Below are 68,742 nucleotides of genomic sequence, written 5' to 3'. Positions count from 1 at the left end.
AGAGTGCTGATTGGTGCATTTACAATCCCTTAGCTAGACATAAAAGATCCCCAAGTCCCCACCAGACTCAGGAGCCCAGCTGGCCTCACCCAGTGGATCCCACACCTGGGCTGCAGGTGGAGCTGCCTGCCAGTCCTGAGCTGCACCTGCACTCCTCAGCCCTTGGGCGGTCTATAGGACCGGGCCTCACTGAGCAGGGGGCAGTGCCCTGCAGGGCGGAGGGGGGAGGGGGGAGGGGGGTGCTCAGATATGGTGGGCTGCAGGTCCTGAGGCCTGCCCCGCCAGGCAGCTAAAAATTTGAGAGCAGCGCCGGAGGGCCGGTGCTGCTGTGGGACCCGGGGCAACCTCCGCAGCTGCTGGCCTGGGTGCTAAGCCCCTCACTGCCCTGGGCTGGCGGTGCCGGCCTGCCCCTGAGCACGAGCCTGCCCCGGTGGGAACTGCCACTGGCCTGGGAGCGCCGCCCTGGTTCCTGCTGGTGCCTCTTCCTCCACACCTCCCCGCAAGCAGAGGGAGGCTGCTCTGGCCTCATCCAGCCCAGAGAGGGGCTCCCACGGTGCCGTGGCAGGCTGAAGGGCTCCTCAAGCGCCACCAGAGTGGATGCCGAGGCCGAGGAGGTGCTGAGAGTGAGGGCTGCTAGCACATTGTCACCTCTCACTGGGATTACAGGCATGAACCACCACACTTGGTTGAGTTTGACTACTTTAAATACCACATATAAGTGAGATTACACAGTATTTGCCTTCCTGTGTCTTATTTTACTTATCATAATGTCCTCCAGTTTCAGCATGTTATCACAAATGGCAAGATTTCCTTTTTAAAGGCTGAATAATATTCCATTGTGTGTGTATATATATGTGTGTGTGTATATATATATACAGTCTTTATCCATTCATCTACTGACAAATGTTTAGATTATTTTGCATATTTTAGCTATTGAGGATAGTACTTCAATAAACAGGTGAGTGCAGGTATCTCTTTGAGATACTGATTTCATTTCCTTTGGATATATACCCAGAAGTACAATGGCTGGATCATATGGTATTCTACTTGGAATTTTTTGTGATGTCTCCATACTGGTTTTCAAAATTACTGTACCAATTTACATTCCCACTAACAGCATAAAAGGCTTTCCTTTTCTACACGTCCTCTCCAACACTTATTTTTTGTCTTTTTGATAATAACCATTCTAGCAGGTGTGAGGTGATATCCCATGGTGGTTTTGACTTCTATTTCCCTGATGATTGGGGATGTTAAGTATGTTTCCACAAACCTGTTGGTTATTCATATTTCTTCTTTTGAGAAATGTTCATTAATATCCTTTGAAGGCGGGGCACAGTGGCTCATGTCTGTAATCCCAGCACTTTGGGAGGCCGAGGCGGGCAGATCACAAGGTCAGGAGATCGAGACCATCCTGGCTAACACGGTGAAACCCCATCTCTACTAAAAATACAAAAAATTAGCCGGGCGTGGTGGCAGGCACCTGTAGTCCCAGCTACCCAGGAGGCTGAGGCAAGAGAATGGTGTGAGCCTGGGAGGTGGAGCTTTCAGTGAGCCAAGATCACGCTACTGCACTCCATCCTGGGCGACAGAGAGAGATTTCGTCCCCACCACCCCCCCCCCCCCAAAAAAAAGATCCTTTGACCACTTTTTTGAGATAACAATTTTATTTCTGTAGGCTACACACACACACACACACACATACACACACACACACGGGGATGGGGAATTGCTGTATTTTATGGTAGTTCCCTTCGACCGTTTTTAACCTTTTTTTTTTTTTTTTGCTATTATGTTGTATGCAGCCAGGTGCAGTATCATGCTACTTGGGAGGCTGAAATTGGAGGATTGCTTGAGGCCAGTAGTTTGAGACCAGCCTGGTTAACATAGTGAGACCTCTGTTTAAAAATAAAAAAAGTTTTGTATCAGCTATTTATATATTTTGGATATTAACCCCCTTATCAGATATATGGTTTACAAATATTTTCTCCCATTCTATAGAATGTCTTTTCACTCTGTCAATTGTTTCCTTTGCAGTGCAGAAGCTTTTTAGTTTGATGTAATACCATTTGTCTATTTTTACTTTTGTTGTCTGTGCTTTTGGTGTTACATCTGAAGACTCATTGCCCAGGCCAATGTCAAGAAGATTTCACCTCTTTTTTCTTAGAATAGTTTTACAGTTTCAGGCCTTATGTTTAAGTCTTTAATCCATTTTAAGTTGAATTTTTATGTGGTGTGAGTTAAGTCCAGTTTCATTCTTCTGCATGTAGATATATGGTTTTTCCAACATCATTTATTGAAGAAAGTATTCTTTGCCTTTTGTATGCTTTTAGCAACCTTGTCAAAGATCATTTAACTGTAAATACATGGATTTGTTGCTGGACTCCTTATTCTCATCCATTGGTTTATGTGTCTATTGTCATGTCAGTATGATACTATTTTGATTGCTGTAGCTTTCTGATATGAATTCAGGAAGTGTGATGCTTCCAGCTTTTCTCTTCTTGCTCAAAATTACTTTGGCTATTTGGGGTCTTTTGTGATTCCATATAAATTTAAGGATTATTATTATTATTCTATAAAGAATGCCACTGATGGCTGGACGCAGTGGCTCACACCTGTAATCCCAGCACTTTGGGAGGCCCAGGTGGGCGGATCACCTGAGGTCAGGAGTTTGAGACCAACCTGGCCAACATGGTGAAATCCCATCTCTACTAAAAATAAAAAAAATTATCCGGGCGTAGTGGCGCACACCTGTAATCCAAGCTGGGCTGAGGGAGGCTGGGATTTGGGAGGCTGAGACAGGAGAATCACTTGAACCCAGGAGGCAGAGGTTGCAGTGAGCTGAGATCGTGCCATTGCACTCCAGCCTGGGTGACAGAACGAGACTCCGTCTCAAAAAAAAAAAAAAAAAAAAAGAAAAAGAGAAAAGAAAAAAAAAAGAATGCCATTGGAACTTTGGTAAAGATTACATTTAATCTGTAGATCGTTTGGGTAGTGCTGTGGTTTGAATGTGTCCCCTCAAATTAATATGTTGAAACTTAATTGCCAATATGATAGTATTAAGATGTAGGACCTTTAGGAGGTGAATGTGGGAACTTCAGAAGGTGATTGGGTCAGGAGGGCTTTGCCCTCATGAATGGAATTCCTGACCTTATAAAAAGGCTGGAGGAAACCATGTAGACCCCTTTTGCCCTTCTGCCTTCTGCCCATATGAGAACAGGTGTTTATTTGCTCTGGTAGGCATAGCAACAAGGTGCCATCTTGGAAGCAGAGACCAGGCCTTCATCAGACATTGACCCTGTGCCTTGATCTTGGACTTCCAGAGAATATGACAAATAAAATTACCCAGTCTTAGGTATTTTGTTATAGAAGCACAAATGGACTAAGACATAGTATGGATATTTTAACAGTAATAATTCTTCCAATCCATTAACATGGGATATCTTTCCATTTATCTGTGTCTTATTTAATTTCCTTCATTAATGTTTTATAATACTCAGTGTGTAAGCCTTTCAATTCAACTCTTTGGCTAAGTTTGTTTCTAAGTATTTTGTTCTTTTTCTTGCTATTATAAATGGCATTAATTTATAATTTTCCTTTTCAGATCATTCTTTGTGTATAGAAACATGAATGATTTTTGTATGTTGATTTTGTATCCTGCAACTTTACTAGTTCTAATACTTTTTTGTTGTTGAGTCTTTTAGTTTTCTATATATATATATATAATCATGTCTACTGCAAATAGAGATAGTTTTACTTTTTTCTTTTTAATTTGGATGCCTTTATTTCATTTTCTTCTCTAATTGCTCTGGCTAGGATATCCACACTATGTTGAATGGAAATAGTGAGAATGGCATCTTTTCCTTTAACCAGATCTTCTAGGCAAAACTCTCAGTTTTTTTCTGCATTGATTGGGATGTTAGCTGTGGGCTTCTTCTATATGTTTTTTATTATATTGAGGTACATTCTCTCTATACCCATTTTTTGAGAATGTTTATTATGAATAAATGTTGCATTTTGCTACATGCTTTTTCTGCATCTGTTGAGATGATCAAAAGGGTTTTTTCATTATGTTAATGTGGTGTATTACATTCATTGATTTGCTAGTGTTGAACCATTCTTACATTCCAGGGATAAATTCCACTTGGTCGTGGTGTATGAGCCTTTTAATGTGCTGTTATTATTTGGTTTATAGGTATTTTATTGAGGATTTTGCATCTGTGTTTATCAGGGGTATTTGCCTGTAGTTTCCTTTTCTTGTGGTATCTTTGATATCTGGGTGTTGTTTGCCTGATAATAATTATGAGGAGGCATTCATCCTCCTCCTTCTTCTCTTTCTCCTTCTTCTTCTCCTCCTCCTCCTCCTCTTCCTCCTCCTCCTTTTTTTTTTTTTTTTTTTTGGAGACAGAGTCTTGCTCTGTTGGCCAGGCTGGGGTGCAGTGGTGTGATGTAGGCTCACTGCAACCTCTGCCTCCCAGATTCAAGCTATTCTCCTGCCTCAGCCTCCAGAGTAGCTGGGATTACAGGCATCTGTCACCACACTTGGCTAATTTTTTTTTGTATTTTTAGCAGAGACAGAGTTTCACCATGTTGGCCAGGCTGGCCTCAAACTCCTGACCTCAAGTCATCTGCCTGCCTTAGCCTCCCAAAGTGCTGGGGTTACAGGCATGAGCTACCACACCCGGCCACCTTTTCTATTTTTTGGAAGAGATTAAGAAGATTGGTATTAATTTTTCTTTAAATGTTTTGTAAAATTCATCCATGGAGTCATCTAGTCCTGGGTTTTTCTTTGTTGGGAGATTTTTGAATACTGATTTATTCTCCTCATTTATTATTGATATTTTCAGGCTTTCTAGTTATTCTCAATTCAATTTCAGTTGGCTTTATGTTTTTAGAAACTTATCCATTTCTTGTAGGTTATCCAATTTGTTGGCATATAATTATTCTTAAGTGTTCCTTATGACCCTTTCTATTTCTGCAGCATTCATTGTAATGCCTCTTCATTCATTTTTTATTTTATTTGTATTTTCACTCTTTTTTTCTTCATTCTTTTCTTTCCTTTTTCTTTTGAGACAGAGTCTTGTTCTGTTGCCTAGGCTGGAGTGCAGTGGCACAGCCATGGCTCACTGCAGCCTTGACTTCCCAGGCTCAAGTAACCCTCCCACGTCAGCCTCCCGAGTAACTGAGACTACAGGCATATACCGTCACACTGGCTCATTTTTGTATTTCAGTTGAGACGGGGTTTTGCCATATTGGCCATGCTGGTCTTGAACTCCTGACCTCAGGTGATCTGCCCACCTTGGCCTCCTAAAGTGCTGGGATTACAGGTGTAAGCCACTGAGCCCAGCCTTTTTTTCCTTAGACTAGCTAAGTATTTGTTGATTTTATCTTTTCAAAAAATCAACTCTTGGTTTTGTCAATTTTCTTCTGTTGTTTTCTTTTCTTTATCTGATTTATTTTTGCTCTAATCTTTATTATGCCTTTTGCTACCATTTGGCTTAATTTGTTTTCTAGTTTGTTAAGGTGTGAAGTTAGATCATTTATTTGAGATTTTCTTTTTGAATGTAGACGTTTATTGCTCTAAAGCTTCCTCTTAGTATTGCTTCTACTGCATCTCATAAGTTTTGGTATTTTGTATTATCATCTTTGTTTGTTTGCAGATAGTTTTAAAATTTCCTTTTGATTTCTTCTTTTACCCAGTGGTTATTCAAGAATGTGTTTTTTAGTTTCCATGTAAATGTGGATCTTCTCATTTTATTAGTTATTGATTTTTATTTCATTCCATTGTAATTGAAAGAGATAGATATTTGGAATGACTTGTATCTGCTTATGTTTGCTATAACTTGTTTTGTGACCTGACATGTGATCTATCCTGGAGAATGTTCTCTGTGCTCTTGAAAAGAATATTTTTCTACTGTTGGGTGAAAATTTCTGTATATATTTGTTGGGTCCATTTGGTCTATCATGTTCAAATCAGCTGTTTTTTAAATTGATTTTTTGCCTACATGTTCTATTCATTACTGAAAGTGGGGGTAGTGAGGTCTACTAATTTATTGTATTGCTGTCAATTTCTCCCTTCAAATCTATCAATATTTGTTTTATATATTAGATTCTCTGACATTGAGTGCATATATATTTGTAATTGTTATGTATTCCTATTAAATTGACCTTTTTATCAATATAAAATTACCGTAACATTACCTTTTTTCTTTAGAGAATGTTTTTTACTCAGCTAACTTTTTTTTTTTTTTCTTTTGAGACAGAGTTTTGTTCTTGTTGCCCAGGCTGGAGTGCAGTGGCATGCATTTTGGCTCACTGCAACCTCTGCCTTATGGGTTCAAGTGCTTTTCCTGCCTCAGCCTCCTAAGTAGCTGGGATTATAGACATGTACCACCACACCTGGCTAAATTTTTGTATTTTTTTTTTTTTTAGCAGAGACACGGTTTCACCATGTTGGTCAGGCTGGTCTTGAATGCCTGACCTCAGGTGATCTACCCGCCTGGGCCTCCCAAAGTGCTGGGCTTACAGGCAAGAGCCACTGCACCCAGCCTCAAAGTTTAATTTTTTTCTCATGTTAAGTATGGCCACTTCTGCTCTCTTTTGGTTACTTTTTGCATGGAATATCTTTTTCTATCCCTTTACTTTCAGTCTATGTGTGTTCTTAAGTCTAAAATGAGTTTCTTGTAGACATTATATCATTAGATCTTGATTTTTTTTTTTTTTTGAGACGGAGTCTCACTCTGTCGTCCAGGCTGGAGTGCAGCGGCACGATCTTGGCTCATTTCAAGCTCCACCTCCCAGGTTCACACCATTCTTCTGCCTCAGCCTCCCGAGTAGCTGGGACTACAGGCGCCTGCTAGCACGCCTGACTAATTTTTTTTTTCTTTTTTTGTATTTTTAGTAGAGATGGGGTTTCACCGTGTTACCCGGGATGGTCTCCATCTCCTGACCTTGTGATCCACCCACCTTGGCCTCCCAAAGTGCTGGGATTACAGGCGTGAGCAACCACGCCCAGCCTAGATCTTGATTTTTTAAATCTAATCAGCCTGTATGCCTTTTGATTGGGGATTTTATTTTATTTACATTTAAAGTAACTCTTACTAAGTGAGGACTTACTATTGCCATTTTGTTGTTTTTTTTTGTTTTATAGTTCTTTTGTTCTTCTCTTCCTCTCTTGCTATCTTCCTTTTTTTAAAATTTGATGGTTTTTATAGTGAATTGCTTTGATTCTTTTCTGTAACACTCTGTGGTTACTTTCAATCTTGAATAAAATAACTTGTAGTTAGAATAATCTATTTTGAGTTGATAATTTAATTGCATACAAATCTGTACAGTGTTACTTCCTCTGCCTGAATTTTGTGTTTCTGTATTAAGAGTTTCATTCTCATTCTTTCAAGACAGTATCTCACTTTGTTCCCAGGCTGGAGTGTAGTGGCCTGATCTCAGCTCACACTGTAGTCTCTGCCTCCTGGGTTCAAGCGATTCTCCTGCCTCAGCTACCTGAGTAGCTGGGATTACAGGTTGCACCACCATGCCCGGCAAATTTTTGTATTAAGAGTTTCATTCTTTTCATAGTGTGCATTGGTTAACAAATCTTTTTTTTTTTTTTAACCTTTATGTTAGGATTAAAACTGTATGTACCACCATTACAGTGTTATGTGATTCTGTATTTGTCTATACACCTTCACCAGGAGATTTAGGCTTTCACATTGCTAGTTAGCATACTTCACGTTGCTGTTTAGCATGTTTCAATTTGAAGAACTTCCTTGAGTATCTCTTGTAAGGCAAGTCTAGTGGTGATGAACTCCCTCAAGTTTTGAGGGAGAAAAATGTAATTTGTCCTTCATTAAAATTTTTGAAAATGTTAAAATTATTTTCACATTTTTAGTAGAGATGAATTGTCACTATGTTGCCCAGATGTGGGGCTCAAATGATCCTACTTCCTCGGTCTCCCAGAGTTCTGGGATTACAGACATGAACCACTGCACCTAGCCTGTCCTTCATTTTTAAACAACAATTTTTCTAGGTATATCTTGGTTGGCTGTTTTCTCTTTCAGTACTTTGAATATTTTATCCCTTCCTCTTGGTCGATGAGGTTTAGGCTGAGAAATCTACTGATAGTCTTATATGTGAGAGTCTCCTTCCTTCCTTCCTTCCTTCCTTCCTTCCTTCCTTCCTTCCTTCCTTCCTTCCTTCCTTTCTTTCTCTCTCTCTCTCTTTCTTTCTTTCTTTCTTTCTTTTTTCTTTCTCTCTCTCTCTCTTTCTTTCTTCTTTCTTTCTTTTGGAGTCTCACTCTGTCACCCAGGCTGGAGTGCAGTGACACATTCCTGGCTCACTGCAACCTCTGCCTCCTGGGCTGAAACGATCCTCCCACCTCAGCCTCCTGAGTACCTGGGGCTACAGGTATGTGCCATTGCACTGGGCTAATTTTTGTAGTTTCAGGAGAGACAGGGTTTCACCATTTTGGCCAGGCTGATCTTGAACTCCTGACCTCAAGTGATTCACCTGCCTCAGCCTCCTAAAGTGCTGGAATTACAGGTGTGAGCCACTTCACCTGGTCTGTCTTTTTTTTTTTTTAGACAAATCTTGCTCTGTCACCCAGGCTGGAGTGCAATGGTGTGATCTCAGCTTACTGCAACCTCTGCCTCCTGGATTCAAGTGATTCCCTCAGCCTCCTGAGTAGCTGTGATTACAGGTGCCCATCACCATGCCTGGGTAATTTTTTTTTTGTATTTTTAGTAGAGACAGTGTATCACCATGTTGGTCAGGCTGGCCTCAAACTCCTGACCTCAGGTGATCCATCTGCCTCGGTCTCCCAAAGTGCTGGGATTACAGGTGTGAGCCACTGTACCTGGCCTCTCCTTCATTTTTAAAAGACAATTTTTCCAAGTATAGTATTCTTGGTTTGACTGTTTTATCTTTCAGTACTTTGAATATATCATCCCATCTTCCTGGCATATAAGGTTTCTTCTGAGAAATCTATTGATAGTCTTATATGTGATGAGTCATTTTTCTTGTGCTACTTCAAAAATTCTCTTTGTCTGATCTTTAACAATTTAATTATAATGTGTCTAGGTGTAGACTTCTTTATGTTTAACCTACTTGGAATCTTTTAGTATTCCTGAATCTGGATGTCTATGTTCTTCCCTCAATTTGGATAGTTTTCAATTATTATTTTGTTACATATGTTTTCTGCTTCTTTCTCTATTTTCCTTGTGGGACTTCTATAATGTGTATATTGGTTTGCACATTCATGTCCCCCAAATCCTGGAGGCTTTCTTTTTCATTCTTTTTTTTTTCTCCTCTGACTGGATAATTTCAAATAACCTGTGTTTGAGGTTGTTGAATCTTTCTTCTGTTTGGTCAAGTCTGCTGTTGAAGCTCTCTATTGTATTTTTTATTTTACTCTTGTATTCTTCAGCTCCATAATTTCTGCTTTTTTTTTTGTTTTGTTTATTTGTTTGTTTGTTTTTGTTTTTTGTTTGAGTTGGAGTTTCGCTCTGTTGCCCAGGCTGGAGTGCAGTAGTATGATCTCCCCTCACTGCAACCTCTGCCTCCTGGGTTCAAGAGATTCTCCTGCCTCAGTCTCTTGAGTAGCTGAGATTACAGGGGCCTGCCACCACGCCTGGCTAATTTTTCTATTTTTAGTAGAAACAGGGTTTCACCATGCTGGCCAGGCTGGTCTCAAACTCCTGACCTCACGTAATCTGCCCACCTCAGCCTCTCAAAGTGCTGGGATTACTGGGATTATAGGTGTGAGCCACCATGCCTGGCCCTGTTTTTTTTTTTTTTTTTTTTTTATGATTTCTATCTCTCTATTGAACTTCTAGTTTTGTTAATATATTGTTTCTGATATCACTGAGTGAGATGTCAGTCTATGTTATCTTTAGCTTACTGAGCCACTTTAAAACACTTTTACTTTGAGTTCTTTGTCAGGCAATTCATAGATCTCCATTTCTTTGGGGTTGGTTCCTGGAAATTTATTTCGTTTTTTGGTGATGTCATATTTTCTTAATTTTTCATGTTCCTTGTAGGCTTGCAATGGTGTCAGTGCATTTGAAAGAGCAGTCACCTCTTACTGCCTGCAAGGGTAGTGGCTGGGTGAGATGCATGGTGCACTGGGTCAGCATGGGACTGGAGACTTGTGGGGCACATATGGGCATCAATTCTAAAGGGGGTGTCATGGCATTGGGTCTGATAGGTGAGTGCACACATCAATGCCAGGCTTGGGGTGAATAAGCAGCATTCACCCGGGTTCCAGAGGATGCAGCTGAGGCTCTGGCTTTGGAGGGGGTGCAGCAGTGTGAGTTCTGGCAGCTCCATCGGCTGGTGTCAGCATTCTTGAAGACTGTGGGGGTCCTTGGCAGTTAAAGCTGTGGGTATTTGTAGCAGTGGGGATGGCTGCTAGAGTCCTGAGTGGCAAAGGTTGCATGGGTTTTCCTGCTCTCCTTTTCACCTTGTGAGGAAGTCACAGCTAATGGTATTCCTCTTGGCATTGAGCTGTGCCAGCCTGGGGAATGGGGTTACACAGGTAAAATGCTTTCTATACTTTTCTGCATGACCATCCTCAGTTTTTCTGTTTTACTGAGTTGCAGTAGCTTTTTAATTGTACTCCAGAGCTCTCCCAGAGCTATTTTCATCTGTGGATAATTGTTCAATTGTTGTTTTTGTGGATGTATAAGGACTGGTACATCCTAGTTTGCTCTCTTGCTGTGTCAGTCCTCTTGCTCAATATTATTAGAAGTTTATCAGTCTTAATCTTGTCAAAGAACGAAATTTTGACTTTGTTAATTTTTCTAGTCTTTGATGATTTTATTAATTTTCCATTTAAAAATTCTGTCTTCTACTTAAATTGGTTTTAATTTGCTCATCTTTTTTAAATCCTCATAAATTATAAACTTGCATTATTTGTGTTAATTTTTTCTTTTCTATTCATTTAAAGCTATAGTATTCACTCTAAGACTGTTTTAGCTGTGTTCTGTACATTTTCATATTCTATTTTCATAATCATTTAATTTAAAATACTTAATTTTTTAAAATTATTTTTTCTTTTACCCATGGGTTATTTGGAAGTGTGTGTTTTAATTTCCAAATATTTAGGAATTATGTAGTTTTTTTCTTGTTATTGATTTCATTGTGGTTATTAAATATATCTGTAAGATTTTAATATTTTGAGATATATTATGGCTGAATATGTAATATATCTTTGTGAACATTTTATTTACACCTAAAAACATGTATTCTTTAATTGGTGAATGTCATTTTGTTGGATTAATTTAATTTGGTCAAGGTGGTTGATTTTTTTATGTTATTACTGAATTTTGTTTAATAGTTTTATCAGTTACTGAGAAAAGGTTTTTAAAATATCCAGCTATGATTGTAGATGTTTAATTTTCTTTAATTCAGTTTTTGCTTCTGTTCATATGTTTTGAAGTTCAAAATTAGGTGCATACTTATTTATAGTTGTCATATATGCTTGATGCAGCCAGTGACTCATGTAATTATGAAATATACCTCTTTATACTCACCTATTTTTGTCTTATATTGGTATGACTGCTTTGTGGAAGGCTGAATAATGCCTCTCCCCATCTAAAATATGATAATACCCTAATCCCTTGAGCCTATAATTATGTTACCTTATATGACAGATACTTTGTAGATAGGATTAAGCTAAGAATCTTGAGATGGAGAGATCATGCTGGTTTGTTCATGTGGGTTCAATGTAATTATGAGGGTCCTTATAAGAGGGAAGCCATAGAGTCAAAGTCAGAAAACAGAGATGTAATAATAAAAGCAGACGTTAGAATTATATACTTCAAAGGTGACAGAAGAATCCATAAGCCAAGAAATTTGAAATTTGGCAAAACTGATTTCCTTCTGGAGGCTTTAGAGGAGAACATTTCCTTGACTTTCCAAGAAGGAAATCAATTCTGCCAAAACCTTGATTTTGGACTTCTGACCTACAAAACTTTGAAAAAATAAATATATGTGGCCGGGCGCGGTGGCTCAAGCCTGTAATCCCAGCACTTTGGGAGGCCGAGGCGGGTGGATCACGAGGTCAGGAGATCGAGACCATCCCTGGCTAACATGGTGAAACCCCGTCTCTACTAAAAATACAAAAAACTAGCCGGGCGTGGTGGCGGGCGCCTGTAGTCCCAGCTACTCGGAGGCTGAGGCAGGAGAATGGCGTGACCCCAGGAGGCGGAGCTTACAGTGAGCCGAGATCGCGCCACTGCACTCCAGCCTGGGCGACACAGCGAGACTCCGTCTCAAAAAAAAAAAAAAAAGAAAAAATAAATATATGCTATTTTAAGTCACTAAGTTTGTGTTAGGTAATTTGTTACAGCAGTGATAAGAAACTAACACACCACTCCAGGTGCTTACTGTGTGCATAGTATATATTTTGTATACCTTTCTTTTAATCTGTCATTATATTTAAAGTGCATATCTTATAGCCAGAACAGATAATATCTTATTGGTTCTTGCTTTTTCTTCTAGTCTTACAATTTGTGCCATTTATTTGGTGCAGCAGTTCATTTATGATGAATTCAATTATTGATAAGATTGGCTTTATCATTTTGCTGGTTTTTAAAAAATGATTTGCCTTATCTGTTTTACTTATGATGTTGGACTGCTCATGACAGATTTTTTGTTTTCTCTGCTCTGAAAATATTTTTACTTCCTCTTCATTTGTATTGGATACTTTTTCTGGATATAGAATTCTGTATTGGCAGTCTTACCCTTTTACTTTTTTTCTTTTTTTTTTGAGACAGAGTTTCACTCTTGTTGCCCAGGCTGGAGTGTAATGGCAGATCTCAACTCACTGTAACCTCTGCTTCCTGGGTTCTAGCGATTCTCCTGCTTCAGCCTCCAGAGTAGCTGGGATTACAGGCGCCTGCCACCACGCCCGGCTAATTTTTGTATTTTTAGTAGAGACGGGGTTTTACCATGTTGGCCAGGCTGGTCTCGAACTCCTGAGTTTAGATGACCCATCAGCCTTGGTCTCCTAAAGTGGTGGGATTACAAGTGTGAGCCACCATGCCTGACCCATTTTACCATTTTAAAGATGGCATCCCATTGCCTTTCTCCTTTTTTGTTTCTGATGAGAATTTAGCAATCATTCATGTCGTTGTTTCCCATTATTAATGTGTTATTTATTTTCCTCTGGCTGTTTTCAGTATTTTCTTTTTATCTTTGGTTTTTGTCAGTTTTAGATTATGTTCTTAGGAGTGATTTTCCTTATGTTTATCTTGATGCGGATTCAGTGAGTTTCTTATACCTGTAAGTTGTATCCCAAATTTGGGGAATATTTGATCATTACTTTTTCAAATTCCTTTCCAATTTCATTATATGTCCCCTTTATTTTGGGGGACTTCAGTTTCACTTTTTTTATGCTGTTTGGCATTGTTCATAGGTCACTGATGTTCTGTTCATATTTTTCTCCCATTTTTTCCCTCTGTTCTTCATATTGAATTATTTTTAGCAATCTATCTTCATGTTTACTGCCCTCTTTTATTTGCTATTAATCTCATTCAGGTATTATTATATAATTATTATATATTATATAATAATTATATAATTGTTATATATACTATATTATTATATAATTGTTATATATTATATTATTATTATATAATAATAATTATTATATAATTATATTATTATTATTGAGATGGAGTCTCGCTCTGTCACCTAGCCTGGAGTGCCATAGTGCAATCTCAGTTCACTGCAACCTCTGCCTCCTGGGTTCAAGTGATTCTCCTGCCTCAGCCTCCTGAGCAGCTGGGACTATAGGCATGCACCACCAGGCCCAGCTAATGTTTTATATTTTTAGTAGAGACAGGGTTTCACTATGTTGGCCAGGCTGGTCTCAAACTCCTGACCTCAAATGATCCACCTGCCTCTGCCTCCCAAAATGCTGGGATTACAGGTGTGAGGCACCATGCCTGGCCCTCATTCAGTTATTTTTAAAAATTATGAATGCTCTTCTGTTCTAGAATAGTCACTTGATTCTTTTTTGTGTTTTCTACTTCTCTGACATTCTTCAAATTTTTATTCATTATGACTATATTTTCTTGTAAGTATTTGAACATATTTATGTGGATATTAAAGTCCTTGTTTGCTAGTTCCAGCATCTACGTCACATAAGTTTCTTTTCTACTTACTGACTTTTCTTTGATCCATGACCCATATATTCTTATTTCTTTGGATTCTAATAATATTTTATTGTATGCTAGACATTAAATGTGATGCATTATGGCTAATCTGTGTTATGGATCCCCTTTTTTGAAGAAAAGTTTTATTGGGGAATAATTTCAAGTTTACAGAAATGTTTTTAAGATAGCACAGAATATTTCTTTATACCTTTCACTCCATTTCCCCTAATGTTAGCATTTTTAAAAATCATGGCACATTTCTCAAATGTACGATATTAATATTGCTACATTGTTTGAATTTTGCCAGTTTTCCACTAATGCCCTTTTTCTGTTCCAGGATCCAATGCAGGATACCACATTGCATCTAGTTGTCAGATTTATTGTTTTCCTCTGGTCTATGACAGTTTCTCAGTGTTTCCTTATTTTTCGTGAAGTTGATATTATTTGAAGAGTATTGGTCAGATATTTCATAGAGTACCGCTCAATTTAGAATTATGTGATTTTTTCCTCATGTTTAGATTGGATATGTAGGGGAAAACTTTTTTCAACTCCATTTTACTTCTGCTTTCACACCACCACTACCACAAATATCAACACAGAAGACTTGTGTGACCAAATGTGGTAGGGGTGTACTCCACATACCAATTAGCAGACACCAACTGGGTGTCCTCTAATTCAATTCCGACATTATCCACATGGAGATAGTGTCAGATCTTACAGTTCAGGGGTTCAATATGCAAACTGCCCCCTACACCCTCAGACACCAGTCACAAGTTTGGGCCTCTTGGCACATCTTACCAATAAGCTGCAAGCTGGGATTTCCACAACTTCCCCTTTGAGTTCAATTAATTTGCTGGAGCAGCTCACAGAACTCAGGGAAACCCTTATGTTTATCAGTTTATTATAAAGGATATTACAAAAGATACAGATGAAGAGAACTGTAGGGCAAGATATGGGGAAAGGGGTGCGGAGCTTCCATGCCCCCCCTGGGAAGACTGCTCTCCAGGAACCTCTACAGGTTCAGTCATCTGGAAGCATTCTGACACAGTTCTCTTGGGTTTTTATGGAAGCTTCAGGACATCGACATTCCTGCTCCTGACCCCCTCCCCGTCATCACCCCAGTAAAGGGCAGGACCCTCTCTGGGGAAGGTCTTAAGACCCACAATCAGAAAGGCAGGGAAAAATTAGAGTCCTACCTTGAGACAGATGAAAGGAGGGCAGGAGAAGGCCAGAGGCCTTCCCCTTGAGGCCTGACACACTCAACATTATAAGAAAGGATTATAACAGGGACCATAGGAGTTAGGAGCCAGGAACTGTGGATGAAAACCAATATATACATATATATAATGTCACCCTGGGGTCATGGATTTTGAGGAACAAACCTTAGTGGTTAGGTGCTTTTATCATTGCATCATATTAGGGGGTACATGATATCAACAAGACTCATCACTGGTGGTTCACGTAGTGAACCCTGTTCATGTGGTTGAGGTGATATTTGCCAAGATTCTCTACTGAATAGTTACTGTTTCCTTTTATCCATAATTTAATCTTTGGAAGTGAGTCTCTTATCCCTGACTACCCTCAAAGGGAGGAGAGTTAAATTCCACATCCTGAATGGGGACTATCTACGTATATACTTTGGTACCTTCTGTAAGGAAGATTTGTCACTTCTCCCCTATTTATTTACTCATTTATTTATTTAAATCAGTACGGATTATATAGTTTTTCCCCTTGTGTTATAATTCAATACTGTCATTTATTTTGTTGTTGATACTGTTCCATTGGGAGCTTTTCCAGTTTGGTTCCTGTGTCCTGATAGGCTCCCATTTTTTTTTTTTTTAACTTGCTTACTTTTTAACATTAAAAGACTAGGAGATCAGGCTGGGCGCGGTGGCTCAAGCCTGTAATCCCAGCACTTTGGGAGGCCGAGGCGGGCGGATCACGAGGTCAGGAGATCGAGACCATCCTGGCTAACATGGTGAAACCCCGTCTCTACTAAAAATACAAAAAAATTAGCCAGGTGTGGTGGCAGGTGCCTGTAGTCCCAGCTACTCGGGAGGCTGAGGCAGGAGAATGGCGTGAACCCAGGAGGCAGAGTTTGCAGTGAGCCGAGATCACACCACTGCACTCCAGCCTGGGGGACAGAGCAAGACTCTGTCTCAAAAAAAAAAAGACTAGGAGATCCTCCAAGCTTATTTTGTATTTTCCCTGTTCTGGCCCTAGAATTAGCCATTTCTTCAAAGAGCCCCTGATTCCTATGTTGCCTTCTGATACGGTTTGTTTGGATCTGTGTCCCCACCCAAATATCACGTTGAATTGTAATCTCCAGTGTTGGAGATGGGGCCTGGTGGGAGGTGATTGAATAATGGGGATGGTTTTTCATGAATGGTTTAGTACCATCCCCCTAGAGCTGTTCTCCTGATAAAGTTCTCACGAGATCTGGTTGTTTAAAAGTGTGTAGCACCTCCCCCCCCCCCACCCCCCCCCCGCCCTGCCCTGGTCTCTCTTGCTCCTGTTCTGGCCATGTAAGACATTTCCCTTTGCCGTCCACCATGACTGTAAGTTTCCTGAGGCCTCCCCAGAAACAGATGCCACTATGCTTCTTGTGCATCCTGCAGAACTGTCAGCCAATTAAACTTCTTTTCTTTATAAATTATTCAGCCTCAGGTATTTCTTTATAGCAGTGCAATAATGGACTAATACACCTTCCTTTTGTTTTTAAATGATCTTAATCATTTTAAAGCATACAATTCAGCAAGGTTAAGTATTATTATGGACTGAATGTTTGTCTCCCCCAAATTCACATATTGAAGCCCTAATCCTCAGTGTGACTATACTTGGAGATGGAACCTTTAAGGAAGTAATTAAGGTTAAATCAGGTTACAAGGGTGGGACCCTGATCTGATAGGATTAATGTTCTTGTAAGAAGAGAGACCAGAGCCCACTCTTTCTCCCCTTGTGCACACGCTGAGGAAAGGCCACTTGAGGATATAGTGAGAAGTCTGCAACCTACGGGGGAAGCACTCTCCAAACACCAACTCTGCTGGCATCTTGATCTTCGACTTTCAGTCTGTGGAATGATGAGAATATAAATACATTTCTGTTGTTTAAGTCACCTAGTCTATGGTATTTTGTTGTGATAGTCCAAGCAAGTGAATACAAGAATATTCACGTTGTTGTACACCATATCTCCAGAACTTAATCACACTGCAAAACCGAAACCCTGTATCCATTAAGCAACTTCCTTTTCCTTTTCCCTCCAAACTTCTTTCAGTAACCATTCTGCTTTCTTTGTCTATGGGTTTGACTACTTCAGATTCCTCATATAAGTGGAATCACACAGTATTTGTCATTTTGCGATCAGTTCATTTCACTTAGTATAATGTTTTCAAGTTTCATCAGTGTTGTAAAGTATGACAGGATTTCCTTTCTAAGACTGACAAATATTCCATTGTATGTATAGACCACATTTTGTTTGTTTGCCTTCATATTAAGGGTGTGAAAATTTGTTCTCAGAGGCAGCTAAACTATCGGTGACTCTCTTTGGTGATGTTAAGTTTTTTTTCGTTTGTTTGTCTTTGGTTGGTGCTACTAAGCAATGCATCACCTCTGTTCTCCCTGTTCAGCTCTTGGCCCTGCAGGAACTATTTCAGCTTGGACTTGCAGAGTTTTGTCCTATGTCTGCGCAGCCTAGAACTTAGCTACAGACGTATGGTGAATTCCTACATAGTCTTAAGGGTGCCTCTCTCTTGTGAATTACCCTGCCCTGCAAATTCCAGCCATTTAAGCAGCTTAAAACTCCAATCTCTGCCTCCTCATTTTAGTAAGACTGCTGTTCTGTTTAGGATTCATTTTTGTGCTCTGTACTAGAAAGTGGTCCTAGATAGAAAGCTAGGGTGACCATAGCACTCACCTTTGTATTCTCTCAAGGATCACAGTGCTGCCTGTGTGTTCCTGAAAATAGCTGCCTCGTGTATTTTGCCATGTGTAATATTTTGATTGGAGAGTAAGTCTAATGCCATTCTGTCATGACTGGAGGCAGAAATTTTGTTTTTATTTGTTTTTATTAATATGCACTCGCTGTTTCTCTTCTTTTATCCTTATGCAGTCTATCTTGATGATCTTATCCATTCTTAGGAGTTCCAATACCCTTTCTGTTTTCCTTACTTTAAGTTTGTTTTTAGAGATGGAGTTTCACTCTTGTTGCCCAGGCTGGAGTACAATGGTGTGATCTCAGCTCACTGCAACCTCTGCTTTCCAGTTTCAAGCGATTTGCCTGTCTCAGCCTCCTGAGTCACTGCGATTACAGGCGCCCACCACCATGCCTGGCTAATTTTTTTGTATTTTTAGTAGAGACGGGGTTTCACCATGTTGGCCAGGCTGGTCTTGAACTCCTGACGTCAGGTGATTCACCTGCCTCAGTCTCCCAAAGTACCGAGATTACAGGCATGAGCCACCATGCCTGGCCTACTTTAACTTTTTATTAACTTTTCACCTACTAAAAATAAATTACTAAGATGTTAGAATGTATTTGTTTACTTTGCTCTTCTTTTTAGTCATCTTTGCATGTAAAAATAAGACAACAGAAAAAATTTAATGGAATTTCTGATACTGTGAAGGGTAAAGATGATAGCACAATTTGAACAATGTTTTGGGGAAGATGTGGTTATGTCATATTCACAAAACATATCTGGGCAATAGTCCATTTCTCCCATGATTCCAGGCATGCACCCAACAGTCCGTTTCATTATTGCTTATCACTGCCCAAAAGTTCCAAGAAATGATGAAATCAGTCTCATTTGGCATACATTTTTCAGAAGGAAACAAAGCAGAGAAAAAATTCTCAGAGAAATTCATAGCTAGTAACCACTCTCACTTTTATTTTAGTTTCCATAACTGAAATTGCTGGACTTGAGAGCAATTTTTCCTTGCTCAACAGAATTAGGTGACGTGGGGAATCAATTCAATATCTATTTAATGAGCATCTAGAGTATCATGGGGCAAAAAAATAGCAACTTAAAATATTAATTTCTATAGGCAGTCCCCAAATTTGAATCACTTCCTGAAAAATTACTTCTGCTTTTGTCAAGTTTCCTGCTAGCAGTTTAGAGATTGGGCTGTTTCCTGACTGACACATATCCCTTCACACTTCGATAATTTAACTCTCTCAACTGCATGTGAAAGATCTTAGCTGAAGATGACTGACAGTGTTATTTATTCCATGTTAGAGTTGCCTACGGCAACCCAAGCCCAGAATGACTACGGACCACAGCAAAAATGTGAGTTAACCAAGGTAGCATGGAAGACGATGCATAGTGACAGTAGGCTACGGATGAATGGGGCGTAGAATAAGTTTAAAGCAGAGGATGCAGAAGAATCGAGGATAATTTGAGGAAATACTTTTGGTTCAGTTTAAAGTCCAGAGTTGGAATATGAAAAATTGGTGTATGGTACACGATCTGATCTTAGGCCTCAGGTAAACCCTTTTCTAACCATTCACTTCTTTGATCGCATCTTAGAAACCCAACCTAGGGCATTGCCATTATTCCTTCTTGCTCCTCTCTAAAGCGGGAACTTTGTTGGGAGAACTTTATCTCTTTAGCTATATTCGGAGTAACCTTGGACCAGCTGTTTAAAAGTATGGCTGTTTTTCTGACTATGGAATGAGGAGGACACCAATAGTTTTGCTGGTGGATAATACTAAGAGTTTTGTCAGGAAAGAAACTGATTTACACATCTAGATTTTTTTTTTTTTTTTTTTTTTTAACTTCAGTGTTGCACTAGAATGGTGACAGGGAAGAAACAGGGAAGAAAAAGTATCAAGAACACTACAGAGAATAGTCTCTGTGACTGAGGATTTGAAGGCAAAAGAGCCATTTGTACATAGAGCCCCGAGAGAACATTATCTGAGACAGATAGGTAATAGTGCAAATGCCAAAATTAATCCTTGATTTTGTATCTTAGGCAGTAAACTCCCACGAGGTATATTCTTTAGGGTAGTTCCCTAAGCTTTCTCTCTTTTTACTACATAGTTTTACTATTATAATTTTTAATGTCTTTTGAGAATGTTACCTTAATTTGCTAAATCATTCTAGTATACTTGGGATATTTAGACTTATTTCTATTACTATAAATTATACAGCATTGGACATCTTTATTTGTGTAATCTTTTCCTAGTTTTGAATATATCTGTGTTAATTTCTAAGGAATAGAAATATTAAGTTAGAAGTAATGTATATCTCAAAGTATATGTTCAAGGTCACACACACAACTAGGTGATAAATTGGAACCTACTTGGAACTATTTAGAGACTTTCAATATACACCTAAAGTAAATTTAAAAAATTTATTTTACTTCTTGAATTGGCTTGTGGTTACACAAATACAATTATGCTTTGATACCTTTTTTAAATTTAGCATAACACAAGAATGAACGTTTGTGTATTTCATTAAATGTTCTCCTGTGATGCAAATGTCTTTGTAAAAGTTTTACTAGAAATCTAATGCCTTTGGATTCATCAGTCCAAATACTTATTATGCAGAATTCTCTCTTTATGAAGGCATCTCTCATTATACATTTTTTTCTTTAAGAAGTTTAGAATACTCCATAGATACACACATAGATAGAATAATTTATCTAAAATGTAAACAGAAAATTGAAGCCCAAACAGGCAAGTTTAATTTCCTAATTCAAGGTTATTAAACAAAGGAATCAAAATTAGAACTTAAATATCATCTTACTTCATAGAGTTTTGCTCGTTACACGTAATTTCTACACTATCGGACTATGAGATACCTTCGATTTTAAAATAAAGATGTGCTGAAAATACTTCCATTTTTCAAATTTGAAATTTAGATTTAGGTTGTGTGCAACATAGCTAACGTGAAGTAGTGTCCTATGCTTAGAGCATAGGTTTAGGTTGATGTTTTTTTCCATTCCAGAGGCAAACAATGTTATCAGATTCTTGGATGTGCTTGCAGAGGTATTTGTATACCCTGTTCTGCAGAACGTTTCTTTGTCTTGACTATATATCTTACAAAATATTCCATATCAGTTAAAAAAAAAGCCAGTCTTCACTTTATGGATATATCAAAAATGTATTTGACAGGCCTTTTACTGATAGAATGTAGATTGTATTCAGTCTTCTCCTCCTACAAATATTGCTGCCACGAATAAATATGACATTTTGCACGTGTGAGTAGCTGTAGGAAAAATTTCTTAAGGAGAAATTTCTAGGTCAAAGGGTAAATGCCTTTGCCATTTTGGTAGATATTGCCGAATTGTCCTCCAAAGAGGCACCAATTTGTATTCTCACCACCTGAGTATGAGACAGTGTAAGTCACAATTTCAAAGGAAAAAAGCATTCTTTATCTTGATGAATACAGTAAGTTATTTGATACAGGTGTTAGTGGTTACCTTTGACTTTAGAGCAAGTTCCTGATACATCTAGAAAAGGAAACTTTATGGCCTGGATCTCAGTTTCCATTAGGCCAAATTGCTTTAAGATGCGGTATCCTTCCCTGACTTTCTCTTTTCTTTCAACCTATCTTCTGACTCAGGATTGTGCTTTGATTCTCTGTTGTTGCAGCTTCCTCTTCCAGGCCTTCTTGTTCTTGCCTTGTGGCAATAGCTTTGGGGCTTCTGACTGCAGTTCTTATGAGTGTGCTGCTATACCAGTGGATCTTGTGCCAGGGTAAGTGCAAACTTAAACCAAAATTAATCTTTCATTTTACATTATAAAAGCAATATAACATAGCAGGAGCTTTGAAAAATCAAAAAATAATTCAAACAAAATACATCGACATCTTTATACAACTATTTCCTGGGTATAGCCTCCTCATCTTTGACCATGTGCATTTGTGTCAGTGTGTATTTTCTTTTTGTTTTTTGAGACAGGGTCTCCCTCTGTCACCCAGGCTGTGGGTGATAGATTTGTGTGCTGCTATACCAGTGAACCCTGTGCCACTGTACAATCACAGCTCACTGCAGCCTTGTCCTCCTTAGGCTCAAGTGATCCACCTCAGCCTCTCAAATAGCTGGGACCACAGGCACATACCACCATGCCTGGCTAATTTTTGTATTATTATTATTATTATTATTTTTGTAGAGGCATTTCACCATGTTGCCCAGAATGATCTTGAACTCCTGGGCTCAAGGCATTCACCCTTCTTGGCCTCCCAAAGTGCTGGGATTACAGGTGTGAGCCACTGTACCTGACCATATTTTCTTAATAGAACTGCAATCAAGTCCTTTTAAAATTTCTCCCACCTTTCTTTCTTCTAATGCAAGGCTGAGAATAGTTCTTATCATAGTATGCTCAAAATTTTGTATATTGCTTTTTAATTTTATGTTGCCAGAAACATTTTTGTACTGCCATGTGTATTGTGATACTTGAATTTTAATATTAATGATGTTTAACTTTTCACATATAGATATATCATAATGTAATTAAACATATTCTGATTTTTTTTTTTTTTTTTTGCCAGTCTGGTGCTTTCACATTTTCTGAAACTAATTTTTCTAAGTTTAGTTCTTCTAAGTCCTTAAATCTAGTGATCTAGAGGGCTCTCAGTTTATTGTTTTACAGTCTAGAGTCCTAGCTTAGGTTTATGTTTTTAGGGGATGATAGTGACAGATTATACAGAAGTGATTTATTAGGATTCTTTTTTTTTAATTAAAAAAAGTTTTTTTTGAGACAGAGGCTTACAATGTCACCTGGGCTGGAGTGCAATGGCGTGATCTCGGCTCACTGCAACCTCTGCCTCCCAGGTTCAAGCGATCCTCATGCTTCAGCCTCCCATGTAGCTGGGATTACAGGCACCCGCCACCATGCCTGGCTAATTTTTTGTATTTTTATTAGAGACGGAGTTTCACTATGTTGGCCAGGCTGGTCTCGAACTCCTGACTTCGTGATCTGCCCTCCTCAGCCTCCCAAAGTGCTGGGATTACAGGTGTGAGCCACTGCGCTCTGCCGATTTATTAGGATTTTAAGAGTTTAGCTCCAGGGTTTCTACCTCAGATCCAAGTCTGACCTTTGACAAAAAGGAACTCCTAGGGAAGTTGGGAATTTCTAATCCAGGCTGACTAATGTCACAGTCATATGGAAAAAGCACAAATCTATAAGGTGCCAATTTAACAGCTTGATCTCCAAAACTTACATTGGTTGTATGCCAGGTCTTCCTAGAGAACAATTATCTAATATTTATATGAAAAGTACTACTTTCCCCACTTTGTAACTCCCAAATCTAGAGTAGATATATATTCTATTCTGCAATTATATATCTACACATGTGCTCATGGAATATAATGGCTCATACTTGCTCACTGTAGAATTGTGCTTACGGTGAGTTTATGCAAATATGTTTAAGTATTGAAACTGAAGTAGAAAATCAGTAGAATTTTGGAATCTTGGTTGGAATTACCTTGAAAGCATATTCAGTTCCCTTTCATTTTTGATTGTTTGTTTTTGAGACAATGTCTTGCTCTGTTGCCCAGGCTGGAGTGCAGTGGTGTGATCTTGGCTCACTGCAACCTCTGCCTCCTGGGTTCAAGTGATTCTCATGTCTCAGCTCCTAAGTAGCTGGAATTACAGGCGGGTGCCACCATGCCCGGCTGATTTTTTTTGTATTTTTAGTAGAGATGAGGTTTCACCATGTTGGCCAGGCTGGTCTTGAACTCCTGGACTCATGTGAGCCGCCTGCCTCGGCCTCCCAAAATGCTGGTATTACAGGAGTGAGCCACCATGCCTGGCCAGTTTCCTTTCATCTTAACAAAACTATGAGCCAACCATTTTAAAGGAATGCGGATCTTCCGTATTTAAAAGATCTTGGTTAGAACATTCTATCACTTTTCACTTTAGCACCTGTTATGCTTCTCTGCCAGAAAATCCTTTTAAAAAAATATCAACGTAAGTTCTTTTTGCTGAAGTATAAGTGTTTTTTTCCAGTTTTCAACGGTGAGAGTTACATCTGTGATAATAAAAAAGCAAAACCTTTCATTCTAGTTAAGTTTGCTTTTCCTAGTTTCTTTCTTTCTTTTTTTTTTTTTCTGCATTTTTGGTTGGGCATTCTGAATGATTCTGCCTGATTTAAGTAATATACATTATGCAATTATGCAATGTATGCACTGAGCAAAGACAGTACACAGACGCATATCATACAAGCACACAGTTATCTGGTGTGTGTATATTACATGTGCACAGAGATCTCTAGCACAAGTAAAGTACTTGCTCCAGAGTTTTCAGGCAGATTGTTCTACATTTTCTTCTTTGCTCCTTCAGTTATAGTCCTATTCTTGTGTAGTGGAATACATACTTAGTAGATGATGAGGGTGGACATTATGAGGTATTCAAATTGAGACCATGCATTGTTACACATTTCTCTAACCCTTAATCTGAAAAGTGGTGGAGCAGGGAAGACCTGGGACTGCCATATTCCATTTTATCTCCCATTTCATTTCCAAGACTGAGTGGTCCATGAAGATGTGAACCAGGTCCTCTTCTTTCCTAGGCTCCAAGTACTCTACTTGTGCCAGCTGTCCTAGCTGCCCAGACCACTGGATGAAATATGGTAACCATTGTTATTATTTCTCAGTGGAGAAAAAGGACTGGATTTCTAGTCTGAAATTCTGCCTAGCCAGAGACTCACACCTCCTTATGATAACGGACAAACAGGAAATGGTAAATGCAAACATGTAGAAAATGTAGGGGTTTTGTTTTTGTTTCTTTTGTTTTTCTTAGCTGCTATTTAAATGGATCATGTATCCTCTTTTGAGGAACAGAAGGAATCTGTGATTTGGGGGGGGATACTGTATTCTTCCGCTTCCCTCTTCTTCTCTTTCCTCTTCCTCTACTTCCGCCTTCTTCCCTCTCCTTCCCCACTCTTTACTCTTATGCTGTCTGCTCCAACAAACCTCAGTTACAGCAACCCAGATGCTTGCATAGCATGTAAGTGTGTATGTGGGGCAAGGAGGCAGAAGGATGGTGAGTGTTTTGGAGAGGAATTAGACTTGAAATACAGCTCTAGTTAAAAGAAGTCTTAGGTCTGGAAACATACAGGTCCAACAACAAGGTAGCAGATTGTTGGGTTTTGTTTGTTTGTTTGTTTGTTTCTGAGACGGAGTCTCCCTCTGTCATCCAGGCTGGAGCACAGTGGCATGATCTCGGCTCACGGCAACCTCCGCCTCCCAGGTTCAAGTGATTCTCCTGCCTCAGCCTCCCAAGTAGCTGGAACTACGGGCACCCGCCACCACGCTGGCTAATTTTTTGTATTTTTGTAGAAACGGGATTTCACCATGTTAGCCAGGATGGTCTTGCTCTCCTGACCTCGTGATCTGCCCGCCTCAGCCTCCCAAAGTGCTGGGATTACAGGCGTGAGTCACCGTGCCAGGCCTGGCAGCAGATTCTTATATAGTGGAACTTGGGAGGGAGGGAAAGATAGAGATCACAGGGACAGAGTGATTGTGATAAGGGCTTAAATGCCTTCTTTTAAAAAGTTTTCCCTTTATTCACTGGAATCCAGTAAGTTCCAGACTGCAGTGTCAAGAAAGTTGGGATATAAGCACATGTGTTTGTGTGTGTGTGTGTGTGTGGTGGCCTCCACTTCCTTCAGGCCCCTCAGATCCTTCCTATCCACCCAGCAATCTCTTGGAAAAGAACTTGCTATTGGTCCTAGACCATCTCAAGGCAACACAAGGAATTGACATCCTGAGGTTGCCTAGTATAAAAATCAAATTCTAATTTGTCTACATAAATAACATCTATAAGGAAAACAAGAAATCTTAGTTTCGTCTTTAGCACTAATTTAATACTGATTTTTGTGTTTTGCTATTGTTTTCTGTTTTCTTTTTTGGGGTAGAATCTAGTCACAGAGAACAGTTTATTGAGAATTAAACTATATTAACTTACCTTGGAAAAAATCCAGAGGTTACTCTAAAGCAGCTGGGGATAACATATAGTTCCTAAATTTTATAACTACCTATACAGCTACCTATATAAAGCATACAGATTCTTGTTTTCTGTCAAAGAAACACTTACTCCTTTGGAATTCCACATAGAATCTAAACTCTAAATCATTCCACATATGTGACTAACATTTTTTTTTTTTAAGTCTTCTCTGAGTGAGGTGGCAGAATGCATTGAGTCATACTCATTAAACATGCCATCTTAGTTTTATGGCCTCCAGCAAAATAGCCTTGCTTTCTGGACCTTGTAGCAACCCCTATTCTTATTCTGATATAGTGACTCTGAGGGTTCGAGCTGACTGAAGTAAATAGCAGAAGTGAGCCATGAATTTGAAACATTGAGGGCAAAACTCATAAACAGGAGTCGTGAGTCATAGCACAAGACACTGCCACAGAAAATTGTGGTGTAGCAGCTACTATACATTTCACAGTGTGATCATGAGAGGTGAGGAGGGAAAGAATGAAGGCACAGAACATCTGGGAAAATGGCAATATTGCTGTTTCTCTGAGGTATGCAGAGGAAGGGCAGGATCATTAGAGGGATTTTGTCCCTCCTTTGTTTCCTTACATGCCGCCATTCCTGAGACCATTGTTGAGTAAAACCAGGAGAGTTACACTCACTGCATTTCCAAATTGAGTTTATTTTCTCTTAAGGCTCTGTGGGGCCAGGCCAGTGCTGGAGAGGGTGGAATGTCCCTGCTAGATGTCATAAGTTTGACCTTTGACACTCCCCTGGAATCTTACTTGATTCTCTGCTTTGTTTTTCTTGCTCTGACTTTTGTCAGATTCTGTAGAACCGAATTGACTTTTACCTGACCTGCTGCGTCTCTTGTTCTAGTGTTACTGCTCTTTTGTTCTCAGGGCAAGATTTACATACTATTTTGAGGTATGTACAATGTTTCTAGTATCATACTGGGGTCTGAGCCACTACCAAAAGAGCAAAAAGTAAAAATAAAAAAGAGAGAGCTCTATGGATCTGTTAAAACTGAAGTTTTTCAAACTGGCGTTCCATTGGTGGAAAGTGCTAGAGGATTTAGTTGCTGTATGCAGAATCTACAGGCCTATGGAAAATATCCCTCTCGTGCTGTTAAATGGTCATCTTTCATTGAGATACTTAAGTAGAGTTCACCTCCTATCTTAGATCACTTACGGCAAAGTGTACAATAATAACAGAGGCTACCGTAGATTGAGCACCTGCTTTTTGCCAGGTGTTTTATGTATAGTATTCTTTTGGTTTTTTTCCTCTTTGAGAAGGAGTTTTGCTCTTGTTGCCCGGGCTGAAGTGCAGTGGCACAATCTTGGCCCAATGCAACCTCTGTCTCCAGGGTTCAAGCGATTCTCCTCTTTAGCCTTCCGAGTAGATGGGGTTACAGGCGCCTGCCACCACGCCCGGCCTTTATGTATAGTATTCTTAATCGTCACAGCAATTCTGAAAAATAGAGTTCCACATCCCCATTTTGTTGGTGAATGAGTAAAATTCAGAGGAATTGGCTGGGCGTGGTGGCTCCTACCTGTAATCCCAGCACTTTTGAGAGACTGAGGTGGGTGGATCACTTGAGGTCAGGAGTTCAAGAGCAGCCTGGCTACAATGGTGAAACCCCGTCTCTGCTACAAATGCAAAAATTAGCTGGGCATGCTGTTGCGCACCTGTAATCCCAGCTTCTTGGGAGGCTGAGGCACCCGAATCGTTTGAACCCACGAGGTGGAGGCTGCAGTGAGCTGAGACCGCACCATTGCACTCCAGCTTAGGCAGCAAAGTGAGACAGTTTCAAAAAAAAAAAAAAAAAATCAGAGAATTAATGAGTATAAGTCTAAGGCTACAAATCTGGCAGAGCCAAATTTTAAATTCTACTCTAGTGGGCACGGTGGCTCACACCTGTAATCCTAGCACTTTGCAAGGCCATGGCAGGTGGATTGCCTGAACCCAGAATTCAAGACCAGCCTGGGCAACATGGCAAGACCCTGCCTCTACAAAAAAATACAGAAATTAGCTAGGTGTGGTGGCATGCACCTGTGGTCCCAGCTACTCGGGAGGCTGAGGTGGGAGAATTGCCTGAGCCCAGGAAGTCAAGGCTGCAGTTAGCCATGATCACAGCACTGCACTCCAGCCTGGGCAATGGAGTGAGAGTTTGTCTCAAAAAAAAAAAAAAAAAATCTACATCAACTCACCTTCAAAGTCACTTATAGAAATATTGTATTTGACAACTTCCAGAATCCATTTTGCACATGTTCAACAAGATAACTTTTTCTACTAATTGTCTTCTGGTTTCTTTTCTATACATATTTAAAATTTTTTTTGAATTTGACATACAGAATGTACATTGTATGACTGTGGAGATTTAAATTTATTTATTGTGATGAAGTCTCACTATGTTGCCCAGTGTGGTCTTGAACTCCTGGGCTCAAGTGATCCTCCCGCCTTGGTCTCCCAAAGTGCTGGGATTATAGGCTTAAATATATTTAAAATAGTGAGATGCTTACTTATTGTCTTTTTTTTTCTCTCTGGGACCTTAAGATTATTCTTGATAGAGAAAATAAAAACAAAATGGAAATTAAATTGCTCTATTATTTTCTCATTTTTGTGTTAACATTATAGCATCAGCCCTTACTCCTTCTTGCCCTTTGAGTATATCTTTAGATGTTTGGATATATTCAAATTCTTGATTTTTCTTGCCATTTTCCCCCCACCAAGCTCAGTTCATCCTGGATGTTGTTAGCCGTGATTCCTTGTAGTTATTGGTATGTTATTTTAAAGTATGTATTCATTAGTGAGTTCCCAGTGAAACTGCTTTGGTTTCTTTAAATCTATTCTGATGTTCCTTGCCCTATAATATCTCTCTTCCTCATTATCATAATTGGAATTATATGATCCAACTTTACTGTTGTAACAACCTCTCATTCAACTTTACCTGTCTTCCTAAACTTGGGATTCCCTGAACTTCTGGCATGGGCTTCTCACATATTTAGGATTTACATCTAATAATACCCAAGTTTTCCTTCTTTGGGTACAGCAATACAAACACTACGGTAACATGGTCACTTTTCTGTATATTTTTAATCGGGTAATGAAAACAGCTTGGTTTCTCTCAGACAGTCATGAGTATGCTTCTACTGTATTTCTTACTAGCTGTGTGAACTTCAGCAACTTTCTTAACCTTTTTGACTCTCAGTTTCCTCATGTACAAAGTGAAGATAAAACTTTCTAGACTGGCGGGGTGCCGTGGCTCATGCCTGTAATCCCAGCACTTTGGGAGGCCAAGGCGGGTGGATCATTTGAGGTTCAAAGTTCAAGACCTGGGCAATATGGTGAAACCCCATCTATACTAAAAATACAAAAATTAGCCGGGCATGGTGGCACATGCCTATAATCCCAGCTACTCAGGAGGCTGAGGCAGGAGAATCACTTGAGCCCTGGAGGCAGAGGTCGCAGTGAGCCGAGATCAGGCCACTGCACTCCAGCCTGGGAGACAGAGTGATACTCTGTCTCAAAAACACAAAAATCTCAAACAACAATATAAAGTCCAGAGCCAAAAATAACTTTTACTTTGCTCTTCTGTGTCCCAAGACACGATTTCAGTAAAAGCTACATCACAGAGTAAATTATGACTTGTTGAATTGAGTATTTTGTTTATGAGGAAATCTGAGATGATATGTCAGAAGATTCAAAGAAATGGCTGGAAACAGGGTAGATGGTAGGGGAACTGTTTTACTCTGGAGGTCTTCACAGTCTGGTAATGTGTGTCTTTTGTCACGCTTCTTTATAATCAGATTAAGCAGCTAGTGTGAACTGCGTAACAAGGGATGGGCATGATAGGCTAGGATATTTCCACTCTTTTTTAACTTGAAAAATTGTGGGAAAATATGCATAACATAAAATTTACTATTTTAACCATTTTCAAGTGTACAGTTCGGTGGCATTAAGTACGTTCCTATTGTACAACCTTCACTACCATCATCTCCAGAACCTTTTCATCATCCCCAGCTGAAGGTCTGTACCTCTTAAACAATAACTCCCCTCCTCTAGCTCCTGGTGGTCACTGTTCTACTTATCGTCTCCCTTGTGGGAATTCCCCTGTCGCTGCTTTCAGGATGATTTTAGCTACGGGTTTGGTGGGACAAAACAGAGCTATACTGTCTAAAAATACCTTTGTGCTATGTTTTTAGGCGTTTTGGAACCCGTTATTTTGTATTTTGCTTTTATCAAATAGTATTATTTCATTCTTGGTTTTTACTAAGCATTAAATTATTCCAGGTAATAAAAAATTGCAACCAGATTTTTTTTTTTTTTTTTTTTTTTTTTTTTTTTAGTCGGAGTCTCGCTTTGTTGCCCACGCTGGAGTGCAGTGGCACAATCTCGGCTCACTGCAAGCTCCGCCTCCCGGGTTCACGCCATTCTCCTGCCTCAGCCTCCTGAGTAGCTGGGACTACAGGCGCCCGCCACCGCGCCCGGCTAATTTTTTGTATTTTTAGTAGAAACGGGGTTTCACCGTGGTCTCGATCTCCTGACCTTGTGATCCGCCCGCCTCGGCCTCCCAAAGTGCTGGGATTACAGGCGTGAGCCACCGCGCCCGGCCTAACCAGATTTTATTTTAGTTTTAAACAGTATTTTTACACATTCTGCATCATTTCACTATTGCTTAAATCTTTTCATAGTCTTAGATAAAATTCTACTAATTTTCAATTGTCATGAGCTATGAGCATGTTTATAGAAATCATTTTGCTTGTGGTCATTTATTTACATTGTATTCCCTAGAATTAAGTTGGCTAATCAAAAGATATGATTTTATAGTTTCAATGTATTGTTAGTTTTTCTTAATATGGGTTGAAATAACTTACATACATTCTGCAAACCATGTTAATTTGGAAGTTTAAGGGATATGCTTTGTGCCTTAATGATATTTTAATTTCAGTTAAAAATATTACATACAGAAGTGTGTGTGGAAGTTATAAATGTTGAACTAAAAAAGCAAAAAAGGAAAAGAAAAGAAAAAGTGCACCTGATTTTGTTTGTTTGGATTTTATCTTCACTTTGCTTTTAGGGTTTGCATTTTTTCTAAAATATAAGCAAACATTACAAACGCTAAGTGACATAACACCTAAGTGTTCTAGCTCACACCTTCTCTGGGTGACAAGAGTTCTCAGTCACCACCTTTACCTATACTTTTGTTGTTGTTGTTTGAGACTCTCACCCAGGCTGGAGTGCAATGGCACAATCTTATCTTACTGCAACCTCCACCTCCCAGGCTCAGATGATCCTCTTATCTCATATCTCAACCTCCCAAGTAGCTGGGACTACAGACATGTGCCACCTTGCCTGGCTAATTTTCATATTTTTTGTATTAACAGGGTTTTGCCATGATGCCCAGGCTGATCTTGAACTCCTGGGCTCAAGAGATTTTCCTGCCTTGACTTCCCCAAGTGCTGGAATTACAGGTGTCAGCCACTGCAGCAGACTAATTTATACTTTCATGCTGTTTCTACAGTTATACTTTCTACAATTTCTACTTTCATGCTGCTTCTATATTCTCTCTCTCTCACTCATACACACACACACACACACACACACATCCATGAGTACATAGAATAGGTTTTAGCACTATGGTTTTGAAGGCCTCTTCCAAGTGGAAGATTTTCGAGTGAAGGTGCCATAATAAACATTTTCAATATCTAGCCTCACCAATGAGAAGTTGTAAAAGGACTGACTGATCAAGTGACATAGAATTATATGGGTCTTGAGGGTAGTAAATGAGCACAGGATTGGGGTTTGTACGTGGGCATTACCCAATCCTAGCTCTTCAGACTCTAATTGAAGTTTCTGAGCAAATCTTTATCAATTTCTGTGCTTCATTAGCTGCCATTCCTCCTCTTGAAATGAAAGAAAAAGAAATGGACTATTTTTCTCATAATTCCAACGGAGAAATTGGGAATTACTCTTTTATTCCTTTTGTTAATTTTAATTAATTTATTTTTTCAAATATTTAGTTTATAATTTTTGATTCACATATACTCAAATTTTATATACTGTGAATGCAGTAACATTTAATTTTGAGTCTTTTAGATTGTGGCTATCACTACCACACCAATTTTGTGAAAATATTTTTTAAAAATCCATTTTTTTCCTAATTTAAATAATTCTTTAAACAAGTTGGTTAAGAAATGCAAAAATCTTAAGCTATGTTGAAAATTACAGTGTCATTTCATCTGTCGTATACTTCATTCACTCTCCTGTCTACCTCCTTACCCCCAGCATGCACAGTTAAGAGTTTTACAGAGAGAAAGTAAAAAATATAGAGTTTCTGTTCAGAGGGTTTTAACTTCCTGCAGCATAATACCTGATTGTGTGTTCTTTATTTCTATAAATACTTATTAAACCTAATTCTTTTAAAAAGAGATGGGATCTCACTCTGTTACCCAGGCTGGAGAGCAATGGCATGATCATAGCTTACTTCAGCCTCAAACTTCTGAGGCTCAAGTGATCCTCCTCCCTGCCTCTGCCTCCCAAGTAGCTGAAGCTACAAGCACATGCCACCATGACCAGTTGGCTAAATTTTTTAATTTTTGTAAAGATAGAGTATTACGATGTTGTCCAGACTGGTTCTGAACTCCTGGCCTCAAGTAATCCTCTCACCTTGGCCTCCCAAATTGCTGGTATTGTAGGCATGAGCCACTATGCCTGGTCTGCATTTATTGAGTATAATTTTATGTATTTTTCTAACTGCTAGGGATATGGTAGTCAAGAGTTGTTGCTGTTATGATGTTTACATTTTATTTTATTTATTTATTTTTAAGGAAAATGATATTTTAAATTTAATTTTGTTATTAACATTTTTTAAATTGACACATAATTACATATATAGGGTATTTATCTGAAGGAAATAAAATCAGTATGTTGAAGAGATATGTTCACTCTCATGTATATTGTAGCAATATTGACAATAGCCAAGATATGAAATCCACCTAAATGTTCAACAACAAATAAATGGATAAAGAAAACTAACAGAAGAACAGAAAACCAAACACTGCATGTTCTCACTCATAAGTAGGAGTTGAACAATGAGAACACATGGACGCAGAGAGGGGAACATCACACACCGGGTCTGTTTGGGGGTCGGGGGCTAGGGGACGGATAGCATTAGGAGAAATACCTAATGTAGGTGACGGGCTGATGGGTGCAGTAATCCACCACGGCACGTGTATACCTATGTAACAAACCTGCACATTCTGCACATGTACCTCAGAACTTAAAGTATAATAATAAAAAATGAAATAAAGAAAATGTGGTATGTATACACACTAGAATACTAATCAGCCATAGAAAATAATGAAATCCTGTCATTCATAGCAAAATGGATGGAACTAGAGGACACCATGTTAAGTGACATAAACCAGGAACAGAAAGTTAAACACTGCATGTTCTTGCTTATGTGAAAACTAAAAAAAAGTTGACCTCAGAACAGAGGATAGAAGAAGCTGGGAAGGGCTGGGGAAGGGGAGGTTAGGGAGAGTTATGTTAAAGTCTACAAATTACCCCTAGATAGGCAAAATAAGTTCTAGTGTTCTATTGCAGTGGTCTCCAACATTTTTAGCACGAGGGACCTGTTTCGTGGAAGACAATGTTTCCATGGACCTTTTGCGGGGGGGGGTGGTTTCAGGATGAAACTGTTCCACCTCAGATCATCAGGCATTAGATTCTCATAAGGAGCAGGCAACCTAGATCCCTCCCATGCGCAGTTCATGATAGGGTTTGTACTCCTATGAGAATCCAGTGCTGCCGCTGATCCGCTGATCTGACAGGAGGCAGAGCACAGGCGGTAATGCTGGCTCGCCCAGCCACTCACCTCCTGCTCTGCAGCCCGGTTCCTAACAGGCCACAGATTGGTACTGTCCATGGCCTAGAGGTTGGGGACCCTTGCTCTACAGCACTGCAGGGTAACTAGAGTTAACAACCATGTATTGTATATTTTCAAATAGCTAGAAGAGAGGATTTTGAATGTTCCCAACACAAAGAAATGGTAAATGTTTGAAGCGATAGACTACTTACCCTGCTCTGATCATTACACATTGCATACATGTTACATGTGCTTTCATTGTCTTTGGCAGAGACAGACAAAACTAAATAAATGAATATGGTGATATGTGCTTTAAAGAAAATGAAACAGTATGATGTTATAGTAAATGTGAATACTATTTTAGATTGGTTAGTTAAGGAAGGCCTCTTTCGGGAGGGAACATTTGAGTTGATATCTAGACCTGATTGACAGCCATGTAGAAGTCTCAGGAAAGATAGTCCAGGCAGAGGGAAAAGCTATGCAAAGACCCTAAAGCAAGAATGACCTTGGCATGTGAAAGGAACAGAAAGAAGGCTCATGTGGCTGGCACCTAGGAAGTGAGTAAATGGTTAGCAGGGGCTAGATTATGTAGGACTGTGTGTACATTATAAGGATTTTAGATTTTATTCTGTGTGAAAAGTGAGACCACTGGAGGACATTAATAAGGGGCACAGAGTGATGAAAAGTTTAGCACTGGGAGAGAAAACTTGGATGATTATTTGATAAGGATCCAATTCTTGGATGAATTCTTTCACCCACATGACCTCGTCTTCTCATCTCTAAAGGTGAGGATAATAATAGTTGCCTACTTTCCAAGATTGTCAAGAATTTCATAACTGGAAAGAATCCTGGAAAATATCTAAGCTAAACGCTCATAAAGAAGTTGAAGCTCAGCCAGAGTAAACCACCTGCTCATCTTCAGATAGAAGGAGGGAGCTAGGAGCCTCCAGAATTTTGTTTCTGTTTTGTTTTCCTGAATGCCACACTGTGTATGTAGTATTTCAAATGATGTTGGGAATGAACGCAGAGGGATTTTGCAAACCTTAGAGTGCAATACAAATGTAAGAGATAATTGTTTTCAGGATACTGGGTTCTGAGAGAACAAAGTCATCATAAGGCATAGATTATTTGGGAAGAAAAGCACTGATAAACAAGTCATACTCATTTTTCAAATGCTTCGTCTAGGAACCACCACAGTCATGTCCTGAATGGAAACAGGACTGAAACCCAGTGAAGAGAAAATAGAGGTTATTCTGACCATGAGAAATAGCACAAAAGATTCCTTTTCTCTCCTGTAGTGTCTTTACTAGAAGTGCAAAGAGGCTTTTTGCCTCTCTTAACTTTATTTTATTTTGTTTTTTTTGAGATAGAGTCTCACTCCGTCACCAAGGCTGAAATGCAGTGGTGCTATCTCGGCTTACTGCAATCTCTGCCTCCTGGGTTCAAGCAATTCTCATGCTTCAGTCTCCCAAGTAGCTGGGATTACAGGCACCCATCACCATGCCTAATTTTTTTTTTACTTTTTTATTTTTAGTAGAGACGGGAGTTTTGTACCACATTCACCAGGCTGGTCTCAAACTTCTGACCTCAAGTGATCCACTCACTTCGGCCTCCCTAAGTGCTGGGATCACAGGCATGAGCCACTGTGCCTGACCTTCTCTTAACTTTAGAAGAGCAACTCTATTTGTGCTCATGCAGGGTCCAAGTAGGCAAAGAGAGACAGTTAAGAGCAGAGCCCATAAATTCTTACTCTTCAGCAATCATCTTTCAGGAGTGGAATAAAAACAACATCAAAATGGGACATCTGGTGGTATAATAATCACCATAGGCAGTTGAAATTGTGTTGCTTTCTTAGTAGTTTCTAGATAAAAAAGAATATTTTATTCCAAAGGTGTTTGACCAATTAAGCTGTCATTAGAAAATATTGAACGTGTAATTGTTAATTACACCAACACTAAATCCCACAACAGAATTACCTTGGATTATCTTTTTAACCTTTTATTTTAATCTATTTTAATCTTTAATATTTTATTTTATTTCATTTATAGAGGCAATTCTCTTAGGATATAAACTTCTTTATTTGAATGTCAGACTTTGCAGATCGAAGGATCTTTTATCTCTGTTCTGTTGGGTAACATGGCACACATAAGTGGTGTAGCCGATATACCTTTACCTTAAACTTATTCCCTTAAGAATTGTTTTCTTCTTGCCATATACAAGATTGACAAGGACATGGAAAATAAGACTTTGGAAAAAAACCAAGAATATTGCTATAGGTTTAATCATAATTTACATATTTAAGGATGGGAAAGATGACCACTTCTGCAGCAAATGTGGAGCTTCTTTCTTTTGAAATAATCTGAATACCTGTCAGGTGCTCCCTTTAATTAAGGAGAAAATTGCAGTGGAAGGTAGAGATGTAATATTATCTTATTTGCTACATTATAAGAATCCAGATATGGATAGAAAGGTCAATTCTAGGATGCTGCTCCTCTCTACAGTTAACACATCTTTAGAATTAGATGTTAAATGAGAAATTAGTTATTTAGAGTGAATAGTTGTCTTATCTTGGGCTGCTGTAACAAAATACCATAGACTGGATGGCTTAAACAACAGATGTTTCTCTCTCTCAGTTCTGAAGGCTGGAAAATCCAACATCAAGGTTCTCTGGCTTCTGGTGAGGACCTACTTCTGGCTTGCACATGGTTGCCTTTTTGTTGTATCCTCACTTGGCAGAGAGAGTGCTTTGGTCTCTTCTTCCTCTTGTAAGGACACTAATTGCATCACGGAGGCCCCACCCTCATGGCCTTGTCTATACCTAATTACTTGTTAAAGGCTCCACCAGCAGGTATCATCACATTAGGGGTTGGGGGTCAACATACTGATTTTAGGAAGCATTCAGTCCTTAAGAGTGGTGGTGATGGAGGGTGTAAAGCATGCTAGTTTGTCTTTTAATTAATTACTTAACTTAGTATTAGGAATCCAACACGGAAAGGAATAGTTGTTTGACTGTGACACTAGGTCTCGTTTTTGGTTTTCAACCTTTCTCTTAGAGCCTGCTCCAAGATTTCCTCAGTGAGGCCTTTCACTGGGTTGGTCTGAGGAACAATTCTGGCTGGAGGTGGGAAGATGGATCACCTCTAAACTTCTCAAGGTAAGGGGCTTCAAAGGAGTGCCAAGAAAGAGAGAGAAGAAAAAGGAAAGCCAAATTATGATACTTGGGGAATAGATTAAGAAGAGCAGATGGAGAGGAGAGGAAAAAGTGAAAAGGAGAGGAAATAGGGAACAAGGAAGGGAATGAACAATGGGTAAGGGCAAAAAATAAAAGTAAAAAAAGGTGATAACATTTTAAAGAGAGGCTAATGAATAATTTTAATTCTTCTGCCTGAATAGGGAGAAAGAATTTGCCTTTCAACTCCTTTTCTGTGCATACGGCCTCAAGTGATTGACTTTTCTGATTTCTTACAGGATTTATTCTAATAGCTTGGTGCAGACATGCGGTGCCATCAACAAAAATAGTCTTCAAGCTTCAAGCTGTGAAGTTCCTTTACAATGGGTGTGTAAGAAGGTCAGACCTTGATGGATGACCACTCTGTCCTGACCCTCAGATCTGTCATGTATCCCTAAAAGGAGGGAGCTGGCCACTGGCTGTTGGGAAAGCCATGAGTATGTAGTTAGCAAATACTGAACTTGCTCAGATATGGCATTAGATGCAAGACAACCTCCTGGGGATTGATGCCTAACTGATGGATTCTCTTTGAGACTATTTAGATATTATGTGAACAATTTAAAGACCAGATATAAGCAAATTTTTGAAATAGATAAGTTTGTTTTTTGTATTTCTCAGTATGGCAACTAATGCTGCCACTCTCATCCCCATCCCAACCATCTCTGTCAAAAATATACCTTTTTCATATTATATTCTGAGCTAATCTGATAAAATCTATGCCAATATATACTGTTGCTTATGTAGTAGATAAGTATGTTATTGCTGTACTCCTCTAGTACATTACTGATCCCTGATGGTATATTTTTATCCTAACAGTGACTCTTTGCAAATCAAGCTTTGTTCTAAAGAATAAACCTAGCTGGCATGGTGGTGTGTACCTGTAGTCCTAGCTATTTGGGCAGCTGTGGTGGGAGGGTGGCTTGAGCCCAGGAGTTTGAGGCTGCAGTGAGGTATGATTGCCCCACTGCACTCCAGCCTGGGAGATAGAGCAAGACACCATCTCTAAAAAGAAAATAAATAAATAATGCTAATGTGAGAATATAAATTGTGGGAAGTGAGTGAGGGCAAGGTGGTACTTCCCCCTTCTCAGATCTTCACACTTAATGCAAAAATCCGGTCCTAATTGATTTTGTTTGTTTCCTGAGTATACATAGATGTGGTTGAATTAAGCAATGTGTGATTGTATCTTTTCCATTCTGTGACTGTTTGACCTGCATTTTAATTTCAAGATAGCAGTCAATTCGAGAAGGCATTTTCATAGAGGAAAGTTTACAGAAACACTTTATGTGGTTGGATCACCAGATTATCTTAGGTACTAAGGCCTCAAAAATAAGAAAAACTTTATTATTTCTCCTTAGTAGAGTTTGGACATACATAAGGAGAGAAGGTACAGTAACAAAATAGACCATAATTCTGAAGTGTTGGTGATCCTGGATTGTAATCTTTTTGTCTTTATCTTTCATAGTTGTGTTTTTTTTTTTTTTTTTTTTAAAACACGGACTGTATCTTATCTACCACTGTATCCCAAATACCTAAGATGGTGCTTACATTCAGTGATAAATAAATAAATGGATGAGTAAAAAAAAAATGAAAACTGTTCATTCTAGTTATTTCTGTTAGCCCGTAAATTAGAGGAATTAAAGATGAGAAAAACAGTATATCCTAATCCTCCCTAACTCACCAGTATGAGTCTTCAGTAGCTAACTCTAAAAAGGCAAAGGGCCAGTTAATCTGGATACAGTGCTCATAGAAGGAAGTCGTGGAAACAAGCTCCTGTCTCCTAGTGATCTCTTTCCTTTGGTTCTGGTGCAGGAAGTGTCCCTGAGTTACGGATATGACGGTAGTGACTCTCACTTCATTAAGGATGTAATGAGAGCGATTCCATGTGGGCCATGGCTTGGCTACTGCAGGGTGGACAATTTCATTTACTTGTTGAAAGAGAAGAAAAGGAGAACTACAGCCGGGTCTTAAATTCTCACCTGAGCAGGCAGGATGTGTGCAGACCTCCTCTGTGACTAGGGTTCAGGCCTTTTATAAGGATTTATCCACCTATTATCAGAACTGGGTGTGGTTCTTCATTGCTTTGTCTCCCTTAAGGTTGTTACAAGAGAAGTAACAGTTTACTTCCTGGTTGCTTATTTATTCCTTAGACTTATTTATGAAGGGCTGGGGTCAGTCAGTAACTCAATTCTTGTACCTTACCTAGTGAAATAAAGTTTGGTAAAACTAGAAATGAACAGTTGTTTTGATTAGCACTTACATTGCACAGCGGACTCCTTTGATGGACATTATACATTAAACATATCTGGGACATTCAGTGTTTGGAATAAGACATTTATTAAAGATTATAACAGAGCAGTCACAAAAATTAAAATGAAGAAAATCCAGGAACACACAGAAGGAGGCGGAGCAAGAAGCCTCCACCGATTTTTCCCCTGTAGGAATACAAATGAAACAATTATCCGCACAAGAAAGCACCCTTGTAAGAACCAAAAATCAGATGAGCAGTCACAGTACCTGGTTTTAACATCAAATCAACAAAAGAGGCACTGATGAGGGCAGGAGAGACAGTCTTGATTTGCCAGTGCCACCCCTTCCCCATCTCCCAGCAGCACAGTGTGGGGTGGAGAGAGAGTCTGTGTTTCGGGGAGGAAGAGTGCAGTGACTATGGGACTTTGCAGTGGAACTCAGTGCTGCCCTGTCAAAGCAGATAGCAACGTGGGACAGAATTTAGCCATTGCCCACAGAGGGAGCATTTAGACCATCCCTAGCCACAGGGGAATGGCCCATCCCAGTGGTCGGAACCTGAGTTTCTGCTAGTCCCACCACTGCAGGCTACAGCACTCTGGGATCCTAAATAAACCTCAAAGGCAATCTAGGCTACAAGGACCACAATTCCTGGGCAAGTCCTGGTGCTATGCTGGGCTCAGAGCCAGTGGACTTGGAGGGAACGTGACCTAATGAGACCCCAGCTGGGTAGCCAAGGGAGTGCTTGTGTAACCCCTCCTCCAACCCCAGGCAGTGGCACTTGCAGCTCTGGGAGAGACTCCTTCCTTCCACTTGAGGAGAGGAGATGGAAGACTAAAGAGGACTTTGCCTTGCAATTTGGATACAGCTCAGCTAGAGAAGGATAGGGCACCACCACGCAGAGTCGTAAGGTCTCTATTCTGGGACCTAGTTTCTGGATGATATTTTAAGACACACTCTGGACCAGAAGCAACATGCTGCCTTGAAAGGAAGGACTCAGTCCAGGCAGGATTCATCACCTGCTGACTAAAGAGCCCTTTGGCCCTGAATAATCAGCAGCAGTACCCAGGCAGTATTTGCCATAGGTATTGGGTGAGATCCAGTGTCATGCTGGCTTTTGGTGTGATCCAGCACATTCTTAGCTATGGTAGCCATGAGGAGAGACTCCTTCTGCTTGAGGAAATGAGAGGGAGTTTGGACGTAGATAAGGAGAGATTTAACCTAAGACTAATGGGGACTTTGTCTTGCAGCTTAGGTATTAGCTTGGCTACAGTGGAATAGAGCACCAAGTAAGCACCTGGGGTCCTCGATTCCAGGCTCCTGGATAGCATTTCTGGACCTGCCCTGGGTCACAGGGGAGAGAGCCCATTGCCCTGAAGATAGAGACCCAGGCCTGGCAACATTCACCATAAGCTTACTGAAGGGCCCTTGGGCCTTGGCTTTCAGTGATAGCCAGGTAGTGGTTACCACAAGCCTTGGGTGAGACCCAGTGCTATGCTGGCTTCAGGTCTGACCTAGTGCACTCCAAGTGGTGGTGGCCACAAGGGTACTTGTGTCACTGTTCCCCTAGCTCCAGATAGCTTAGTATGGAGAGAGAGACCCTGTTTCTTTGGGGAAAAGCAATGGAAGATAACAAGAGGCTCTGCCTAGTAATCTAGTAAATTCTCCTGTATCACCCCCAAGACCACCAAGGTGGTACTTCTATGAGTCTGCAAGAGTCACAGTGTTACTGGGTTTGTGGTGCTTCCTAATGCAGATGTAGCTGCAGTGACCAAAGATTTAGATCACACTTCCCTTTGAAGGACTGGAGAGTTTTCCCAAGAAGGATGGGTACAAACAAGCCCAGACTGCAAAGACTATAATAAAAACCTAACTCTTTAATGCCCAGACATGAATAAACATCCACAAGCATCAAGACAATCAAGGAAAACATGATGTCACCAAATGAACTAAATAAGGCACCAATGACCAATGCCAGAATGCAGAGCTATGTGACCATTCAGACAGAGTATGTGAAATAGCTGTTTAGAGGAAGTTCGATGAAATTCAAGACAATTGTATTAGTCTGTTTACTTGCTGCTGATAAAGACATACCTGAGACTGGGCAATTTACCAAAAAAAAAGAAAAAAAAAAAAAGAGGTTTAATGGACTCACAGTTCTGCATGACTGGAGAGGCCTCGCAATTACAGTGGAAGGTGAAAGGCACATCTCACATGGCAACAGACAAGAGAAGAGAACTTGTGCAGGGAAACTTCCCTTCATAAGACCATCAGATTTCGTGAGACTTATTCACTATAAAGAGAATAGCATGGGAAAGACCCACCCCCATATTTCAATTGCCTCCCACCAGCTCCCTCCCACAACATGTGGGAATTGTGGGAGCTACAATTCAAGATGAGATTTGGGGTGGGGGCACAGCCAAACCACATCAACAACATAGAGAAGGAATTCAGAATCCTATCAGAAAAATTTAACAAAGAGAGCAAAAATTTAACAAAAATAATTTTGAAAAATCAAGCAGAAATTCTAGAGCTGAAAAATTCAATTAACCTACTGAAAAATGCATCAGAGTCTCTCAACAGCAGAATTGATCAGTCAGAAGGAATTAGTGAGCTCAAAGACAGGTCGTTTGAAAATATGCTGTCAGAGGAGACAACAGAAAAAACAGAAAAGAATGAAGCATGCCTACAAGATGGAGAAAATAGCCTCAAAAGGCCAAATCTAAATGTTATTGACCTTAAATAGGGGGTACAGACAGAGATCAGGGTAGAAAGCAAAAGGATAATAACAGGGAACTCTCCAAACCCAGAGAAAGATATCAATATTCAAGCACAAGAAGGTTATAGAACACCAAGTAGACTTAACTCGAATAAGCCTACCTTTAATAATTGAACTTCCAAAGGTCAAGGATAAAGAAAGTATCATAAAAGCAGCAAGAAAAAAAGAAACAAATAACATACAAAGGAGTTCCATACAAAGGAGAAGTTTGTCTGACAGCAAACTTCTCAGTGGAAACCTTACAGGTCAGGAGAGAGTGGCATGACATATTTAAAGTGCCGAAGGGAAAAAAACTTTTACCCTAGAGTAATGTATTTAGTGAAAACATCCTTCAAGCATGAAGGAGAAGTAATGATTTTCCCAAACAAACAAAAGCAGAGGGATTTAGTCAACACTAGACAGGTTGTATAAGAAATGCTAAAGGGAGTTCTTCAATCTGAAAGAAAAGAACATAAGGTGCAATAAGAAATCATCTGAAGGCACAAAACTCACTGGTAATAGGAAGTACACAGACAAACAGAATATTGTAACACTGTAATTGTGATGCATAAACTACTCATATCTTGAGTAGAAAGTCTAAAAGATTAACCAAAAAATTAATAACTGCCACAACTTTTTAAGACATAGACAGTACAAGAACATAAACAGGAACAACAAAAAGTTCAAAAGTGGTGGCATGAAGTTAAAGTGTAGAGTTTTTATTAGTTTTCTCTTTGCTTTTTTGTTTAGTCAATCAGTGTTAAGTTGTCATCAGTTTAAAATAATGGGTTATAAGATATTATTTGCAAGCCTTATGGTAACCTCAAATCAAAAAACATACAACAGATACACAAAAAGTAAAAAGCAAGAAATCAAAACATACCACCAGAAGAAATCACCTTCACTAAGAGAAAAACAGGAAGGAATGAAAGAAGGAAGAGAAGATCGCAAAACAACAAGAATACATATAACAAAATGGCAGGAGTAGGTTTTATCAATAACAATATTGAATGTAAGTGAACTAAACTCTCCAATCAAAAGACATAGAGTGGCTGAATGGATAAAAAAACAAGACCCAACGATCTGTCACCTACAAGAAACACATTTCAGGTATAAAAACACACATAGACTGAAAACAAAGGGATGGAAAAAGATGCTCCATGCCAATGGAGACCAAAAAAGAGCAGGACTGGCTATATTTATGTCAGATAAAATAGATTTCAAGACAAAAACTGTAAAAAGAGACAAGGTCTCTTTGACCTTATGATAAAGGTGTCAATTCAGCAAGAGGATATAACAATTAATTGTAAAGAAATATGCACCTGACACTGGAGCACCCAGATATATAAAGCAAATATTAGAGCTGAAGAAAGAGATAGACCCCAACGCAGTAATAGCTGAAAGACTTCAACACCCCACTCTCAGCATTAGAGATGTCATCAAGACAGAACATCAATAAAGAAACATCAGACTTAATCTGTCCTATAGACCAAATGGATCTAATAGATATTTACAGAACATTTCATCTAATGGCTGCAGAGTATGCATTCTTCTCCTTAGCATATGGATCATTCTCAAGGACAGATCATGTATTTGGCCACAAAACAAGTCTTTAAAAGTTCAAAAAAATTGAAATCATGTTAAGTATCTTCTCTGACTACAATGGAAAAAAAACTAGAAGTCAGTAACAAGAGGAACTTTGAAAACTATATAAACACATGGAAATTAAAAATATGCTACTGAATGACAGGTGAGCCAATGAAGAAATTAAGAAGGAAGATAAAAAACTTCTGAAAACAAATGATAATGGGAACATAATACCAAAATCTATGGGACACAGTGAAAGCAGTACTGAGAGGAAAGTTTATACCTAAAACTGCCTACATCGAAAAAGTAAAAATGCCTCAAATAAACAACTTAACAATGCATCTTAAAGAACTAGAAAAGCAAGAGCAAACCAAACCCAAAATTAGTAGAAGAAATAATAAAGATCAGAGGAGAAGTAAATGAAATTGACATGAAAAAAGATACAAAAGATCAGTGAAACCACAAGTTGGTTTTTCTAAAAGATAAAATCAGCAAACCTTTAGCCATATTACTTAAGAAAAAAAGAGAGATGATCTAAATGAGTAAAATCAGAGGTTAAAAAAAGGGGACATTACAACTAACGCGGCAGAAATTCAAAGGATGATTAGAGGCTACTGCAAGCAACTATATGCCATTAAATTGAAAAACCTAGAAGAAATGGATAAATTCCTAGACAGATACAACCTATCAAGACTGAACCATGAAGAAATCCAAAACTTGAACAGATCAACAATGAGTAATAAGGTTGAAGCTGTAACAAAATGTCTCCCAGTAAAATAAAGCCCAGGACCGAATGGCTTCACTGCTGAAATTTCCCAAACATTTAAAGAAGAACTAATACCAATCCTATTTTATTTTATTTTATTTTATTTTATTTTATTTTATTTTATTTTCAGACAGTGTCTTACTTTGTTGCCCAGGCTGGAGTGCAGTGGCACAGTCTTGGCTCACAGCAACCTCTGCCTGCTGGGCTCAAGTGATTCCTCATGCCTCAGCCTCCTGTGTAGCTGGGATTACAGGTGTGCATCACCACACCTGGCTAATTTTTTCATTTTTAGTAGAGATGGGGTTTTGCTATGTTGGCCAGACTGGTCTTGAAATCTTGACTGCAAGTGATCCACTTGCCTCAGCCTCCCAAAGTGCTGGTATTACAGGTGCAAACCACCGTGCCCAGCCCTCAAACTATTTTAAAAAATAGAAGAGGAGGGAATGCTTCCAAACTCATTCTATGAGGCCAGTATTACCCTGATACAAAACCAAAGACACATTAAAAAAATTTCAAACAGGGAGGCCAAGGTGGGCAGATCCAAAGGTCAGGAGTTCAAGACCAGCCTGACTAACATGGTGAAACTTCATCTCTACTAGAAATACAAAAATTAGCCAGGCATGGTGGTGGGCACCTGTAATCCCAGCTACCCGGGAAGCTGAGACAGGAGAATTGCTTGAACCAGGGAGGTGGAGGTTGCAGTGAGCCGAGATCGTGCCATTATGACAAAATGGGATTTATCCCAGGGATGCAAGGATAGTTCAACATACACATATCAATCAATGTGATACATCATATCAACAGAATGAAGGACAAAAACCATAGGATTTTTTCAATTGATGCCAAAAAAGCATTTGATAAAATTCAACATCCTTTCATGATAAAAACGCTAAAAAATTGGGTATACAAAGACATACCTCAACATAATAAAAGCCTTATATGAGACAGACCCACAGCTAGTATTATACGTAATGGGGAAAACCTGAAAGTGTCTCCTCTAAGATCTGGAACATGACGAGGATGCCCATTTTCACCACTGTTATTCAATATAGTACTGGATGTCCTAGCTAGAGCAATCAGAAAAGAGAAAGGAAGGAAGGGCATTCACACCAGAAAGGAAGAAGTCAAATCATTCTTGTTTGTAGATGATGTGATATTATATTTGCAAAAACCTGAAAGAGTTCACCAAAAAACTATTAAAACTGATTAACAAATTTTTTGTAGGTTGATCTTACAAGATCAACCTACAAAAAATCAGCAGCATTTCTATATACCAACAGTGAACAATCTGAAAAAGAAATCAAGAAAGTAATCCTATTTACAATAGCTACAAATAAAATAAAATTACTAGGAATTAACCAAAGAAGTGAAAACCATACAGTGAAAACTATAAGACACTGATGCAAAAAATTGAAGAGAACACAAAAACAGTAGAAAGATATTTCATGTTTATGGATTGGAATCATCAACACTGTTAAAACATCCATAGTACCTAAAGCATCAGATGAAATTTAATACAATTCCTATGAAAATACCCATGACATTCTTCACAGAAATAGAAAAAGTAACCTTAAAATTTATATGGAACCACAAACCCAGAATAGTCAAAGCCATCCTGAGCAAAAAAAACCAAAACAAACAAACAAAAAATCAGAGGAATCATATTACCTGACTTCAAATTATATTACAGAGCTATAGTAACTAAAACAGCATGGCACTGGCATTGAAAACAGATACATAGACCAATGGAACAGAATAGAGAATTCATAAGTAAATCCATACATTTACAGTGAACTCATTTTCAACAAAGGTATGAAGAATAAACACTGGGGAAAGGACAGTTTCTTCAATAAATAGTGCTAGAAAACTGGATATTGATATACAGAAGAATGAAACTAGACCTTTCTGAGGCTGAGGTAGGAGGATCACTTGAGCTCAGGAGTTTGAGACCAGCCTGGGCAACACAGTGAGACCTCGTCTCTATTAAAAAAAAAAAAAAAAAAAGGAAAGAAACTAGACCCTCCTCTCTCTTCATATACAAAAATTAAATAAAATTAACAACTTAAATATAAGACTTCAAATTATGAAACTACTAAAAGAAAACATTGAGGAAATTCTCTAGGACATTGGTCTGAGCAAAGATTTCTTGAGTAATACCCCACAAGCACAGGCATCCAAAGCAAAAATGAATAAATAGGATGGCATCCAGTTAAAAACTTCTGCCCAGCAAAGGAAACAATTTAAAAAGTGAAGAGATAACCTACGGAATGGGAGAAAACGTTTGCAAACTATCCATCTGACAAGGGATTAATAACCAGAATATATAAAGAGCTCAAACAACTCAACAGGAAAAAAAATCTAATAACACGATTTAAAAATGGGCAAAAGGTCTGAATAGACATTTTTCAAAAGAAGACATTGAAATGGCAAACAGGTATATGAACTGTTTCATCATACCTGATCATCATCAGGTCACATGCACATTAGCCTAGGGCTACACAGGGACAGGATCATCAGTATCACTGTCTTCTGCCTCCACATCTTGTCCCACTGGAAGGTCTTCTTGGGAAGTAAGGCATGGAGCTGACACCTGCGATTATAACAATGCCTTCTTTGGCAACACCTCCTGAAGGACCTGCCTGAGGCTGTTTTATAGTTAACTTTTTTTTTCTTAATAAGTAGAAGGAATAGACTCTAAAATAATGATTAAAAATATAAGAAATAGCTGGGTGCCACGGCATGTACCTGTAATCCTGGCTACTTGGGAGGCTGAGATGGGAGGATCCCTTGGGCCCAGGAGGTTGAGGCTGTTGAGTGATATGATTGTGCTTGTGAATAGCCACCACATTCCAGTCTGGGCCACATAGCCAGACCCCATCTCTAAAAAAACAAAAGGATACTAAATACATAAACAATAACAGTTGTTTATTATCATTATCAAGTATCATGTACTGTACCTAATTGTATGTGCTATACTTTTATGTGACTGGCAGCACAGTGAGTTTATTTGCACCTGCCTCACTACAACAGTGTTTGTGCAGTGCCTTGAGCTACAACGTCATGGAATCACCAGGCAACAGAAATTTTTTAGCTCCATTACAGTTTTATGGGAACACAGTGTATATATGGTTCATTGCTGACATAAACATTGTTATGTGTGCATGACTGTATATATTTTGTCTTCCTACCATTTCCTGACATATAGCTTCTAGAACCCTTGGGATCTCCGGAGTGATAAGAGTGTGTTATGTATGCTAATGAATGACTGGTGGCTGGGGGCTCCTAGATAGTTTTAGGATCGGGGTGGTCACCAATAAGACCAAGGCATGATTAGAGGGCTGGAATTTTCAGCCCCACCCCTCAACTCCAGGGAGGTTGAAGGTTGAGTTGATCGACGGCCATCAATGATGGTCAATGATGTTATCAATTATGCCTATGTAATGAAACGTCCATAAAAATCCAAAATAACTGGTTCCAAGAGCTTCTGGACAGCTGAACGGGTGGTGGTTTCTCACAGGTGGTGCACCTGTGTGGGGCCTGGAAAATCTGTGCACCTTCTTACATGGCTTACCCCATGCATCTCTTCCGTCTGGCCATTCATCTGTATCCTTTGTAATATTCTTTAAAATAAATGAATAAACCTTAAGTGTTTTCCTGAGTTCTGTGGGCCATCGAGCAAACTGGACCTGAGGAGGGTGTCAGGGATACCCAGATTTAAAGCCAATCAGTCAGAAACTCAGGCCACATCCTGTGCTTGGGACTGGCATTGGAAGTGGGAGACAGTCTTGTGGGACTGAGCCCTGACCTTGTGGGATCTGATGCTACCTCCAGGTAGATAGTATCAGAATTGAACTGAGTTAGAGGACACTCAGCTGGTGACCTCTGGAGAATTCACTGCAGAATCGATCGCTTGCTTGGTGTGTGAGGAAACATCCCTAGCATTTGGTCGCAAAAGCATTCTGTTATGAGAGTATAGTATGGGAGAAACAGATTTTGATTTGCTTTTCCTATTCAATCTTTTGCATTCTAGCTTACCCTTTTTGTATGTTGTTAAGGAAATCTTTGCCTAGTCCAAGGCCACAAAGTTTGCCTTAACGATTTCTTCTAGAAATTTTATAGTTTTAGGTTTTACATTTAGGTTGGTAATGTATTTAACTTCTTTTTCTTTTTTTTTTTTTAAAGAGATGATCTTGCTGTATCCCCCAGGCTGGAATGCAGTGGCACCATCATAGTTCACTGTAGTCTTAAACTCCTGGGCTCAAAATCCTCTTGCCTCAGCCTTACAGCTAACTGGAACCACAGGTGAATGCCAGCATGCCTGGCCAATTAAAAAAAAAATTTTGTAGAGATGGGGTTTCACTGTGTTGCTCAGACTTGTCTTGATCTCCTGGCCTTAAGTGATCCTCTAGCCTTGGTCTCCTGGGCTGCTGGGATTACAGGCATAAGCCACAGCATCCAGTCTGTTTTTTTTCTTTTGAGACGGAGTCTTGCTCTGTTGCCCAGGCTAGAGTGCAGTGGTGTGATCTCTGCTCACTGCAAGCTCCGCCTCCCTGGTTCATGCCATACTCCTGCCTCAGCTTCCTGAGTAGCTGGGACTACAGGCGCCTGCCACCACGCCCGGCTAATTTTTCGTATTTTTAGTAGAGACGAGGTTTCACCATGTTAGCCAGGATGGTCTCGATCTCCTGACCTCGTGATCCGCCCACCTTGGTGCATCCAGCCTGCTTTTTTATAACTTTTATATGTGGTGTGAGGTATGGGTTGAGATTTTTTTTTCTTATAAATGCCAAATTATTTTAGAGCCATTTATTGAAATAAGTATTCTTTTCCCATTAAATTCTTTTGGCACCTATGTTGAAATTCATCAACTGATCATGAACACACGGATTTTTTTTTCAAGCCAGAGTCTCACTCTATTGCCCAGGATGGTGTGCAGTGGCATGATCTCAGCTTACTGCAACCTCTTCCTCCTGGGTTCAAGTGATTCTCCTGCCTCAGCCTCCTGGATAGCTGGGATCACAGGCATGCACCACCATGCCTGGCTAATTTTTGTATTTTTAGTAGAGATAAGGGTTCGTTATGTTGGCCAGGCTGGTCTCAAACTCCTGATCTCAGGCGATCTGCTTGCCTCAGCCTCCCAAGGTGCTGAGATTACAGGTGTGAGCCACCATGCCTGGCCAACACATGGGTTTATTTCTGCATTCTCTTCTGTTCCTTTTCAAAGTATATCTATCCTGTCACTTCTACCCCATTGTAATTTTATAGTAAGTCTAAAAGTAAGACTATAGGGTAGTATAGTCCTCCAACTTTGTTTTTCTTTTTAAAAATTGTTTAATCTGTTCTTGGTCCTGTGGGTTTTACTATAGATTTTAGATAAATGTTCTTTTTATACATTTTGCATATGTGTGAATATGTTGGGGGAAATCACTGAGTTAATGGCAATGTGCATTTTAAATTTTATGACAGCTTTAAATGGTCCCACCAATTTAAACTCTCCAACAATGTATAAATTTGGGTGCCTATATCTTTATAGCCTCACAAGGCAGAGATAAGGTGAACCCCAGGCTTTTCATGATTATGATGACTTCATTCCTGGTTCCATTTTTGAAGGATAATGAGGGGTTTTTCCTTAGAAGGAGGTCTTTCAGATTCTTCACATTGGGACATCTACAATCCACATCTTTCCCTTGCTAGTAATGCTCTCACATGGCAAAGTTTTGGTGATAGTAAAGTCTTTGTTTCTATATTAGCAATGAGAAGGGAAAGGAAATAAAGAGGAGAGAAGAAAATTCATGGCACAGAGGAAAGCATAAAAATGATGTGATGAAAGCTAAAGAAGCAGTGGTTTTCAAGGGGGAGGGAGCACTCATTAGAACAAAATGTCAAAAAGTTGTAAAGTAACACAATGAGAGGAGCGTATTCAATGGAAATGGCAATATGAAGGTCATGTTTATCATTCTGCACTGGTGTGGTGGACAGGTGAAATTTTAGCAGACTGGTAATACAAGTAAGGGAGTGGAAACAATGAGTTTAGATGGTTCACAGTTTGGTTAAGACAGGAAGGAAAGAGATAATATCTAAGTAGAGTCATATGTTGGGTCAATATACCTTAAAATACAGATAGAAGAGAGTAGCACATTTTGTAACCTGAGGTAACAAAATTATGTCAAAAGGGAGATATTAAAAATGCATGTGGGTGTGGCTGGTTGCAGTGGTTCATGCCTGTAATCAGCACTTTGGGAGGCCAAGGCAGGCAGATTACTTGAGGCCAGGAGTTTGAGATCAGTCTGGCCAACATGGTGAAACCCAGTCTCTACTAAAAATACAAAAATTAGCTGGGTGTGGTAGCACATGCCTGTAGTCCCAGCTACTCAGGAGGCTGAGGCATGAGAATCACTTGAACCCAGGAGGTGCAGTTTGCAGTGAGCTGAGATCGCGCAATTGCACTCCAGCCTGGATGACAGAGTGAGACTTCATCTCAAAAAATATAAAAACATAAAAAATAAGCATGTGAGAGAGAATCCTTTAGAGACCAAAATTCTTGAGTCAGTGGATGAATATGAAGCTGACTGGACAACTGGAAGAAGTAACCTTGGGTAGAAAGAGTGAAGAGTGCCCCTTTCCCACGGAAGAAGGAAAGATGGGTGAGGATTCTGATGGGTTTATTACAAGTGATAGGAAAATAAACTGTTCTTGCCTGGTGAACTTCATTTTCTCAGTGAAATCAAAGACAAGGTCATGTACTAAGAAGGAGAGAGGAAATAATAGGTTTGGGGGTCTGTGGACAGCGGAATTTTGGAATAATCACAAACGGCAAAGAGAGATATCTGCCTGGAGGCACGACATTGCTGGGCAGCTCTGCGAGCTTGACTGCGGCAGGAGGCCATATATTTTTAGTGATTTCAGTCTGTACTATTGCATAATTTTTGGCAGCAGGCCACATGGGATTAGTCATAAAAATAGAGAAATCAAATAGCAAGAAGGATGGAGGGAGAGGATGTTACAGCGTGGTTTCAGGGGAAGAGAAGAGGTGTCAGAAAAGAGAAGTAGGCGAGAAAACCAAATAATAGGGTCCCTGAAGTGAGGGACATGTATAGGAAAAGATTTGGGAGTAATAGTGTAGGAGACGAAATAAAACATCACAGTGAACATTTTTGTACATGTATTCTGTTTTCTCGTGTTTTGAAATCATGAGCCAAAACAAATGCCAAAGCAAAAGTGTTAATAATACAAATGGATTACTTTTCAAAAAGGCTGGAGCAATTTTACTCCCGCCGGCAACGGATGACGGTACCCGACCTAGGTCCCTCTCAGCTCCATGTGTTCTCAATGTTTTCAATTCTGGCTAATTATTATTATTACTATTTTTGTGGGGAAAGAGGGATGTTATAGCTTTGTCATCATTTGTGCTTTCCAGACTACTACTGGCTTTGAGCATCTTCTCAAGTAAGTTAGTTATTTGTATTTACTCTGAGTTTCATGTTTATATCCTTTGGCTATTCAGTCTATCAGGGTTTGCTTTTTTTTTTTGTCTTTTTTTCTTATCAATCTGTAGGCACTCTTTGAGGCACATGCCACCTGCTTGTCAGTCATATGTGTTGCAAATATTTTATATTATTTGTTTTCTTAAAACATTATGGAGCATTTATTTTCTTTCTATTCATGCATTATAAGTTTTTTTAAAAATTGTGTGTGTCTGTGTGTGTGTGTATCTGTGTGTGTCTGTGTGTGACTGTCTGTGTGTGTGTGTGTGTGTGTATTTTAGAGACAGGTGCTCACGTTTTTGCCCAGGCTGGAGTGCAGTGCTGTGATCATGGCTGACTGTAGCCTCGACCTCTTGTGCTCAAGTGATGCTCCTGCCTCAACCTCCTGAGTAGCTGGGACCACAGGTGTGTATCACTGTGGATGACTTGTTTTTGTTTTTTTTTTTAATTGACAAATAAAAATTGTATATATTACAACATATAACATGTTGTTTTGAAATATATATACATTGTGGAATGGGTAAATGAGCTAATTAACATATGCATTACCTCACATATTTATGTGTGTGGGGTGAGAACACTTAAAATCTATTTTCTTTTTCTTTTTTAAAAAAGATGTTTATTCGGCCGGGCACGGTGGCTCAAGCCTGTAATCCCAGCACTTTGGGAGGCCGAGACGGGCGGATCATGAGGTCAGGAGATCGAGACCATCCTGGCTAACATGGTGAAACCCCATCTCTACTGAAAAATACAAAAAATTAGCCAGGCGTGGTGGCGGCGCCTGTAGTCCCAGCTACTCAGGAGGCTGAGGCAGGAGAATGGCGTAAACCCGGGAGGTGGAGCTTGCAGTGAGCTGAGATCCGGCCACTGCACTCCAGCCTGGGCGACAGAGCGAGACTCCGTCTCAAAAAAAAAAAAAAAAAAAGATGTTTATTCGGCATCACGATCAGACTATTCCATTTAGCAATCCACAGCATGGGTGCAAAAAAAGAAGTCTACACTAAAACCCTTGGTTGAATGCTTTCATACTTTCCACAGAACAGAAACTAAAATAACCTGTTATACAATTAGTCACGAACACAGTCCTCAAGTTTTTTGCCCATACACATGAGTATTTGTGTAAAACATATCTTCTTTGTAGCAGCTAGGCCTTGCCACCACTGTGCTTGGCTGAGTTCACAAATCTGTTGTTACCTGTAGCTTCCCTGTCACTTCTCTGGCTCTCCTGTCCTGCTAAGCTTTGTTTCCTAATTAAAATCTTCTGCCACTGCCATAGCTACTGTTGCTACTAGAACCGCCATAGGCACCTTGGTTTCTTGGTTTGGTCAAGTATTGGCCTCCACCACCACAGGGGCCAGAGCTTCTGACTCCAAAGATTTCTCCCTTCATGGGTCCAAAATTTGAAAACTGATTGTTGTAATTACCAAAATCATCGTAGCTTCCACCACCTCCCAAATTGCTTCCATCATTACCAAATCCATTATAGCCATCCCCACTGCCACCATATCCACCACCACCATGGCTGCCACCAAAGCCATCACGACCATGAAGTTTTCTCCACTACCAAAGTTGTCACTCCCACCAAAACCACCTCCACGACCACCGCCAAAGTGTCCAGAACCACTTCGACCTCTTCGGCTAGATGAATCACTAGCCATCTCTTGCTCTGACAGCGCCTTCCTAACTTCACAGTTGTGGTCATTCACAGTATGGTATTTCTGAATGACAGTCTTATCCACCGAGTCATGGTTGTCAAAGGTTACAAAAGGCAAAACCCCCTTTTTTGCCACTGCCTCAGTCAGTCATGATTTCAATCACTTCAATTTTTTCAAACTGTTCAAAATAACCTCTTAGGTGATGTTCTTCAGTGTCTTCTTCTTCTTTTCTTTTCTTTTCTTTTTTTTTTTTTTTTGAGGCAGAGTCTGGCTCTGTCACCCAAGCTGGAGAGAAATAGCATGATTTTGGCTCACTGTAACCTCTGCCTCCTGGGTTCAAGCGATTCTCCTGCCTCAGCCTCCTGAGTAGCTGGGACTATAGGCGTGCGCCACCACGCCCAGGGAATTTTTGTATTTTTAGTAGAGATGGGATTTCACCATTTTGGCCAGGATGGTTTCGATCTCTTGACCTCTTGATCCTCCGCCTCGGCCCCGCAAAGTGCTGGGATTACAGGAGGCTTCAGTGTGTTCTTTCATGCAATCAAGAAACATCTTTTTCACAGTGAAGTGGGCACCTGGTCTTTGAGAATCTTCTCTTGAGACAGCTCTCTGGTTCCACAACTCTTCCATCCACCTTGTGTGGCCTTGCATTCATGGCTGCGTCCACCTCCTCCACAGTGGCATAGGTGACAAGCCCAAAGCCTCTGGAGCGCTTGGTGTTTGGGACTCTCATTACCACACAGTCCTGAGCATTCCCCAGGCTCACAGTGGCTCCTCAGGCTCCCATTGGTTGTTTCAAAGCTCAGCCCTCCAATGAAGAGCTTCCTCAGCTGGTCAGGCTCTTTAGGAGACTCTGACTTAGACATGACGGCAGGGAGAAGAGAGTCTTTAACGACGCTTCCTCGGTGGCGTCCGAGGGCAGAAAGGCAAAATCTATTTTCTTAGCAATTTTCAAGAATACAGTACATTTTGTGTGTGTGTGTGTGTTTTAATTTTTTATTTATTTTTATTTTTTTTAGATGGAGTTTCACTTTTGTTGCCCAGGCTAGAGTGCAATGGTGCAATCTCGGCTCACTGCAACTTCTGCCTCCCGGACTCAAGCGATTCTCCTGCTTCAGCCTCCCAAGTAGCTGGGATAACAGGCGTGCACCACCAGGCCTGGCTAATTTTTGTATTTTTAGTAGAGACGGGGTTTCACCATGTTGGCCAGGCTGGTCTTGAACTCCTGATCTCAAGTGATCCATCTGCCTTGGCCTCCCAAAGTGCTGGGATTCCAGGCGTGAGCCGCGGCCCCCGGCCTGAATAAGCTGTTATTAACTACAGTTACTTCGTTGCACAATAGACCTCTTGAACTTATTCCTCCTCTCCAACTGAAATTTGGTATATTTTGAAGAATATCTCCCCAATCCCCCCTCCTCATTTTAAGTTTTAACAAAGTCAAAACTGTCATTGTTTTCCCCTTATTGTGGATTTTGGTATTCCACCTAGAATTGCCTGCTTGGGATTTTACTTGTATTTTTCCAAATTTTTTTTTCTAATAAGTTTATATTTTTAATTAATTAATTTATTTGAGACAGTCTCTCTCTGTTGCACAGGCTGGAGCGCAATGGCATGATCTCGGCTCACTGCAACCACCTCCGCCTCCCGGGTTCAAGCGATTCTCATGCCTCAGCCTCCCAAGTAGCTGGGATTACAGGCACGTGCCACCACACTCGGCTAATTTTTGTCTTTTTAGTAGACACGGGATTTCGCCATATTGGCCAAACTCCTGACCTCAGGTGATCCACCCGCCTTGGCCTCCCAAAGTGCTGAGATTACGGTGTGAGCCACTGTGCCCTGCCCTCTCTTAAACTGGCTTTAATTATTATTTGGTTTCACATTTTGATCTGTAGTTAATTTTTGCAGTTGTGATATCTAACTTGGAAGAGAGAAGATGGACTGAGTTCTGGGCAAAGTCTTGGATTATTGAGAGGGAAGGAAAAAGTTTGAAGATGAAAGTGATGAGAAGGGGTAGTGGATGGGGTGAGCAGGTGGCATGTGCCTCAAAGAAGCCATTTTTTGAGGGTGTTGTTTTTATTGTGATAAAGTGTACATAATATGAAGTTTATCACTTTAACCATTTCTAAGTGTATAATTCAGTGACATTAATTACGTTCACCCTGTTGTGCAGCCATTATCACTATCCATTAAAGGAACCATTTTTTTTTTTTTTTTTTTTGAGATGGAGTCTGGCACTGTCGCTCGGGCTTGAGTGGAATGGTGAGATCTTGGCTCATTGCAAGCTCCACCTCCTGGGTTCACGTAATTCTCCTGCCTCAGCCTCCCAAGTAGCTGGGATTACAGCGGCCTGCCACCACACCTGGCTAATTTTTTGTGTTTTTAGTAGAGACAGTGTTTCACTATGTTGGTCAGACTGGTCTCGAACTCCTGACCTTGTGATCCGCCGCCCCTTGGCCTCCCAAAGTGCTGGGATTACAGGCGTGAGCCACTGTGCCCAGCCTAAAGGAACCATTTTTCTATGATGAAGAAACAATGGTCTGGAGTCAGCAAGGAAAACAACAATAACAAAAATGCTGACTTTCCTCTCTTCCACTACTTCCACTCTCGTTGCAACTTAGTAGCCTCATTTTGTGAGGAGATAATTTTTAAGAAACAGTTGGCTTGTAGTTAAGGCAAAGAGGAGTGGGGATGTTCTGTGTAAAGGTTGACAAGATAGGGTGACCTGTTTTCAATTTAACAAGTATTGCAGTGAGCACACCAGATGGGATCTCCCGGCAGGGGGTAGTGAGAGAATGGTCAAATTGTGGAGGCCTAGGTTGCAACGGCATGAGAGTGTGGGCAGAAATTAATTTTACAATTTTAGAATTAATTCTTTTTGGGGATTTCCCTCCAGGGCTGCTGCACGTGGTGAGGGCTCAACCCCCCAGACACTCCTGTGAGGCCGCTGGTCACCCAGGGGCACCTTTCAGCTGGGAGGAGCAAATGCCCTTTCTCTTCAGAGCTAAAAAACTCAGTCTCATTTAGCTATGAAAACAACAGTTCAGTTCCTCACGCAAATGCACACAGACAAACTGAATCAAGGTAAATTTTAGGAGAAAAAGCAATAGAGAACTCCCTTTAGAATGCATCTCTGAAGTAGAATTGGGATCCTTAAACAACAATTTCCTAGGAGAAAACCAGCTCAGAATAAATCAAGGACCGTCAACCAAAGGGAGGTCTGGGGCTCAGGGGGACTTACCAGTTCCACCAGGAGAGAAACTTGAACTCAGTGGGACTTCGATGGGCCCCTGCTGGGACCTTAGCTCTGGATTCGGGCTAGTCTTTCAGCGTCCTGAGTCTTCTCTGAGGCCCCATGTATTTGGGCGCCAAAATATTGTCAACAAAAATAGTCAAACTCTGTAAAACATTTTAAGAGATTTATTCTGAGCTACATATGAGTGACCATGACCCATGACACAGCCCTCAGGAGGTCCTGAGAACATATGCCTAAGGTGGTCGGGGCACAGCTTAGTTTCATATGTTTCAGGGAGGCATGAGACGTCAATCAAATACACTTAAGAAATACATTGGTTTCATTCAGGAAGGTGGGACAACTCAAAGTAAGGGCTTCCAGGCTACAGGTAAATTTAAATATTTTCTGGCTGATAATTGGTTGAGTTTGTCTGACTCATATTAATTTCCTGACAAAGTACCACAAACCTGGTGGCTAAAGCCAGCAGAAATGTATTGTCTGATAGTTCTGGAGGCCCAAAGTCAAGGTGTTGGCAGGGTTGGTTCCTTCTCGGGGAGAATCTGTTCCATGCATCTCTCCCAGCTTCCAAGAGCCCCATGTATTCTTTGGATTGTAACCGATCACTCAAATCCTCTGTCTTCAAATGGCATTTTCCCTGTGTCTTTTTTCACATGATTGTCTTCTTATAAGGACACCCGTCATATTGGATTAGGGGCCCACAGTACTCCACAATGACCTCATCTTTAATTACATCTTCAACAACCCGATTCCCAAAGAAGGTCACATCCTGTGGTACTGAGGGTTAGGGCTTCAGCATATCTTTTTTGGGGAGACATAGTTCAACCCACAACAAAGACCTGAGATCGACAGAAAGGAGTGTTCAGGTGAAGATAAAGGATTGTGGAGACCAAGTTTTATTGTGCAGAGGAATCTCTCAGATAGCAGACTTCAGAGAGACAGCAGGTTGTGAAATGTTTCTTATCAGACCTAAAAGGGTGCCTTGCTCTCAGTTGATTATCTCCTGGATCTGGAAAGGAAGGAAGGAAAACAAAGGGGAAAGGGGATTCTATGGATTTTTCCCAGAAGAGACTTTGCAGGGCAATTTCAAGGTATGGCCAGGAAATATATTTTGGGGTGAAATACTTTTTCATTGTCTTGTAATGTTATGCCAGCGTCAGATTGAAAAGTAAGTCACGATACATAGGGTCAAATAAAACCCATCTGATGAGAATTTATGGTTTGTAGGGCATGATTCCCTAGACCCCTTAGGTAAGAATTTGGGCAAGATAAAAAATCAGAGCTTAGTCCTCCATACCAAAATCTATATGAATCAGGGTTCTCCAGAGAGACAGAATCAATAGGATATAGAAAGAGATTCATCATGAGGAATTGGCTCATATGATTTTGGAAGCTGAGAAGTCCCACAGTCTGGTATCTGCAAGCTGGAGACTCAGGAAAGCTGGTGATGTAGTCCAGTCCAAGCCCCAAATTCTGAGAACCAGGAGAACTGATGGTGTGAGTTCTAGTCTAAGTCCAAATGCCTGAGAACTAGAGGTCTGATGGTATAAGTTCCAGTCAAGTTTGAAGACCCGAGAACCAGGAGTGCTGATGATGTAAGTCACAGTCTGAGGGCAGAAGACTGGTATCCCACCTCAAACAGTGAGCAGAGAGAGAGAGACGGGGGGCGAAAGAGAGAGAGAGAGAGAGAGAAAGAGAGAGAACTGTCCTTTCCCTTGTCTTTTTGTTCTGTTCAGACTTTCACTGAATTGGATGATGCTCAACCACGTAGGGCATCTGCTCTAGTCAGTCCGCTAATGTAAATACTAATCTCTAGTGGAAACATCTGAACAGACACACTCAGAAGTAATACTTAACCAGGTATCTGGATATTTCATGGCCCTGTTAAGCTGACACATAAAATTACTCATCACAGAAGCTCACCTATGATTAATTGATTTTTTTGAGGGTGCAAAAAGCTACTCAGTGATGAGTATAACAAAATACTAGAAAGAGATTATTTTTTGGTTGACTCAGAATTTTGGCTAAAATCTAAAGCTGAGAACAATAGGTGTTAAGAAATCCTATATTCCAAAGAGAGTTCTTAGCATACCCTACAGGACTTTCCAAAACTGGTCTAAGGACAATTACCAACAGACTATATCAGGAAAAGATAGAGACTTAATGAAGTCACCTTTGCAAAATTATGACAGTAGAGAAAACTGACATAGTCGACTCCATTTTGCTTCTAAGCTACAAGATGTCTTCGGTGATTCCTCAGTGTAGGCCAAACTAACTTCGGGAGGCACTTAATTTATACTTTAACCTTAAAGCAAAGATGATAATAGCCCTTTCCTAAAACTAAACCACCTCTGTACAACCAATGAAAGGCCACAGGTTAGGATTATGAGAGGGGCCTGAATTCTGCTGAAATGTGGGCAAAGTTAAATGATAACCAGCCGTTGTTCTGGAGGTCACAAGATTTGTAACATCCCCAATTACTCCTATAGATAACATCTACTATTATAGAACCCAAAACTGACCTTTTGAGATTTTTTTCAGACTGTTACATTTCTCAAGACCAGCTGACTCGAGCCAGACCTGCAACTCATCAGTCCTGCGGCCCTACCCAGAGGCAACTCAGTGCCTGAAGACTATTTTTCACACCCCTGTGATTTGACCCCAATCAATCAATATTCCCCATTCTCTAGTCCTCTGACCACCAACTATCCTTTAAAACCCCTAAACTTCGAGCCTTCCCGGAGACTGATTTGAGTGATACTTCTGGTTCTACTCCATGAGTTAGCCTCCTGTCAATCAAACTCTTTCTTTACGGCTGTGCCGTAGTCTCAGTGAATTGCTGTCGCCTGTGCAGAGGGCAGGAAGAACCTGCCGGTGATTACATGATTGCAGAGACAAATTATTTTAAAGAATTTGTGAATTGAAAGATTGCTGGCGTCTGGTGTGGTGGCTTACACTTGTAACCCCAGCACTTTGGGAGGCCAAGGCGGGAAGATTGCTTGAGCTTAGGAGTTCAAGACTGGCCTGGGGAACATAGCAAGTCGTCATCTCTAATAAAAATAAAAAAATAAAAAAGTTAGCTGGGCATGGTGGTGCACGTCTGTAGTCCCAGCTACCAGGGAGGCTGAGGCGAGAGAGGATTGCTTGAGACTGGGAGATAGAGGCTACAGTGAGCTACAATCATACCACTGCACTCCAGCTAGGGTGACAGAATGAGACTCTTAAAACAAACCGAAAAGGATGACTGGGGTATATCCCCTCCCACCCTGATTCCAAGTGAGAGGTGAAACAAGAGGGCACTTTGGAGAGATTGGGCGCTGCTTGCTGAAGGTGGACAGAGTCTTACTCCTTGACTCTACGCTTGCTTGACTACGGGAGCTTGTAAATTTGAGACAGCATGGAGAACAAAAAAGTGTTTGGAAGAACGTGACCCATGTCCCTTATTGAAGAGGACAAAGACACTTCTGTGTGACTATTGTTTAGAGAGGCCCAGTGGTGAGAAGTTAGCAGAAGTTGCTCCTGATGACAGGGTAAGGTGGGGTGGCTTCAAGGTGCAGCTTTGTTATTTGGTGAGCGGGTATATGAGCTCCCCTCATCCCAGAAGAAGCGGATGTGGGTTTCAGTCCTCTACGAAGGGCTTCATCCAAGCGGACTCCCTATTGCTGAGGAGAGCCTACAAGAAAAAAGCCATGTTGGATGCTTCACTAGAAGTTGAGAGCTAAGGTAAAGTCACAGGAGGCCTTCCAGAGAGCGTCTCACCTGTATCGGGGAATGATGCCCTGCAGAAATTCCCCAGGGAGGTATCTCTGTGTAGGATCTCCTAAGACCCATCGAAGGACACCATGAGGGACAATTGGTGTTTGTGTATTGTACCAGTCAGGTTTCAACCAGACTGGTACAAAACACAGTCATGCGCTGCATAATGATGTTTTGGTTAACAATGGATCACATATCTGACATAAGAATATCCATAAGATTATAACGAAGGTGAGAAATTCCTAGTGACATCCTATCTCTAGGGACATCATAGCTGTCACAACATCACAGCACAACACATTGCTCGTTACTCATGTGTTCGTGGTGATGCTGGTGTAAACCTACTTCACTGCCAGTTGTGTAAAAACTATAGCACATACGGTTATGTATGATACAGACAACCTGGCGACAATACGTGCCTCTGTTATTGATTTATGTAATTAACATACTATACTTTTTTTTTTTTTGAGATGGAGTTTCACTCTTGTCACCCAGGCTGGAGTGCAATGGTGTGATCTCGGCTCACTGAAACCTCTGCCTCCCGGGTTCCAGGGATTCTCCCGCCTCAGCCTCCCGAGTAGCTGGGATTACAGGCATGCACTATCATGCCTGGCTCATTTTTTGTATTTTTAGTAGAGACGGGGTTTCACCATGTTGGCCAGGCTGGTCTCAAACTCCCAACCACGGATGATCTGCCCACCTCGGCCTCCCAAAGTGCTGGGGTTACAGGTGTGAGGCACCACGCCTGGCCATTATACTTTTTATTGTCATTTTAGAGTACGTTCTTTATATTTATCTATAAAAAAATTAGTTAATTGTAAAACAGTCTCAGGCAGGCCCTTCAGGAGGTTTTCCAGAACAAGGCATTGTTATCACAGGAAAGGACAGCCTCATGAGTGTTATTGCCCCTGAAGACCTCCCAGTGGGACAAGATGAGGAAGCAGAATAGTGATATTGATGATCCTGATGCTGTGTAGGCCTAGCCTAATGTATGTGTTTGTGTCTTAGTTATTAACAAAACTATTTAAAAAGTAAAAAAAAATTAAATAGTAAAAAGCTTATATAATAAGAATATAAAGAAAGAAAATATTTTTGTGTAGCTGTACAATACATTTGTGTGGTAAACTGTGTGTTAATACAAAAAAGTGAAGTAGTTTGGAGATTTCTCAAAGAACTTAAGACAGAACTACCTTGGAACCAACCCAAATGTCCATCAATGATAGACTGGATAAAGAAAATGTGGCACATATACACCATGGAATACTATGCAGCCGTAAAAAAGGATGAGTTCATGTCCTTTGCGGGGACGTGGATGAAACTGGAAACCATCATTCTCAGCAAACTGTCACAATAACAGAAAACCAAACACCGCATGTTCTCACTCATAAGTGGGAGTTGAACAATGAAAACACATGGACACAGGGAGGGGAACATCACACACCAGGGCCTGTCGGGGGGTAGGGAGCTAGGGGAGGGATAGCACTAGGAGAAATACCTAATGCAGGTGACGGGTTGATGGGTGCAGCAAACAAACATGGCACATGTATACCTATGTAACAAAACTGCACGTTCTGCACATGTACCCTGGAACTTAAAGTAAAAAAAAAAAAGACAGAATTACCATTCAACCCAGCAATCTCATCCCTGGGTATATACCCAAAGGAATATAAATTGTTCTACCAAAAATGCACATGCATGTGCAGGTTCATTGCAGCACTATTCACAATGGCAGAGACATGGAATCAACCTAGACGCCCCTCAACGGTGGACTGGATAAAGAAAATGTGGTACATATACACCATGAAATACTATACAGCTGTAAAAAAGTAAAATCATGTTCTTTGCAGCAACATGGATGGAGCTGGAGGCCATTACCCTAAGCAAACTAATGTAGGAACAGAGAACCAAATACCACGTGTTCTCACTTATAAGTGGGAGCTAAACATTCAGTATACAGGGAGGCAGAGTGGAACAAAAGACACTGAGGCCTACTTGAGAGTGGAGGTTGGGAGAGAGTGAGGATGGAAAAACTGCCTCTTGGGTAATGTGTTCATACCTGGGTAACAAAATCGTTTGTACACAAAACCCCCGCAACATGCAATTTACCCATGTAACAATCCTGCACATGTACCCCCACTGAACCTAAAATAAAAGTTAACAAAAAAAGGAAAAAGTTTATTAAGTAAAAAAATTAGAATAAGCTAAGGTTAATTTACTACTGAAGAAAGAGACTTCACTTCACGGCAGGTGCAGCCTGACTGTGAGCCGGCTGGGCAGCCTCAGCTGAGAGCGGACTGGTGGCCGTGGCCCTCCTTAGGAGACCACCAGATCACCTCTTACTGTGGCCTCACCATGGCGACCTATGGGCAGACCTGCTTGTGGCCAGTGTGTATTTCTTCATCATATGTTAACCTTGGCAAAGCTGCCAGAGATATTTTTAACAAAGGATTTGGTTTGGGGTTGGTAAAATTGGATATGAGAACAAAGTCATGAAGTGCTGTGGGATTCTCAACATCTGGTTCATTTAATACAGACACTGGAAAAGCTTTTGGGGTTTTGGAGACCAAATATAAACGGTGTGAGTATAGTGTGACTTTCCCAGAAAAATGAGACGCTGATAATACTCTGGGAACAGAAATCACAATTGGACCAGGTTTGTCAAGGTTTGAAACTAATATTTGATACCACCTTCTTTGCAATCACAGGAAACAAAAGTGGTAAAATCAAGTCCTCTTGCAAGAGGGAATGCAGAAACCTTGCTTGTGATGTTAATTTTGATTTTGCTGGACCTGCAATCTGTGCTTCAGCCATCTTTGATTACGAGGGCTGGCTTGCTGGGTACCAGATGACCACTGACAGTGCCAAGTCAAAGCTGACAAGGAATAACTCTGCAGTGGGCTACTGGATGGGGGACTTCGAGCTTCACACTAATAATAATGGGACAGAATTTGGACGCTCAGTTTATCAGAAGGTATGTGACAATCTTGACACTTCAGTAAACTTTGCTTGGACATTAAGTACCAACTGTACTCATTTTGTTATTGACGCTAAATATCGGTTGCATTTCACTGCTTCTGTTTTTGCAAAAGTCAACAACTCTAGTTTAATCGGAGTGGAAAGAAAGAGACTTCTTTTACACGCAGACTCTGAGGCCTGCTGTGAAGCTTGCACTTTCTGCTCTGCTAGCTAAAAAGCACACTAATAGAAGAGGCCAAACACCTGGGTTTGTCCTGGAGTTGGAGACTTAATCCAGTTGAAAGAAATGGCAATGGATATCAGAAGATTTGGCTTTAATACATTTTCATTATGACCAGCAGACTCTCCCCACAAAGAAGGTGATCAAAACAAAGGATCTAAACAAGAGCTATATTTTAAATATTTAAACAGCTACTCATTAGCTGGTTTCTAGTTGAATTGGTTATGTATCTAGTTACCAATATGCTGTAACCATGCAGCCACCTACATATTATTTAAGTATATTTAACTGTTAAATGCACTACCCACCAATCATGAAATAAACCTTTATGAAAACTGTAGAAAAAAATTTTAAATGAATTTAGTGTAGCTTGAGTATTACAGTGTGTATAAAGTCTACTGTAATGTACAGTAATGTCTTAGCCTTTCACATTCACTCACCACTCACTGACTCACCCAGAGCAACTTCCAGTCCTGCAAACCCCATTCATGGTAAGAGCCCTATCGAGGTGTACCATAAATATTTTATACTGTATTTTGATGGTACCTTTTCTATCTTTAGATACATTTAGATACACAAATATGTGCCATTTTGTTACAATTGCCTACAGTAACATGCAGTCCAGGTTTGCCGCCTAGGAGCAATCGGCTATACCACACAGCCCAGGTGTGGAGTAGGCTATCCCATCTAGGTTTGTGTAAATACAATCTATGACCTTTGCACAAAACAACGTTGCTTAGGGTTACATTTATCAGAACATATCTCTGTAATTCAGTGAGACCTGGCTGTGTTAAAAGATGTACAGCAGTGGCTCATGCTTGTAATCCCAGTGCTTTGGGAGGCCAAGACAGGAGGCTTGCTTGAGGCCAGGAGTTTGAGACCAGCCTGGGCAGCATAGTGGGACTCCGCAGTCCTTAAAGAAATAAAAAATTGGCTGGGTGTGGTGGTGCTTGCCTATAGTCCTACCTATTCAGGAGGCTGAGGCTGGAGACTCGCTTGAGCTCAGGAGTTCAAGATGGCAATAAGCTGTGATTGTGCCACAGCACTCCAGCCTGGGCAACAGAGCAAGACTCTGCAAGGAATTGGCTCACGGCTGGGCAATTCCAAAATTCATAAGGCAGGCTGCCAGGAAGGGCAGGCTGGGACTCTCTAGCAGAAGCCGAAGCTGCTGAAGCTGCTGTCTATAGGTAGAAATTCATGTTTATCAGGGAAGCCTTAATACCACTCTTAAGACCTTTCAACTGATATTGAACCAATTTCACCCTTAGATTATCTAGGATACTTTCCCTTCCTTAAAATCAACTGGTTACGGACTTTAATGAAATCTACAAAATACCTTCAATAAATAGATTAGTGTTGGATTGAGTAACAGGGGACTATTGCCTAGTAAAGCTGACACATCAAAAAACCATCCCAGGTATCTTCCACAAAATCACGGCCAGATAACAATAGTACCAGAGCAAGACTTTTCCCTTTTCTTCCAATTCCGCATCTCTTGAGGCTGGAGGGCAGCAGCACTTCCCCACTGCTGGTTTGTGAGAGCTGTATGTAGAGGAGAACAAAAATTAGTTGGGTGTGGTGACAGGCAACTGTAATCCCAGTTACTCAGGAGGCTGAGATAGGAGAATCGCTTGATTCTCCGCCTGGGAGGTGGAGGCTGCAGTGAGCAGACATCGTGGACTACACTCCAGCCTGGGTGACAAAGTGAGACTCTGTCTCAAAAAGAAAAAAAAAAAAAACAAAAAAAAAACAAAAAAAAAAAACCAAAACCAAAAATGAATTGGTTATAAGAATAACATTTTAATTTAGACTGGATTAAACTTTTTCAGATAGTCAAATGAGACTGTTAGAGTAGCTTGAATTTATTAGAAGAGCTAACTGATTTGTCTGATAAGTTGTCCAAGGGTATGGAGGCTCTGGTTGGAGAATAAAGCTCTTTCCTGATTGTAATATATGAATTCTGTTCATTCAATAAGTTGGTCACACGTATAAGGTAGATGATTGCTAAATAAAACATTAGTTATTACATTCAAGGCTTATCTCTTTACCTCCACATCTATTCTCTTTGTCCTCGCTCATTTGTTGTTTTTGATGGCTACTCTCTGCTTTTACTGAGAATAGAAGAATGAGAAAACCAGCTTAGATTGCGTATGTGAAATATTAGGAAGTGAGATTGTGTTTTCCTTCTCTGATGACTTTACAAATAGAATGATTAAAAAGTATTTTTCTCTAATAATCTGTGTACACAGAAACTTAGGATTGACCAAACGATCTTATTTGTTCTTGGCATATGTATAATTTTATGTTTTTTTAAAAACACTTTTTTTTTTTCTATTCATGACCTTTTCCTCTGTTTCTTCTTCCTTATGACAACACTTTAACAACTGATGTCTTATTACACAGTGCTCTCATTATCTCATTATAGCATTTAACTGCCCTCTTTTGGTCAATGCCAGTAATTGCACTATTAATGACAGTTGCTAAAGCAGTCAGTCCAGTGACTTTTCAGAGGGTGCTGAGATTACAGATTCTCTTCCAGGATTCTTTCTTTGTTTGTTTAGTAGCCAATCAAGGGTAAAGTCTCTTCTATTCAATCACTAGAGGAAAAAACATTTTCTTACTACCTTGATTCTAGAAAAATTTGTGCATTCTTTTTATAATGCTCAGACATAAATAGTTCATTAGTGGCCATTCAATTATTTCCTTTGTTATTGTACATTTCCAAGATAGATTATTTGATTCACAAAAATGCCTGTGCAATGCATTCAGGTTATTGCCAGCTATGGACACTACTAGAATGACAGTGAGTAAGAAAGAAAAAAGAAATGATACCTTTCAGTAAGAAGGAAAATGGAACTATCAATAATAGAAGGCTAATTAGTAAAGAAAGAGACAAGAGAAGATAAGACTGAGAAACACTTCAGATTCTTAATAAAAAGAAGGCACTCAATTATAGGAAAGTAAACTTTCTGAAAAGTAGGAGAGAAGTAGGATCGTGGTAATTTTGCTACCATTTTGAAATGGTCCATGATCATGAATATACAATTTCAGTATATGGCGCAGACTCATCACAGAATCACACAGTGCTAAGTTCCTAGGCCTTGTCTGTCATCAAACAATAATATATAATTTAACTTCTCTCACCTCATCTTGACAGATAAATACCATGCTATCCATTTTTCTGTTTAAGTGCCTTCTGTGTTGGGCTATCTTTCCTCAGAATTCTGTAGGACTCATTAGGCTACAAATCAAGAGGTTCTTCACCATTGATGGTTTGGATCTATAAGAAGGACACTTCCATATTGTTCAACCTAAATATTTATTGTCCTGTCATGAAATAGCAATGATATATTTAGAATGTCGGCTAGCTTTTCTGTCCACTGCCTCCCTCCCATCTTCGTCTCTGATATTAAGTTTTACTAAAACTTACTTTTATTTAGAATGTAATTCTTCTGAATCACTTTCAGATTCTGTGCTTTTATACAAGGTTGTGTGGTCTGTGACATCACAGGACATTTTCTAAAAGGATGCCTCGCTGTTGTCTCTGGGGCTGTTTTGCAAACTGTTGAAAACCATTCTGCAGCTCTTCATGCTCAAAATGGTTTGATCTTACAAGAACTTATCGCTGAAAGATTTCAAGCAACAACTAGAATTACAGATTCCTTTTTCAACTGCTTATTAAATGGTTTGTTGATTGGAACACTGAGAGATGGTGGTTGTTCAATGGGAATGTCAATGGAAAAACAACTAAGATTATGCATAAAGAGGGAAAGGCAAGTAAATCATGACCACGGCCTACCTGACAGCAACCGTGCAAAATGCTGTGGCAGACTGTTTCCAAAGATGCATATCACTGCATATCTTCCAACAGACATACCCTTTAAAAACAACTTTATCGCCAGGTGTGGTGACTCATGCCTGTAATCTTAGCACTTTGGGAGGCTGAGGCGGGTGGATCATCTGAGGCCAGGAGTTCAAGACCAGCCTGGCCAACATGGTGAAACCCCGTCTCTACCAAAAATACAAAACTTAGCCAGGCGAGATGGCTCATGCCTGTAATCCCAGCTACTCAGGAAGCCAAAGCAGGAGAATCACTGGTGAAAGTGCGAAACTCCATCTCAAAAACAAACAAACAAACAAAACAAAAAACTTGGTTGAGATGTAATTTATGTACCATAAACTGCACCTGTTTGACATGCATATTTTAATGCACCACAGGAATTTTTGCCATGTGTCCTTGACACTGCTTCTCCAAGAATTCCAGTCTATTTTTACTATTCTTGAATCCAGTCCAGCCCTGTGACTCACTTGACCAACAGGGTGCTGTGGTGCTGGTGTTGTGTGTCTTGTAGAGCTAGGTTATAGAAGCCTTGCAACTTCCACTGTCTCTTGACACATTTGCACTTGGGATGCCTGACCTGCCTTGTAACAAGTGTTACTGGAGTACTTGCTGGAGAGACTAGGTAGAGAGGACCTAAGTCTATCTGGAGGGTGAGAGAGGTTAAGTTGTCCCAGTATCCTAGTCAAATCTTCAGGTAATTCCAGCTCTAGGTATCCTCTAACTGCTTGGGGTACCCCATGGGAGACCTCTCACCTTACCCCAGTCAACCATAGAACCATGAGAACTAAGAAAATGATAATTGCTTTAAACTGCTAAGTTTTGGAGTGGTTGGCACGCAACAATTTATCACCAAAACAGAGACTGGTACTATGAAAGGCTGATGATTTCACAAAAATCTAAGATATGTGGTATTGGTTTGGGGACCAGGTGATGAGAAGAATCTGGAAGGGCCTCTAAGAAATTCTTTGTAAAAGCTGGAAGGACAAGGAATACATTTTGTATTGGGAGCTAGAAAAAAGGTCGCTTGTGT

The 68,742-nt window shown here is 40.1% G+C and overlaps 1 protein-coding gene and 2 pseudogenes across 4 annotated transcripts; 2 read left to right on the top strand and 1 right to left on the bottom strand.

The window, feature by feature from the left end:
- The first annotated feature begins 19,228 nt into the window (after window positions 1-19,228).
- Window positions 19,229-38,820, top strand: LOC116272833 (killer cell lectin-like receptor subfamily G member 1). Of its 4 annotated transcripts, XM_031661662.1 has the most exons (6): window positions 19,229-19,432; window positions 21,742-21,846; window positions 24,662-24,721; window positions 36,577-36,620; window positions 36,997-37,097; window positions 37,412-38,820. In XM_031661662.1, exons 1-6 carry the CDS (start codon window positions 19,351-19,353, stop codon window positions 37,521-37,523), a joined length of 504 nt encoding a protein of 167 aa, XP_031517522.1. In that variant the 5' UTR covers window positions 19,229-19,350; the 3' UTR covers window positions 37,524-38,820. The 4 variants fall into 4 exon arrangements, with proteins under 4 accessions (XP_031517522.1, XP_031517523.1, XP_031517521.1 ...); XM_031661661.1 differs by lacking the exon at window positions 36,577-36,620 and having other exon boundaries at window positions 19,235-19,432; window positions 24,662-24,831; XM_031661664.1 differs by lacking the exons at window positions 19,229-19,432; window positions 36,577-36,620 and adding an exon at window positions 19,439-19,629 and having other exon boundaries at window positions 24,662-24,831.
- A 14,162-nt stretch (window positions 38,821-52,982) lies between these two features.
- On the bottom strand, window positions 52,983-54,655 carry LOC116272836 (annotated as a pseudogene).
- An 8,142-nt stretch (window positions 54,656-62,797) lies between these two features.
- LOC100997267 lies at window positions 62,798-64,756 on the top strand (annotated as a pseudogene).
- Window positions 64,757-68,742: the final 3,986 nt, after the last annotated feature.

The sequence above is a fragment of the Papio anubis genome, unplaced genomic scaffold, assembly GCF_008728515.1.
Source record: "Papio anubis isolate 15944 unplaced genomic scaffold, Panubis1.0 scaffold219, whole genome shotgun sequence".
Taxonomy (NCBI): domain Eukaryota; kingdom Metazoa; phylum Chordata; class Mammalia; order Primates; family Cercopithecidae; genus Papio; species Papio anubis.
Note: the sequence above shows the minus strand (reverse complement) of the source record. Positions and strands in the feature narration are given on the sequence as shown.

Coding starts and splice junctions, on each gene's coding strand:
- LOC116272833 (XM_031661661.1), top strand. CDS start 19,351: ATGACTGACAGTGTTATTTATTCCATGTTAGAGTTGCCTACGGCAACC. Junction 19,433..21,741: donor CTACGGACCACAGCAAAAAT/GTGAGTTAACCA, acceptor CTGTTGTTGCAG/CTTCCTCTTCCAGGCCTTCT. Junction 21,847..24,661: donor CCAGTGGATCTTGTGCCAGG/GTAAGTGCAAAC, acceptor CTTCTTTCCTAG/GCTCCAAGTACTCTACTTGT.